This window comes from Mustelus asterias, chromosome 1, assembly GCF_964213995.1.
Source record: "Mustelus asterias chromosome 1, sMusAst1.hap1.1, whole genome shotgun sequence".
NCBI lineage: Eukaryota > Metazoa > Chordata > Chondrichthyes > Carcharhiniformes > Triakidae > Mustelus > Mustelus asterias.
In genome coordinates, this window is record NC_135801.1 from 196023880 (window position 1) to 196095730 (window position 71851).

Below are 71851 nucleotides of genomic sequence, written 5' to 3' on the forward strand. Positions count from 1 at the left end.
TCCCGGAGCTGCTGCCTGTCCCTCCCGGAGCTGCTGCCTGTCTCTCCCGGAGCTGCTGCCTCTCCCTCCCGGAGCTGCTGCCTGTCTCTCCCTCCCGGAGCTGCTGCCTGTCTCTCCCTCCCGGAGCTGCTGCCTGTCTCTCCCGGAGCTGCTGCCTGTCTCTCCCGGAGCTGCTGCCTGTCTCTCCCTCCCGGAGCTGCTGCCTGTCTCTCCCGGAGCTGCTGCCTGTCTCTCCCTCCCGGAGCTGCTGCCTGTCTCTCCCGGAGCTGCTGCCTGTCTCTCCCGGAGCTGCAGTCTCTCTCTCTCTGCCTCTCCAGCATGGCTGTAACACAGGGTGACAGTTCAGCAGGAACCCTCCCCGCGACCTCACACCCAGCAGCTGGGGATTCTGGAGCTGTGTGAAGTGTTGGAGGTGGGTAGGTTACAGCACAGACTCTCTGACAGCTCATTCACTCTGATCACCGCCAGAACCCGGAACCCAGTGATCTCACAGCCCGTAGATCTCTCAGTGATCTCTCAGTGATCTCACAATCTGTCGATCCCTCAGTGATATCACAGTCTGAAGATCCCACAGTAATCAGGGGGTGGCACTGCTGGCTCCCAGTGCCAGGTTCTCTGTCTGGTTCAATTTACTCTAGTTTCCTCCCACAGTCTGAAAGACGTGCTGGTTAGGGTGCATTGGCCATGTTAAATTCTCCCTCAGTGTACCCGAACAGGTGCCAGAGTGTAGCGACGAGGGGATTTTCACAATAACTTCATTGCAGTGTTAATGTAAGCCTAATTGTGACAAGTAAATAAACTTATCTAATTCCACAGTCTGGAGATCATTGAAAGATCTGCAGATTGAGATTGATACTAAAGGTAGCACAGTGCCTCACAGCACTCGGGACCCGGGTTCAACTCCCGGCTTGGGTCACTGTCTGTGTGGAGTTTGCACGTTCTCCCCGTGTCTGCGTGGGTTTCCTCCGGGTGCTCCGGTTTCCTCCCACAGTCCAAAGATGTATGGGTTCGGTTGATTGGCCGTGCTAAATTGATCCTAGTGTCAGGGGGACTAACAGGGTAAAATATGTGGGGTTATGGGGATAGGGCCTGGGTGGGATTGTGGTCGGTGCAGATTCGATGGGCCGATTGGCCTCCTTCTGCACTGTAGGGATTCTATGATTCTATGAAGTGGGATTACATTAACACTGCAATGAAGTTACTGTGAAAATCCACTAGTCACCACACTCTGGCGGGAGGAAACCCACGCAGACATGGGGAGAATGTGCAAACTCCACATAGACAGTGACTCAAGGCTGGGAATTAAACCCGGGTCCCTGGCACTGTGAGGCAGCAGTGCTAGCCATTGTGCCACCATGCTGCCCACCAGTATATCTCCCTCTCCCTGTGCATCTCTCCATCTCTATTCTCCTCATTTTCTATCCCTCCCTCTCTTTCTCTGTATCTCTCTATCCCTGTCTCCCTCTGTCTTGCTCTCTCTCTCTCCATCCCAACTCTGCACCCCTCTCCTCATTCCAGTCTGTGGAGATCTCTGCTTGTCTCAGTCTGTGGTACTGGGTTTAATAGTTCAATCCTGACACACTCTGGACACTGAAACCTGCCTCTGAATTGATCAGCCTCTGCTCCCAGTGGGTTTCTCTGTAACCTCTCTTTCACCTTTCTCTCTCTCTCTTTCTCACTCTCTCTCTCTCTTTCTCTCCCTTTCTCTCTCTCTCACTCTCTCTCTCTTTCTCTCCCTTTCTCTCTCTCTCACTCTCTCTCTCTTTCTCTCCCTTTCGCTCTCTCTCTCTCACTCTCGCTCTCTCTCTTTCTCTCTCTTTCTCACTCCCTTTCTCTCTCTCTCACACACTCTCTCTCTTTCTCTTTCTCAGTCTCTTTGTCTCTCTTTCTCACTCTCACTCTCTCTTTCTCACTCACTCTTTCTCTCTCCTTCTCTCTCTGTCTCTCTGTCTCTCTATCTCACTTTCTCTCTTTCTTTCTCTCTTTCTCTCTCTTTCACACTCTCTCTTTCTCTTTCTCCTGTTCCTGATCTTTATTCTGAATTCTGGCTCTCGCTGTTGCTATTTACTGTTTCCATAGCAACACCATCCACCCATTTAAAGGGATCGGGAGCCGCAGGGCAAATTCAGCAATTAAAATCGGCTCAATGTGAATGGGGAGGGGCAACAGAGGGAGAGGGGGGCAACAGAGAGAGAGGGGGCAACAGAGAGAGAGGGGGCAACAGAGAGAGAGGGGCAACAGAGAGAGAGGGGCAACATGGGGAGAGGGGGCAACAGAGGGAGAGGGAGAGGGGGCAACAGGGGGAGAGGGGGCAACAGAGGGAGAGGGGGCAACAGGGGGAGAGGGGGCAACAGGGGGAGAGGGGGCAACAGGGGGAGAGGGGGCAACAGGGGGAGAGGTGGCAACAGAGAGAGAGGGGCAACGGGGGAGAGGGGGCAACAGAGGGAGAGGGGGCAACAGAGGGAGAGGGCAACAGAGGGAGAGGCAATAGAGGGAGAGGGGCAACAGAGGGAGAGAGGGCAACAGAGGGAGAGGGCAACAGGGGGAGAGGGGGCAACAGAGGGAGAGGGGGCAACAGAGGGAGAGGGCAACAGAGGGAGAGGCAATAGAGGGAGAGGGGCAACAGAGGGAGAGAGGGCAACAGAGGGAGAGGGCAACAGGGGGAGAGGGGGCAACAGAGGGAGAGGGGGCAACAGAGAAAGGGAGGGCAACAGAGGGAGAGAGGCAACAGAGGGAGGGGGCAACAGAGGGAGGGGGCAACAGAGGGAGAGAGGCAACAGAGGGAGAGGGCAACAGGGGGAGAGGGGGCAACAGAGGGAGAGGGGGCAACAGAGAAAGGGAGGGCAACAGAGGGAGAGAGGCAACAGAGGGAGGGGGCAACAGGGAAAGGGAGGGCAACAGAGAGAGGGGCAACAGAGAGATAGGGGGCAAAAGAGTGAGGGGGCAATGTAATGGGAGAGCGGTAACAGAGACATGAAGGGGGCAACAGAATGAGGGAGAGGGCAACAGAGTGAGGGAAAGATGGAGATATTGGGAAAGAAGCAGTGATGTAGGGAGACAGACGCAGGTTATAAAATCTCCCCAGAGGATCGATAAGTTTGAAAGAGTATTGTTGAAAACAGAAACATATTGTCGAAGTTTTTCATCTTGCACTCACCAGGATAGAAACAGGAATGTCAAATTTCAAAGGGAGCAACAAATTATACAATATAAAAAAGCATGCTGATTGGTTGTCAAATCATCTCTGATTAGTCGAAGCATCGCCATGGAGAATGTACCAGGGAGCAATGGCCCTCGTTCTTTTGTTTGATTAAAAAGGGGCAATACCCTGGACACTTCTCTTTGCTCGCAGAGGAAAGATCCCTGCACATGGAAATCTGTAGCTTCTAGCAAGCATAAGTGAGCGACATTGCAAAACCTTTACTGTAACTAATGACTAAAAGCAATTTGACGAAACAATCAATCCATTTTGGAGGCAATTTATATTTCAAACTACAGAAAAATTATTCCCGTTCAGTTTTTAACACAATCAAAAATCTCCCGCTATGGTTAAATGTTGCACTGTTCCTTAAGAGGACAGTTTATCCTTCAGCAATTATTCAGCACAATTATTCTCAGCTCTCGATGACATTCTTCTTTTTCACTTTCCCAGCCAGGTAACTTCTGATCCAAGAACTGACTTTCACTGTCAGGGTACAGTGGCGATTCCTTCCAACTAGCCCAAGCTAGGTAAATCTTCCAGCCTCCTTTAAATCCTCATGAACTTGGTCTCTTCAATCTGAGTGTCCACAAATTCTGCATGGTGAATAATAGAGGCCGCATTTTCTCTGCTTCAAGTGCAGGACTGGCTGCCTCTACCTCCTTCTATCTGCCTCTCAAATGGTTGCCAACCACACCAACCAACTGCTGCCTGTCTGTGACATTCTCTGATTGGTAAGGAAGCCTGTAATCTGATCTAAAAAATGGCTTCCTCTGACCTCGGCTCCATGGCAACATGAAATACATTAACTTTGATTACAGGTAGAAATGCTAAAGAGCTATCTTTGATCCCAACTAACTTTCATCTTGGGCATAACCAGACACTTTATAGCTAAATTGTTTACAACCTGATACCAACACCACTCGGCACAACATCGTGGGCCGAAGGGCCTGTTCTGTGCTGTACCGTTCAATGTAACACCTTTCTGGGACTTTGGGAGACTCAAAGTCTACCCATGGTAAATTCAGAGACTGCCACCATTGTCTCCAAGTGTAAATATCTTGCACATCCTCAGTACCACAATCTAAGCCCTTCTTTGATCTTGACCAATCAAACCGCAAAGCAGGTCACATGATCCCTTCACTTTAAATTTAAAAAAACAGTCCCACAATATACTAATCATATTAATCTCATAATTATAACACAAGAGTGCACTGAAAAGCTGCAAGGGATTTTATGGGTTGAAGAAATAGGCTTTAACGGTGTTGCTCTATCTGTCTAAAAAAAACCTAGCATTTCACAACACAAGCAGTCCCGATTAAAGCATTTTACAGCACTTTATTTGTGGCACAGTGGTTAGCACTGCTGCCTCGCAGCGCCAGGGACCCGGGTTCAATTCCCAGCTTGTGTCACTGTCTGTGTGGAGTCTGCATGTTCTCCCCGTGTCTGCGTGGGTTTCCTCCGGGTGCTCCGGTTTCCTCCCACAGTCTGAAAGACATGCTGGTTAGGGTGCATTGGCCATGCTAAATTCTCCCTCAGTGTTACCCGAACAGGTGCCGGAGTGTGGCGACTAGGGGATTTTCAAAGTAACTTCATTGCAGTGTTAATGTAAGCCTACTTGAGACACTAATAAATAAACTTTAAAAACTTTAAACAACCAATGAAGCACTTTTTTGAAGCGTTGTCATGGTTATAATGTAGAAAAGATGGTAGCCAATTTGCAAACAGCAATGTGAGAACGATCAGATAATCTGTTTTTTGTGATGTTAGCTAAGAGATATAAGTTTGTCAGGACAACTGCGGATAACTGTCATTGAGGAAATGCTGCCTAACTCTTCCATTTCCTGACTAGTGAAAATAGAAACATAGAAACATAGAAAAACTACAGCACAATACAGGCCCTTCAGCCCACAAAGTTGTGCCGAACATGTTCCTACCTTAGCGATTACTAGGCTTACCTATAACCCTCTATCTTACTAAGTTCCATGTACTTATCTAAAAGTCTCTTAAAAGACCCTATCGAATCCGCCTCCACCACCGTTGCTGGCAGCCCATTCCACGCACCCACCACCCTCTGAGTGAAAAACTTACCCCTGACATCTCCTCTGTACCTACTCCCCAGCACCTTAAACCTGTGTCCTCTTGTGGCAACCATTTCAGCCCTGGGAAAAAGCCTCTGACTGTCCACTCGATCAATACGTCTCAACATCTTGTACACCTCTATTAGGTCACCCCTCATCCTTCGTCTCGCCAAGGATGAAAAGGCCGAGCTCACTCAACCTATCCTCATAAGGCATGCCCCCAACCCAGGCAACATCCTTGTAAATCTCCTCTGCACCCTTTCTATGGCTTCCACATTCTTCCTGTAATGAGGCGACCAGAACTGAGCACAGTACTCAAAGTGGCGTCTGACCAGGGTTCTATATAGCTGCAACATTATCTCACAACTCCTAAACTCAATTCCTCGATTGATGAAGGCCAGTACACCATACGCCTTCTTAACCACAGCCTCAACCTGCACAGCTGCTTTGAGCGTCCTATGAACTCGGACCTCAAGATCCTTCTGATCATCCACTCTGCCAAGAGTCCTACCATTAACATTATATTCCGCCATCCTATTTGACCTGTCAAAATGAACCACCTCACACTTATCTGGGTTGAACTCCATCTGCCACTTCTCCGCCCAGTCTTGCATCCTATCAATGTCTCGCTGCAAATAGCTTCTCTCAATCTATCTAGTTGTTCCCTGGCACAGTGGTTGGGTGGCACGGTGGCACAGTGGTTAGCATTGCTGCCTCACAGCGCCAGGGACCTGGGTTCAATTCCCGGCTTGGGTCACTATCTGTGTGGAGTTTGCACGTTCTCCCCATGTTTGCATGGGTTTCCTCCGGAGCTCCGATTTCCTCCCACAGTCCAAAGATGTGCGGGTTAGGTGGATTGGCCGTGCTAAATTGCCCCTTAGTGTCAGAGGGAATAGCTAGGGTAAATGCATGGGCTATGGGAGAGGGCCTGGGTGGGGTTGTGGTCAGTGCAGACTTGATGGGTTGAATAGCCTCCTTCTGCATTGTAGGAATTCTATATTAACTGTTCTTTGAAATAGTGACATGGAATTTTTTAACAACCGCCAGCGAGGGGGACCTCAGTTTAACATCTCACCTGAGAGACGGCACCTCTGACAGGGCAGCACCCCCCTCAGTACAGTACTGGGGTGTCAGACGAGATTGCTGTACGCAAATCCTAAAGTGGGACATGAGAGCAAAGCCTCCAGACTCAGAGTAGAGCGTGCTCCCAGTGTAGCTACGTGCCACACACAGAGCAATGTATAATACTCAGACAGTAGGGCCTGCTCCTTATCCACCTGCGACAGTGATTCTAATAGCAGTTATAGTGTCATTATGTGGCCTGTGTTCATCATTACCATTGCAAACCAACCCCACACACATCAAGTCCACTTGTTATAAATGTACACACACACACATACATTTTTAAACATGATTCTATGGTTTGCCACACCTACCTGTTACTAGCACCTTGTTGACAGGGTTCAGCTGCAGGCTACATCATCGAATGGGAGCAGTTCAGAAGGAGGCTATTTGGCCCATTATGTTCAAGCCGACTCTCAGCAAGAGTAACTCGCAGTCCCACTGCCCTGCCTTGTCCCCACAGGCCAGCAACCTAGAACCATAGAACTGTAGAAATGTTACAGCACAGAAGGAGGCCATTCAGCCCATCTTGTCCATGCCAACCCAAGGACACTCAGGTGGCCACTTTCTAATCCCACCTTCCTGTACCCGGCCCAGAGCCCTGTCGCTTACAGCACTTACGGTGCAGATCCAGGTACTTTTTAAAGGAGTTTAGTGTCTCTGCCTCCATCACTAAATCGGGCAGAGAATTCCAGACACCCGCCACCCTCTGCCTAAAAAAGGTTCTTCGTCACGTCCCCTCTCCACCTTCTGCCACTTATCTTGAATCCTGTCCCCTGGTTCTAGAATTCTCCACCAAGGGAAACTATTTTATCCTGTCCACTCTATCTCTTCCATTAATAATTTTCTACACCTCTATCGAGTCACCCCTCAGCCGCCTTTGTTCCAAGGAAAATAACCCATCCAATCTCTTCTCATTTTTCTAGAAAATGCTGGAAAATCTCAGCAGGTCTGACAGCATCTCTGGAGGGAGAACAGTTGATGTTTTTGGCAGTAGTCTGGAGGTTGCAGTGCTGCAGGTTTTAATTTGAGGAATTGTCACCTCGAATCCTACCAGACAGGATGAAGCGGAATTCAGCAGATTGGATCAATGATCCCTCAGCGCCAGATAATGGGCAAAGCTTGTTGTTAAAACACAGACAGTTCATTCACAGCACTCAGAGGAGGGACCTACTGTCCTCACCCACTTCAGTTCAACAATCCCTCCATCTCCAATCCCTCAAAGGATCCCTCACTCTACCTCCAATCCCTCACAGTGCCTCTCCCTCCATCTCCAATCCCTCAGTCTGACTCTCCCTCCATCTCCAATCCCTCAGTCTGTCTCTCCCTCCATCTCCAATCCCTCAGTCTGTCTCTCCCTCCACCTCCAATCCCTCACAGTCCCTCTCCCTCCATCTCCAATCGCTCACAATGCCTCTCCCTCCATCTCCAATCTCTCAGTCTGTCTCTCCCTCCATCTCCAATCCCTCAGTCTGTCTCTCCCTCCATCTCCAATCCCTCAATGTGTCTCTGCTTCCTTTGCAGGTTGGGTTTGAAGGAAGCTGGGACAGTTTGGCTACAGCTGGTGCTGTTTAACACGACGTGTTCCCTTTTTCTGCTCCTGGCAACTCTTGGTGATGTCAGTAAGAGTGAAAGGAATCACCATGACGACGGGCAAGATGAAGAAATGGAATCGCGGTGAGATGATAAGTGATGAGCTCATGGCCGCCACGGTGGGTGATGCGGAATGGCTGAAACTGAGCTTAAACAAAGCAAAAGGGAAGGTCGCAGTGGATCAGAATGTAGGTACCTCAGCACACACCCGTCTGATTCACCCAGAATGTCATTCGTCCTGCCTTCTCTTCCCAAACACTCTTGGGGCAGGTACAACACGGGATTGGATACAGAGTAAAGCTCCCTCTACACTGTCCCCCATCAAACACTCCCAGGAAAGGTACAGCACGGAGTTAGATACAGAGTAAAGCTCCCTCTACACTGTCCCCATCAAACAGTCCCAGGACAGGTACAGCACGGGGTTAGATACAGAGTAAAGCTCCCTCTACACTGTCCCCATCAAACACTCCCAGGACAGGTACAGCACAGGATTAGATACAGAGTAAAGCTCACACTACATCAGGGTGAGGTAGCTAAATGGATGGAAAATTGGCTTGATGACAGAAGCCAGAGGCTGGTTGTAGAGGGTTGTTTTTCAAACTGGAGGCCTGTGACCAGTGGTGTGCCTTAGGGATCAGTGCTGGGTCCACTGTTATTTGTCATTTATATTAATGATTTGGATGAGAATATAGGAGGCATGGTTAGTAAGTTTGCAGATGACACCAAGATTGATGGCATAGTGGACAGTGAAGAAAGTTATCTCGGATTGCAATGGGATCTTGATCAATTGGGCCAGTGGGCTGACGAATGGCAGATGGAGTTTAATTTAGATAAATGCGAGGTGATGCATTTTGGTAGATTGAACCAGGGCAGGACTTACTCAGTTAATGGTAGGGCATTGGGGAGAGTTACAGAACCAAGAGATCTGGGGGTACAGGTTCATAGCTCCTTGAATGTGGAGTCACAGGTGGACAGAGTGGTGAAGAAGGCATTCAGCATGCTTGGTTTCATTGGTCAGAACATTGAATACAAGAGTTGGGACATCTTGTTGAAGTTGTACAAGACATAGGTAACATAGAGAACATAGAACAGTACAGCACAGAACAGGCCCTTCGGCCCACGATGTTGTGCCGAGCTTTATCTGAAACCAAGATCAAGCTATCCCACTCCCTATCATCCTGGTGTGCTCCATGTGCCTATCCAATAACTGCTTAAATGTTCCTAAAGTGTCCGACTCCACTATCACTGCAGGCAGTCCATTCCACACCCCAACCACTCTCTGTGTAAAGAACCTACCTCTGATGTCCTTCCTGTATCTCCCACCACGAACCCTATAGTTATGCCCCCTCGTAATAGCTCCATCCACCCGAGGAAATAGTCTTTGAACGTTCACTCTATCTATCCCCTTCATCATTTTATCAACCTCTATGAAGTCTCCCCTCAGCCTCCTCGGCTCCAGAGAGAACAGCCCTAGCTCCCTCAACCTTTCCTCATAAGACCTACCCTCCAAACCAGGCAGCATCCTGGTAAATCTCCTCTGCACTCTTTACAGCGCTTCCACATCCTTCTTATAGTGATGTGACCAGAACTGCACACAATATTCCAAATGTGGTCTCACCAAGGTCCTGTACAGTTGCAGCATAACCCCACGGCTCTTAAACTCCAACCCCCTGTTAATAAAAGCTAACACACTATAGGCCTTCTTCACAGCTCTATCCACTTGAGTGGCAACCTTTAGAGATCTGTGGTTATGGACCCCAAGATCTCTCTGTTCCTCCACAGTCTTCAGAACCCTACCTTTGACCCTGTAATCCACATTTAAATTAGTCCTACCAAAATGAATCACCTCACATTTATCAGGGTTAAACTCCATTTGCCATTTTTCAGCCCAGCTTTACATCCTATCTATGTCTCTTTGCAGCCTACAACAGCCCTCCACCTCATCCACTACTCCACCAATCTTGGTGTCATCAGCAAATTTACTGATCCACCCTTCAGCCCCCTCCTCTAAGTCATTAATAAAAATCACAAAGAGCAGAGGACCAAGCACTGATCCCTGCGGCACTCCGCTAGCAACCTGCCTCCAATCCGAAAATTTTCCATCCACCACCACTCTCTGTCTTCGATCAGACAGCCAGTTACCTATCCAATCGGCCAACTTTCCCTCTATCCCACACCTCCTCACTTTCATCATAAGCCGACCATGGGGGACCTTATCAAACGCCTTACTAAAATCCATGTATATGACATCAACTGCCCTACCTTCACCAACACACTAGTTACCTCCTCAAAAAATTCTATCAAATTTGTGAGGCACGACTTGCCCTTCACGAATCCGTGCTGACTATCCCGGATTAATCCGCATCTTTCTAAATGGTCGTAAATCCCATCTCTAAGGACCTTTTCCATCAATTTACCAACCACCGAAGTAAGACTAACCGGTCTATAATTACCAGGGTCATTTTTATTCCCTTTCTTAAACAGAGGAACAACATTCGCCATTCTCCAGTCCTCTGGCACCATCCGCGTGGACAGCGAGGACCCAAAGATCAAAGCCAAAGGCTCTGCAATCTCATCCCTTGCCTCCCAAAGAATCCTAGGATACATTTCATCAGGCCCAGGGGACTTATCGACCTTCAGTTTATTCAAAACTGCCAGGACATCCTCCCTCCGAACATCTATTTCCTCCAGCCTATTAGCCTGTAACACCTTCTCTTCCTCAAAAACATGGCCCCTCTCCTTGGTGAACACTGAAGAAAAGTATTCATTCATCACCTCGCCTATCTCTACTGACTCCATACATAAGTTCCCACTACTGTCCTTGACCGGCCCTAACCTCACCCTGGTCATTCTTTTATTCCTCACATAAGAGTAAAAAGCCTTGGGGTTTTCCTTGATCCGACCCGCCAAGGACTTCTCGTGTCCCCTCCTAGCTCTCCTAAGCCCCTTTTTCAGCTCATTCCTTGCTAACTTGTAACCCTCAATCGAGCCATCTGAACCTTGTTTCCTCATCCCTACATAAGCTTCCCTCTTCCTTTTCACAAGACATTCCACCTCTTTCGTGAACCATGGTTCCCTCACTCGGCCATTTCCTCCCTGCCTGACAGGGACATACCTATCAAGGACACCCAGTATTTGTTCCTTGAAAAAGTTCCACTTTTCATTAGTTCCTTTCTCTGACAGTTTCTGTTCCCAACTTATGCCCCCTAATTCTTGCCTAATCGCATCATAATTACCTCTCCCCCAATTGTAAACCTTGCCCTGCCGTACGGCCCTATCCCTCTCCATTGCAATAACAAAAGACACCGAATTGTAGTCACTATCTCCAAAGTGCTCTCCCACAACCAAATCTAACACTTGGCCCGGTTCATTTCCCAGTACCAAATCCAATGTGGCCTCACCTCTTGTCGGCCTATCCACATATTGTGTCAGGAAACCCTCCTGCACACACTGCACAAAAACTGCCCCATCCGAACTATTTGACCTACAAAGGTTCCAATCAATATTTGGAAAGTTAAAGTGCCCCATGACAACTACCCTGTGACCCCCACACCTATCCATAATCTACTTAGCAATTTCTTTCTCCACATCTCTATTACTATTTGGGGGCCTATAGTAAACTCCTAACAACGTGACCGCTCCTTTCCTATTTCTAACCACAGCCTATATTACCTCAGTGTGCAGATCCCCCTCGAAGTGCCTTTCCGCAGCCGTTAAACTATCCTTGATTAACAATGCCACTCCTCCACCTCTTTTACCAGCTTCCCTACACTTAGTGAAACATCTATACCCCGGAACGTCCAACAACCATTCCTGTCCTTGTTCTACCCACGTCTCCGTAATGGCCACAACATCGTAGTCCCAGGTACCAATCCACGCCCCAAGTTCATCTACCTTGTTCCGGATGCTCCTTGCATTGAAGTAGACACACTTCAACCCACCTTCCTGTCTACCAGTACCCACCCTTGACCCTGATACCTTCCCCAATACCTCACCACCCTCACTGACTTCTGGACTACAACTTGTAAGGCCACACTTGGAATACTGTGTACAGTTCTGGTCACCCTATTATAGAAAGGATATTATTAAACTAGAGAGAGTGCAGAAAAGATTTACTAAGATGCTACCGGGACTTGATGGATTGAGTTATAAGGAGAGGCTGGATAGACTGGGACTTTTTTCTCTGGAGCGTAGGATGCTGAGGGGTGATCTTATAGACGTCTATAAAATAATGAGGAGCACAGATCAGCAAGATAGTCAACATCTTTTCCCAAAGGTAGGGGAGTCTAAAACTAGAGGGCATAGGTTTAAGGTGAGAGGGGAGAGATACAAAAGTGTCCAGAGGAGCAATTTTTTCACACAGAGCGTGGTGAGTGTCTGGAACAAGCTGCCAGAGGTAGTAGTAGAGGCAGGTACAATTTTGTCTTTTAAAAAGCATTTAGAGAGTTACATGGGTAAGATCGGTACAGTGGGATATGGGCCAAAGGCGGGCAATTGGGATTAGCTTCGGGTTTAAAAAAAAGGGCAGCATGGACAAGTTGGGCCGGAGGACCTGTTTCCATGCTGTGAACCTCTATGCCTCTGTGACTTTACACTGTCCCCCAGCAAACAGTCCCAGACAGGTAGAGCATGGAGTTAGATACAGAGTAAAGCTCCCTCTACACTGTCCCCCATCAAACACTCCCAGGACAGGTACAGCACGGGGTTAGATACAGAGTAAAGCTCCCTCTACACTGTCCCCATCAAACACTCCCAGGACAAGTACAGCACGGGGTTAGATACAGAGTAAAGCTCCCTCTACACTGTCCCCATCAAACACTCGCAGGACAGGTACAGCACAGGGTTAGATACAGAGTAAAGCTCCCTCTACACTGTCCCCCATCAAACACTCCCAGGACAGGTACAGCACGGGGTTAGATACAGAGTAAACCTCCCTCTACACTGTCCCCATCAAACACTCCCAGGACAGGTACAGCACGGGGTTAGATACAGAGTAAAGCTCCCTCTACACTGTCCCCATCAAACACTCCCAGGACAGGTACAGCACGGGGTTAGATACAGAGTAAACCTCCCTCTACACTGTCCCCATCAAACACTCCCAGGACAGGTACAGCACGGGGTTAGATACAGAGTAAAGCTCCCTCTACACTGTCCCCCATCAAACACTCCCAGGACAGGTACAGCACGGGGTTAGATACAGAGTAAAGCTCCCTCTACACTGTCCCCATCAAACACCCCCAGGACAGGTACAGCACGGGGTTAGATACAGAGTAAAGCTCCCTCTACACTGTCCCCCATCAAACACTCCCAGGACAGGTACAGCACGGGGTTAGATACAGAGTAAACCTCCCTCTACACTGTCCCCATCAAACACTCCCAGGACAGGTACAGCACGGGGTTAGATACAGAGTAAAGCTCATTTGTGGTTCGTGGGCTTCACTGACTGGGCCAACATTATTACATCCCTAGTTGCCCTTGAACTGAGTGGCTTGGCCATTTCAGAGGGCAGTTTAGAGTCAACCCCATTGCTGTGGCTTTGGAGTCACATGTAGGCCAGACCGGGTAAGGATGGCAGATTTCCTTCCCTGAAGGACATTAGTGACCCAGATGGGTTTTTCCAACAATTGACAATGGTTTCATGGTCATCAGTAGATTCTTAATCCCAGATAATTTTTATTGAATTCAAATTCCACCATCTGCCGTGGCGGGATTCGAACCCAGGTCCCCAGAACATTAGCTGAGTGTCTGGATTAATAGTCTAGTGATAATACCACTGGGCCATCACCTCCCCCTCGTTGTGATAGTCATGACAATCAATCAGTCTTGATCATATTGAATGATGGAGAAGGCCTGAGGGGTTGAATGGCTACTCCTGACTATGTTCATGTGTTTGTATGTTGATCTGTTTGCATGTTGATATGTTTGCATGTTGATATGTTTGCATGTTGATCTCTTTGCATTTTGATCTGTTTGTATGTTGATCTGTTTGTATGCTGATATGTTTGTATGCTGATATGTTTGTATGCTGATATGTTTGTATGTTGGCACTAACCCTGCATTGCCTCTCTGCCTGTCCCTCCTGGTGTTAGGGTTACAATGCGGTGCACTTGGCTGCTCTGCATGGGAGGCTGGAGTGCCTGAAGGTGTTGGTGGAAGACTACCACATGGACGTGAACCTGGCCAATCCGAAGGGCTGGCGCCCCATCCACCTGATCCTCAACAAGGAGTGCCAATTCCGAGCGCTGAAATGCCTGAAGTACCTCCTCAGTATCGGTGCCGATCCAAACCTGTATGTGTCAACGTAGCTTCACTACACAGGGAGCTTTGGAGAATGAATGGAATATCTGGGGTGGTCCAGAGTTAGCTGATAAGAAAATAACAATTTCTGGAGACAAAAAGAACAAATTAATTTATGAGGTGTGGGGATCTCTCGCTAGGCCAGCATTTATTGTCCATCCCTAATTGCCCTTAAGAAGGTGGTAATGAGCTTCCTTCTTGAACCGCTGCAGTCCATATGGTGTAGGTACACCCACAGTGCTGTTAGGGAGGGAGTTCTGGGATTTTAACCCAGCCATAGTGAAGGAACGGTGAGAGATTTCCAAATCATGGTGATGAGTATCTTGGAGGGGAATTTCCTGGTGGGGTTCCCAGGTATCTGCTGCTCTTGTCCTTCTAGATGGTAGTGGTCATGGGTTTGGATACGCTGTCTAGGGAGCCATGGAGAGTTCCTGCAGTGCAATCTGTAGATAGTACACACGGCTGCCACTGTGCGTTGTAATAGAGAGAGTGAATGTTTATGGGAGGGGTAGCAATCAAGCGGGGCTGCTTTGTCCTGGATGGTGTTGAGCTTCTTGTGTGTTGTTGGAGCCGCACCCATCCAGGCGAGTGGGGAGTATTCCCTCACACTCCTGACTTGTGCATTGTAGATGGTGGAGAGGCTTTGGGGAGTCAGGAGGTGAGTTACTCTCCGCAGGATTCCCAGCCTCTGACCTGCTCTGGGAGCCACAGTATTTATATGGTTGGGTCCAGTTCACTTTCTGGTCAATGGTAACCCCCAGGATGTTGATAGTGGGGATTCAGCGATGGTAACACCAGTGAATGTCAAGAAGCGATGTTTACATTCTCGCGTGTTGGAGATGATCATTGTCTGGCACATGTGTGGCACAAATGTTACTTGTCACTTGTCAGCCCAAGCTGGTCCAGGTCTCACTGCATTTGGACACGGACTGCTTCAGTACCTGAGGAGTCGCGAATGGTGCTGAACATTGTACAATCATCAGCAAACATCTCCACTTCTGACCTTATGATATAAGTTTAGTTAATTTATTAGTGCCACAAGTAGGCATACATTAACACTGCAATGAAGTTACTGTGAAAATCCCCTGATGGAGGGAAGGTCCTTGGTGAAGCAGCTGAGGATTGTTGGGCCTAGGACACTATCCTGAGGGACTCCTGCAGAGATGTCCTGGAGCTGAGATGACTGACCCTCCACAACCACAACCATCTTCCTATGCACCGGGTATGACTCCAACCACCGAAGAGTTTGCCCCCTGATACCCATTGATTCCAGTTTTGCTCGGGCTCCTTGATGCCGCACTTGGTCGAATACGGCCTTGATGTCAAGGGCTGTCACTCTCACCTCACCTCTGGAATTCAGCTCTTTCGTCCATGTTTGAACCAAGGCTGTAATGAGGTCAGGAGCTGAGTGACCCTGGCAAAACCCAAACTGGGGGCCACTGAGCAGGTTATTGCTGAGCAGGTGCTGCTTGATAGCACTGTCAATGACCCCTTCCATCACTTTACTGTTGATCGAGAGTAGACTGATTGGGCGGTAATTGGCCGGGTTGGGTTTGTCCTGTTTCTTGTGTACAGGACATACCCGGGCAATTTCCACATTGTTGGGTAGATGCCAGTGTTGTAACTGTACTGGAAGAGCTTGGCTAGGGGAGCGACAAGTTCTGGAGCTCAAGTCTTCAGTGCTGTTGCCAGAATGTTATCAGGGCCCATTGCCTTTGCAGTATCAGTGCCTTCAGCCATTTCTTGATATCACGTGGAGTGAATTGAATTTATTGAAGACTCTCATCTGTGATGGGGACCTGCGGAGGAGGCCGAGATGGATTATCCACTCGGCATTGAGGAACAGCAGTAGGCCATTCAGCCCATTGATCTTGTTCTGCCATTTAATGAGATCATGGCTCCATATACCTCGCTTCAGCCCACACCCTTTAATACCTTTGCTTAACAAAATTTTATCTGATTTAAAATTAGAACAGACCTGCTCTTCGTGGAAGAGAATTCCAAACCTCTATCACCCTTTTGTGTGGAAGTGCTTCCTCCTGAACAGTCCAACCTTAATTTTTAGACTATGCCCTCTAGTTCTAGAATCTCTAACCAGTGGAAATAATTCATCTTTATCTGTCCTTTCCTGTTCGTAGCTTGAAGACTTTGATGAGACAACCCTTAACCTTCTGCATTCTATAGAAAACATAACTAACTTGTATAATGGCGGCACGGTGAGCACAGTGGTTGGCGCTGCTGCTTCACAGCTCCAGGGACCTGGGTTCGATTCCCGGCTTGGGTCACTGTCTGTGTGGAGTTTGCACATTCTCCTCGTGTCTGCGTGGGTTTCCTCCGGGTGCTCCGGTTTCCTCCCACAGTCCAAAGATGTGCGGGTTAGGTTGATTGGCCATGCTAAATTTGCCCCTTAGTGTCCTGGGATGCGTAGATTAGAGGGATTAGCGGGTAAAATATGTAGGGGTATGGGGGTAGGGCCTGGGTGGGATTGTGGTCGGTGCAGACTCGATGGGCCGAATGGCCTCTTTCTGTACTGTAGGGTTTCTATGATTTCTAATCTCTCCTCGTAGCTTAACCCCTGGAATCCAGGTATTATTCTTGCAAAGCTACGTCGTACTCCCTCCAAGGCCAATGTATCCTTCCCAAGATAAAAGCAAAATAGTGAGGATGCTGGAATCTGAAACAAAAACAGAAAACGCTGGAAAATGTCAGCAGGTCTGACAGCATCTGTGGGGAGAGAATGGGGCCAAAGTTTCGAGACTAGATGGCCGCTCTGGCGAAAGGTCATCTGGACTCGAAACGTTGGCTCTATTCTCTCCCCAAAGATGTTGTCAGACCTGCTGAGATTTTCCAGCATTTTCTGTTTTTATGTCCTTCCTAAGGTGTGGTGCCCAGATCTGCTCACAATGACTCCAGGTGGGGTCTAACCAGGGTTTTGTATAGCTGCAGTATAACTTCCGTGTCCTTATACTCCAATCCTCTCGATATAAAGGCAAGCATTTCATGAATCTTATTGATTATTTCCTGGATCTGTTTGTGGCATTTTAAAGATCTATGCACCTGAACACTCAAGTCTCTTTGGACATGCATTATATTTAACTTCATGCCATTTGAAAAGTATTCTGATCTATTCTTTTTCAGTCCAAAATGAATAACCTCACACTTGCATGGATTGAAATCCATCTGCTGCAGTTTTGCCCATTCACCTGGCCTATTGGTATCCCTTTGTAATTTTATAAATCATAGAATCTACAGTGCAGAAAGAGGCCATTCGGCCCATTGAGCCTGCCCTGACAACAGTCCCACCCAGGTTCTATCCCCGTAACCCCACATATTTATCCTCCTAGTCTCCCTGGCACCAAGGGGCAATTTATCATGGCCAATCAACCTAACCCACACACCTTTGGAGTGTGGGAGGAAACCGGAGCACCCGGAGGAAACCCACACAGACACGGGGAGAACGTGCAAACTCGACACAGATACTGACCCGAGGCTGGAACTGAACCCGGTTCCCTGGCGCTGTGAGGCAGCAGTGCTAACCACTGTGCCACCCAGTGCTATCATGCTATCATCTACACTGTCCACAATGCCACTGAACTTTGTGTCCTCAGCAAGTTTAGATATATGACTTTCGATGCCACTATCCAAGTCATTAATAAATAATGTGAACAATTTCTGTCTGAAGATTGTTGCGAATGCTTCAGCCTTATCTTTTGCACTGATGTGCTGGGTTAAGGACGGGGATATTTGTGGAGCCTCCTCCTCCAGTGAGTTGTTGAATTGTTTAATCCGGTTCTCCTTTTATCACACCCCTTTGTCATGGACTGGATGCTCTCACGCATCAGTTTGTTCAGTTGCTTTATTGAGTACAGTGGGAGTGTTAAAGGATTAGTAATTCAGGAGCCCAGCATAATGCTTCAGAGGGGTGAGTTCAAACCCCACCATAACATCTGGAGCAGAATGAATTTAATTAACGAAGAATAAATAAGATGTTGATCTTAAGTGATTATGATCATGAATCTACCGTAAATCCCCATTTTCAATGGTTTTGTTTGAAAGGGTTTTTAATATTTAATATGCAGCATTTCCAGTTTTAAAGTGTGCAAGCACCATTAATCCAGGAACTCAGCTAACGTCCTGGGGACTCGGGTTCGAATCCCGCCACGGCAGCAGGTGGAGTTTGAATTCAATAAAAAATATCCGGAATTAAGAATCTACTCATGAAACCATTGTTGATTGTCGGAAAAACCCATCTGGTTCACTAATGTCCTTTGGGGAAGGAAATCTGCTGTCCTTACCTGGTCTGGCCTCCACATCTTGACTACATGTGACTCCAGAGCCACAGCAATGCGGATGACTCTCAACTGTCCTCCGGCAACTAGGGATGGGCAATAAATGCTGGCCAGCCAGCGACGCCCATGTCCCATGAATGAATAAACAAAAATCACATCCCAGTAGGAGGATGTCATGGTGAGATGAGGCCCAGGGATTCTGAATGGAGCCTGGCTTGTGATTGCTGCCATCTTGTCCTTTCCGTACATTCAAGGAACATCACTTGGTCTGCAGTGTTCTCAGATGCCCTGCTCCCATACTAAACTAAATTTCACAGTTAAGCTTTTGTTTTACTGTACCCTGTACTAGTTAAGGAACTCTGGTGAGGCCACAGCTGGAGTACTGTGTGCAGTTCTGGTCGCCACATTATCGGAAGGATATGAACGCACTTGAGGGGGTGCAGAGGAGATTCACCAGGATGCTGCCTGGGATGGAGCATTTAAGTTATGAAGAGAGGTTGGGATTAGGTGGGCAGGTCAAAGCCTTTCATGCGTCGGCGCAGATTCGATGGGCCGAAGGGCCTCTCCCGCACTGTAGTATTCTGTGATTCGAAACATAGAAATATAGAAAATCTACAGCACAAAACAGACCCTTCGGCCCCACAAGTTGTGCCGAACATATTTTAGACCTACCTATAACCCTCCATCCTATTAAGTCCCATATACTCATCCAGGAGTCTCTTAAAAGACCCTATTGAGTTTGCCTCCACCACCACTGATGGCAGCCGATTCCACTCACCCACCACCCTCTGAGTGAAAAACATCCCCCTAACATTTCCCCTGTACCTACACCCCAGCACCTTAAACCTGTGTCCTCTCGTAGCAGCCATTTCCACCCTGGGAAAAAGCCTCTGAGAGTCCACCCGATCTATGCCTCTCAACATCTTATACACCTCTATTAGGTCTCCTCTCATCCTTCGTCTCTCCAAGGAGAAAAGACCGAGCTCCCTCAGCCTATCCTCATAAGGCATGCCACTCAATCCAGGCAACATCCTTGTAAATCTCCTCTGCACCCTTTCAATCTTTTCCACATCCTTCCTGTAATGAGGCGACCAGAACTGAGCTGATTCTGTGAACTTTGTTTATTGAAAGCCTTCTCCAGGTTGCGTATCTTACAGTGCAGAAACTGTAAACTTTGTTTTTTTCACATTTCTTTGCTGTGGATGCAGTAGGTACCTGAGGAACTGCTGTGGACTTCTGTTTTTGAAAGAATTTTCTGTGGTACAGGAGCACCGCTCTGCATTGTACTGTACAGTCCCTGTGTTTGAGGAACCCATTGTAAACTTGGCGCTTTAACAAGGTCACTGTGAGGCGAAGCCTACAGGCGAGGCAGCAATGTTTAAGTTACTTATTGCACTGAGCAGCACAGTACATGTGGTACAGCCTTTCAATTTTTACATAGATTTTCCAGGCACAGATTGTCCTCAGGAACCTAACTCTAGCTTTCGCATTAACTTCTACCTTGCAGTCACTACTTTAAGTGAGGACTTCCTGTACAGGACTGTTGTAAAATCCCAACAAAAAATCCTTTAAGTTTAAAGTTTATTTATCGGTGTCACAAGTAGGTTTACATTAACACTGCAATGAAGTTACTGTGAAAATCCCCTAGTCATCACACTCTGGCGCCTGTTCGGGTTACACTGAGGGAGAATTTAGCACGGCCAATGCACCCTAACCAGCACGTCTTTCAGACTGTGGGCGGAAACCGGAGCACCCGGAGGAAACCCACGCAGACACAGGGAGAATGTGCAAACTCCACACAATGACCCAAGCCGGGAACTGAACCCGGGTCCCTGGCGCTGTGTGGCAGCAGTGCTAACTTTGATTTTGATTTGATTTGATTTGTTTTATTATTGTCACATGTATTAGTATACAGTGAAAAGTATTGTTTCTTGCGCGCTATACAGACAAAGCATACCGTTCATAGAGAAGGAAACGAGAGAGTGCAGAATGTAGTGTTAGAGAAAGGGTGTAGAGAAAGATCAACTTAATGCAAAGTAGGTCCATTCAAAAGTCTGACAGCAGCAGGGAAGAAGCTGTTCTTGAGTCAATTGGTACGTGACCTCAGACTTTTGTATCTTTTTGCCAATGGAAGAAGGTGGAGGAGGGGGAAGGAAATCTGCCATCCTTACCCGGTCTGGCCTACACATGACTCCAGAGCCACAGCAATGTGGTTGACTCTCAACTGCCCTCTGAAATGGTCTGGCAAACCACTCATTTCAAGGGCAATTGGGGATGGGCAATAAATGCTGACCTTACCAGTGACACCCACATCCCATGAAAGAATAAAAATGGGTTTTGTCATGAAGTGGATACATAGCAAAGGGGGGGTTTGGGTGGAGATTAGTCACTGTTTTACTAAATGATGGAGTAGAATTAAGGGGCTGAATAACACGGTAGCACAGTGGGCGGCACGGTAGCACAGTGGTTAGCACTGCTGCTTCACAGCTCCAGGGTCCCGGGTTCGATTCCTGGCTTGGGTCACTGTCTGTGTGAAGTTTGCACATTGTCTGCGTGGGTTTCCTCCGGGTGCCCCGGTTTCTCCCACAGTCCAAAGATGTGCGGGTTAGGTTGATTGGCCAGGTTAAAAATTGCCCCTTAGAGTCCTGGGATGTGTGGATTAGCGGGTAAATTATGTGGGGGTAGGGCCTGGGTGGGATTGTGGTCGGTGCAGACTCGATGGGCCGAATGGCCTCCTTCTGCACTGTAGGGTTTCTATGATTTCTATGAACATCCTCTCATTGCTAACAAAGTACTTTGGAAACATCCCTGCCGCTGGTTGTGGAGTTTAGAGTTAGTGGACATATTATAAACAGTACAGCTAAACGCATCAGGAATAAAACTAGGAAAAAACCTCCACACACTGTTGCAATGTAAAAACTTATGGAATTATTTTTTGCAGAGCAAGATCCCACCAGCAGGATATGATAATGGAGAAAGTAGCTGAATTACATGGGAGAGTAGAGTTGGTGGTAGGGGAGAGTGTACACAGGGCTGTGAGAGGGTTAAATGGGTGGATAGAGTGTGATGGGGAGAGTGTACACGGGGCTGTGAGGGGGTTAAATGGGTGGATAGAGTGTGATAGGGGAGAGTGTACACGGGGCTGTGAGAGGGTTAAATGGGTGGATAGAGTGTGATAGGGGAGAGTGTACACGGGGCTGTGAGGGGGTTAAATGGGTGGATAGAGTGTGATAGGGGAGAGTGTACGTGTGGAAGCGGAAGGGTGAACTGATGCATTGGCACTTTCTAATTTGCTGTTTCTCCTGTTCCTGTTGTAAACTATATCCTGCTGAAATATTGAAAACATTTGCCTTTGATTTTTCCAGCCAGACAAACGACGGTATAACCCCACTTCACCAGGCAGCTGAAGTGGGTTTACTGGATTGTATCATTGCTTTAGTACAAGCTGGAGCTAAAGTGAAAACCCGCGACTCAAGAGGTCACAGACCCATTGATCTGGCTAAAATCTGGGGTCACCGTCAGTGTGCAAGGTGTGTACAGTCTTACCAGCCTAGCCTTCTGCAGAGTGCACGTCACACCCACATGACTTATCTCTCGGAAAGTGGTGATGCTGAGCTGCTTTCCTGAACCACTGCAGTCTCTGTTACGTAGATACACCCACAGTGCTGTTAGGTAGGGAGTCACTTCAGTCTCTATGGTGTAGATACACCCACAGTGCTGTTAGGGAGGGAGTCACTTCAGTCTCTATGGTGTAGATACACCCACAGTGCTGTTAGGTAGGGAGTCACCGCAGTCTCTATGGTGTAGATACACCCACAGTGCTGTTAGGGAGGGAGTCACCGCAGTCTCTATGGTGTAGATACACCCACAGTGCTGTTAGGGAGGGAGTCACCGCAGTCTCTATGGTGTAGATACACCCACAGTGCTGTTAGGGAGGGAGTCACCGCAGTCTCTATGGTGTAGATACACCCACAGTGCTGTTAGGGAGGGAGTTCCAGGATTTTGACCCAGCGACAGTGAAGGAACAGCGATAATAGTTCCCGATGATCATAGATCATAGAATCCCTACAGTGCAGAAGGAGGCCATTCAACCCATCGAGTCTGCACTGACCATAATCCACCCAGGCCTATCCCCCTAACTCCACGTATTTACCCTAGCTAGTCCCCCTGACACTATGAGGCAATTTACTATGGCCTAGTAACCTAACCCGCACATCTTTGGACTGTGGGAGGAAACCCACGCAGACACGGGGAGCACGTACAAACTCCACACTGTCACCTGAGGCCAGATTTGAATCCGGGTCCATAGCGCTATGAGGCAGCAGTGAGGCAGCAGTGCTAACCACTGGCCACCATACCGCCCCTCAAATTAGATCACAGTGATGTGCGATTTGCAGGGGAACCTGGTGGCCCCATGTGTCCATCACCTTTGTTCCAAGGACATTTTCAGTTTGGGCGGCACGGTAGCACAGTGGTTAGCACTGCTGCTTCACAGTTCCAGGGACCTGGGTTCGATTCCCGGCTTGGGTCACTGTCTGTGTGGAGTTTGCACATTCTCCTCGTGTCTGCGTGGGTTTCCTCCGGGTGCTCCGGTTTCCTCCCACAGTCCAAAGATGTGCAGGTTAGGTTGATTGGCTATGCTAAAAATTGCCCCTTAGTGTCCCGAGATGCGTAGGTTAGAGGGATTAGCGGGTAAATATGTGGGGTGGGGCCTGGGTGGGATTGTGGTCGGTGCAGACTTGATGGGCCAAATGGCCTCTTTCTGCACTGTAGGGTTTCTATGATTCTATGACATAAAGTGGGTTTCGAGGGAACTGGAGAATAAACTTATTCCACACACTTCGTAGGAGCAATTAGCAAACAAAATAACATCTTTAGATGGAAGGGGTACCAATCCTTCTTTCAGCCTTTTCTAGGCATGTGCAATGCAGAAGGCGACTTTGTTGGATTGTGCATCAGGCACAAGAGGCTGTCTGTCTGTGAAGAGGCCTCGGCCTAGTGGTATTATCACTAGACTATCAATCCAGAAGCTAATGTTCTGGGAACCCGGGTTCGAATCCTGCCACAGCAGATGGTGGAACTTGAATTTGATTTTGAAAAATCTGGAATTAAGGATCTACTGATGACCATGAAACCATTGTGGATTGTCGGAAAAACCCATCTGGTTCACTAACGTCCTTTAGGGAAGGAAATCTGCTGTCCTTACCTGGTCTGGCCTACATGTGACTCCAGAGCCACAGCAATGTGGTTGGATCTCAACTGCCCTCGGATAACTAGGGATGGGCAATGAATGCTGGTCAGCCGGTGACACCCATGTTCCACGAATGAATAAAGTTCTTTCTATTCTGTTCTTATGTTCCAAATCTGCACCATGGTGACTCCTAACCAGGGTGACAGTCAATACTATAGTCACAATTACAAAGAACAAAGAACAAAGAACAGTACAGCACAGGAAACAGGCCCTTCGGCCCTCCAAGCCTGTGCCGCTCCTTGGTCCAACTAGACCAATCGTTTGTATCCCTCCATTCCCAGGCTGCTCATGTGACTATCCAGGTAAGTCTTAAACGATGTCAGCGTGCCTGCCTCCACCACCCTACTTGGCAGCGCATTCCAGGCCCCCACCACCCTCTGTGTAAAAAACATCCCTCTGATATCTGAGTTATACTTCGCCCCTCTCACCTTGAGCCCACGACCCCTCGTGATCGTCACCTCCGACCTGGGAAAAAGCTTCCCACTGTTCACCCTATCTATCCCCTTCATAATCTTGCACACCTCTATTAGATCTCCCCTCATTCTCCGTCTTTCCAGGGAGAACAACCCCAGTTTACCCAATCTCTCCTCATAGCTAAGACCCTCCATACCAGGCAACATCCTGGTAAATCTTCTCTGCACTCTCTCTAAGCCTCCACGTCCTTCTGGTAGTGCGGCGACCAGAACTGGACGCAGTACTCCAAATGTGGCCCAACCAGCGTTCTATACAGCTGCATCATCAGACTCCAGCTTTTATACTCTATACCCCGTCCTATAAAGGCAAGCATACCATACGTCTTCTTCACCACCTTCTCCACCTGTGTTGCCACCTTCAAGGATTTGTGGACTTGCACACCTAGGTCCCTCTGTGTTTCTATACTCCTGATGACTCTGCCATTTATTGTATAACTCCTCCCTACATTATTTCTTCCAAAATGCATCACTTCGCATTTATCCGGATTAAACTCCATCTCTCCGCCCAATTTTCCTGCCTATCTATATCCTGCTGTATTGCCCGACAATGCTCTTCGCTATCCGCAAGTCCAGCCATCTTCGTGTCATCCGCAAACTTGCTGATTACACCAGTTACACCTTCTTCCAAATCATTTATATATATCACAAATAGCAGAGGCCCTAGTACAGAGCCCTGCGGAACACCACTGGTCACAGACCTCCAGCCGGAAAAAGACCCTTCGACCACTACCCTCTGTCTCCTATGGCCAAGCCAGTTCTCCACCCATCTAGCCACTTCTCCTTGTATCCCATGAGCCTTAACCTTCTTAACCAACCTGCCATGTGGGACTTTGTCAAATGCCTTACTGAAATCCATATAGACGACATCCACGGCCCTTCCTTCATCAACCGTTTTTGTCACTTCCTCAAAAAACTCCACCAAATTTGTAAGGCATGACCTCCCTCTTACAAAACCATGCTGTCTGTCACTAATGAGATTGTTCCGTTCTAAATGCACATACATCCTGTCTCTAAGAATCCTCTCCAACAACTTCCCTACCACGGACGTCAAGCTCACCGGCCTATAATTTCCTGGGTTATCCCTGCTACCCTTCTTAAACAACGGGACCACATTCGCTATCCTCCAATCCTCAGGGACCTCACCCATGTCCAAAGAAGCGACAAAGATTTCTGTCAGAGGCCCAGCAATTTCATCTCTCCTCTCCCTGAGCAGTCGAGGATAGATGCCATCAGGCCCTGGGGCTTTGTCAGTTTTAATGTTCCCTAAAAAACCTAACACTTCCTCTCTTGTAATGGAGATTTTCTCCAACGGGTCAACACCTCCCTCCGAGACACTCCCGGTTAACACGCCCCTCTCCTTCGTGAATACCGATGCAAAGTATTCATTTAGGATCTCCCCTATTCCCTTGGATTCTAAGCATAATTCCCCTCCTTTGTCCCTGAGAGGTCCGATTTTCTCCCTGACAACTCTTTTGTTCCTAACGTATGAATAGAATGCCTTAGGATTCTCCTTAATCCTGCCTGCCAAGAACATTTCATGACCTCTTTTTGCCCTTCCATCTCCCCGTTTGAGTTCTTTCCTACTCTCTCTGTATTCCTCCAGAGCTCCATCTGTTTTCAGTTGCCTGGACTTAACGTACGCCTCCCTTTTCATTTTAATCAGATCCTCAATTTCCCTGGTTATCCACGGCTCTCGAATCCTACCTTTCCTATCTTTCCTTTTTACAGGCACATGCCTATCCTGCAGCCTTATCAATAGTTCCTTAAAAGACTCCCACATGCCAGACGCGGACTTACCCTCGAACATCCTCTCCCAATCAACATCCACCAATTCCTGCCTAATCCGGCTATAGTCAGCCTTCCCCCAATTTAGCACCCTGCCCGTAGGACAGCACTCATCCTTGTCCATTACTATCCTAAAGTTAACAGAGTTGTGGTCACTATTTGCCACATGTTCCCCTACCGAAACTTTGACGACCTGACCGGGCTCATTTCCCAGAACTAGGTCCAGTATAGCCCCCTCTCTAGTCGGGCTATCTACATACTGTCCCAAAGAACCTTCCAGTACGCATTTTACAATTGGTTGTAAAGCACTCAGGGGTGTTCTGAGGTAATGAAAGGTGAGGTTTAAATTCTCACAGACAGAACGTATGAGTTTTCTCATTGTCTACGATCAGTGTGTTTTGTATCTGAGGCATATACACTTTCTTACCCTCACTGATTGTCCCAATTTAATTCCAGCAGCAAGCTCATTGTGAATTTAAAAATAAAGGTTATTGTGGTGTCTGGCCCCTTTAAGGCGAGAGCATCTGAAAGGGTCACATGACCTGGGCTGACCAATCAGAAAGCAAGTTGGGGCTTCACTCCGACTTGTCTGGACTTATCCCAGCAGTTAGATCCCAGAGTCATGTCTGGAAGCATTGAATCTGCATCATCCTGTAAATAGTTGTTGTTCATGAAAAATGTCTATAGTTTGTTATTAACTGGTGGAGCCAAGTTACTATAGTTATTTATTATCACACACTGGCCTCAGAATTTTAAAAACACAACACCTCCCTCACTTGACTCACTCAACTAGATACAAATGAGGGTAGAAGCAATACAATTAAATCCCATGATTGTTTCAGTCTCCTTTGTAATGGGCCTGTAGTTTCTGAGACGAGTTGATACTTTGGTTGAGCTGAAGGACTTTCAGTAAGCTGTGAATCCTCTTGTTGCTGAGTTTCTAGGAGATTGGGTCTCAGATGAAGCTGAAGTTGGAACAGATTGGGAGAATCTTTCTCCTGCTTTCAAGATACAGCTGCTTACTACCTTAGCAGGGTTTGATGGCTGACTGATGAGTCTCTGTCTCGGAGTAGTTTCTTGCTGAATTTCTCACATGTCAGTGCAGACTCGATGGGCTGAAAGGCCTCTTCTGCATTGTATGATTCTATGATTCTAATTGAAGAGTAGATGACAAAATTACTTCCTCTCAATGTGACTTCTACAAGTTCAAAGTCCTTTGTTTCCAAAAAGGGATGGTGTAATTTGATTATACCTCCTGTGTTGTTGTTTGACACTTTGAAATTCAACCAGTCTGACAGGGTGGCACAGTGGTTAGCACAGCTGCCTCACAGCGCCAGGGACCCGGGTTCAATTCCAACCTCAGGTCACTGTCTGTGTGGAGTCTGCACGTTCTCCCCGTGTCTGTGTGAGTTTCCTTCGGGTGCTCCGATTTCCTCCCACAGTCCAAAGTTGTGCAGGTTAGATGGATTGGCCATGCTGAATTGTCCCTTAGCGCTAGGGGACTAGCAGGGTCAATACGTGGGGTTACGGGGATTGTGATCGATGCAGACTCGATGGGCCAAATAGCCTCCTTCTGCTGTGTAGGGATTCTATGATATAACGGAAGGTCAATGGAATCCATTCACATTTGTCTAACACACAATGAGTTTCAATGTTTCTTTTGTCCGTGGTGAAATATAAGGTGAGTCAGCTGGAATGCTGTCATCCATCCTTAAACACAGGGATGTGAGAATTCTCTGGAGGGCTGTGAATATCCATGTTTAATTAGATATTTGCTCGAGACTCAGGACTATCTGGAGCTCAGAAGGCCACGCTGCTTTGCTCAATAGACTGTGTTTAAAATGTTTGAAGTATTGACTGGAAAGTCATAGCATATTGGAACATGACAAATGCAAATCTTTATTTTTTTCTGATTTTGTTTCACATTGGATTGCCTTTCTACACACCTTGTGTTTCCAGGTTTTTGGCCAATGCTGTATGGGAGGTGAACCGGGTCGAGTTCTTCAAGGAAATGGACAAGCTGCAGAAACTGAAGTTTATCTTACTGGTGGATGAAAAATATCGATCTGAAATCCACCAGGTTAGTCACTATTGGCAGAGAGAGATAAAAATGCAGGTGTTCGACCAATCAGACTGCCCTAGCCCTCCTAACCAATGAAATATAGGAACAGGAGGAGCTCATGTGGCACGATGGCACAGTGGTTAGCACTGCTGCCTCACAGAGCCAGGGACCCGGGTTTGATTCCCACTTGGGTCACTGTCTGTGTGGAGTTTGCACGTTCTCCCCGTGTCCGTGTGGGTTTCCTCCGGGTGCTCCGGTTTCCGTCCAAAGATGTGCTGGTTAGGTGCATTAGCTATGCTAAATTGCCTCTTAGTTTCCTGGCCTGCGGAAGTTAGAGGGATTAGTGGGTTAGATATGTGGGGTTATGGAGATAGTGCCTCCTTCTGCACTGTAGGGATTCTATGATTCTACATCATTCCCCCAAGCCTGTCCCACCAACCAGTGAGATTGTGGCTGACGTACAAGCTAACCTTTTGAAGTTTATTTATTTGTATCACAAGTAAGGCTTACATTAACACTGCAATGAAGTTACTGTGAAAATCCCCTAGTCACCACACTCCGGCACCTGTTCGGGTACACTGAGGGAGTATTTAGCATGGCCAATGCACCTGACCAGCACGTCTTTGGACTGTGGAAGGAAACCGGAGCACCCGAAGGAAACCCATGGAGACACGGGGAGAATGTGCGGACTCTGCACAGACAGTGACCCAAGCCAGGAATCGAACCCCGGTTCCTGGCGCTGAGGCAGCAGTGCTAACCACTGTGCCACCCCACTGCATGTACACATCTTTGTCTCGTATTGCTGGTCAACAAAAATCTATCAATCTCTAATTTTAAATTAATAATTGACCTCACATTAATTGTCCACTGCGGAAAAGAGTTCCAAACATCTACCACCCTTTGTATATAGAAATGTTTCCGAATTTCATTCCATAAGATGTAGGCACAGAAATAGGCCATTCAGCCCATCGAGTCTGCTCCGCTATTCAATGGGATCATGTCTGTTCTGATATGATAATCCTCAACTCCACTTTCCTGCCTTATCCCCATAACCCTCGATTCCCTTACTGATTAAAAACCTGTCCATCTCAGCCTTGAACATACTTAACCACCCAGCCTCGACAACCCTCTGCGGGAAAAAATTCCACAGACTCACTCCCCTCAGAGAAGAAATTCCTCCCCATCTCTGTATTAAGTGGGCGATCCTTTACTCTGAGATTATACCCTCTGTTCCCGGGCTCTCCCACAAGGGGAAACAACCTCTCAGCATCTACCCTGTCAAGCCCTTGAGTATTCTAGGTCTTAATAAGATCACCTCTCATTCTTCTAAACTCCAATGAGTCCTGACTCAACCTCTCAGAGTCACAGAATCCTACAGTGCAGAAGAGGCCCTTCGGCCCATCGAGTCTGCATCGAAGCATGAAAGGCCCTGACTTGCCCACCTAATCCCAGCACTTGGCCCATAGCCCTGAATGCTATGGCATGCCAAGCACTCATCCAGGTACTTTTTAAAGGATGCACCCCACCTCCACCACCCTCCCAGACAGCGTGTTCCAGACTGTCACCACCCTCTGAGTAAAAATGTTTTTCCTCAAATCCCCCCTAAAACTCCCACCCCTCACTTTTAACTTGTGTTTCCTCGTAACTGACCCTTCAACTAAGGGGAACAGCTGCTCTTCATCCACCCTGTCCATGCCCCTCAATCAGGTCGCCCCTCAGTCTTCTCTGCTCCAATGAAAACAATCCAAGCCTATCCAACCTCTCTTTATAACTTAAATGCTCCATCCCAGGCAGCATCCTGGTGAATCTCCTCTGCACCCCCTCCAGTGCAATCACATCCTTCCTATAATGTGGCGACCAGAACTGCACACACTGCTCCAGCTGTGGCCTCACCAAAGTTCTATACAACTCCATCATGACCTCTCTGCTTTTGTAATCTATACCCGGATTGCTACCCTATTTTCCTGCCTTTCCACCTTCAGAGATCTATGGACAAACACGCCAAGGTCCCTTTGTTCTTCGGAACTTCCCAGTGTCAGACCTTTCATAGTATACTTCCCGGTCAAATTATTCCTTCCAAAGTGTATCACCTCACACTTTTCAGGGTTAAATTCCATCTGCCACTTATCCGCCTATTTGACCATCTCGTCGATATCTTACTGTAACCCAAGACACTCAACCTCACTGTTAACCACCCTAGCAATCTGTGTGTCATCGGCAAACTGATCCTATCCCCCACATAGACATCTATGTCATTTATATAAATGACGAACAATAGGGGGTCCAGCACGGATCCCGTGGTACGCCACTGGTCACTGGCCTCCAGTCACTAAAGCAGCCGTCTGTCACCCTCCTCTGTCTCCTACCGCTAAGCCAATTATGTATCCACCTTATCAGATCACCCTGTATCCCATGTGCATCAGCCTTCTTCATAATTCTCCCATGAGGAACTTTGTCAAAAACTTTGCTGAAATCCATGTAAACTACATCAACCGCACTATCCTCATCCACACACTTGGTCACATCTCAAAAAATTCAATCAAATATGTTAGGCATGACCTCCCTCTGACAAAACCATGCTGACGACCCCTGATCAAACCTTGCCTCTCCAAATGGAGATAGATTCTCTCCTTCAGGATCTTCTCCAGTCGTTTCCCAACCACAGACGTGAGACTCACTGGTCTGTAGTCCCCTGGCTTGTCTCTACAACCTTTCTTAAATAGTGAGACCACATTAGCTGTTCTCTAGTCCTCTGGCACCTTCAATTCCCACTCACCTGAAGAAGGGGCTTAAGGCTCCGAAAGCTAGTGGCTTTTGCGACCAAATAAACCTGTTGGACTTTAACCTGGTGTTGTTAAACTTCTTACTGTGTTTACCCCAGTCCAACACCGGCATCTCCACATCATGACCTCCCCAGTGGCCAGGGAGGAATTAAAAATTTGGTTCACAGCCCCTGCAATTTCCTCCTTTGCCTCCCACAACAACCTGGGACACAATTCATCTGGACATGGAGATTTGTCCACTTTTAAGCCCACCAATACCTCCATTACCTTGTCACTCCCTCTGATCATTTTCTTTAGAGTCTCGCAGTCTCTCTGCCCGTGTTCCATAACCACCTCCTCATTCTCCTGGGTGAAAACAGATGTGAAATATTCATTTAACATCTTTCCTCATAAGAAAATCTCTCCATACCCGGGATCAACCTAGTGAACCTTCTCTGGGCTGCCTCCAATGCCAATACATCTTTCCTTAGACCAAAACTGTTCACAGTATTCCAGGTGTGGTCTAACTAGTGCCTTGTATAGTTTTAGTAAGACTTCCTTATTTTTACACTCCATTCCTTTTGAAATAAAGGCCAACATTACATTTTCCTCCCAATTACCTGCTGAACTTGCCCGCTAGCTTTTTGTGATTTTTGCACAAGGACCCCGACATTCTCAATGACCGAGCTTCCACAGCCCTCTGGGGTAGAGAATTCCAAAAAATTCACAGCCCTCCGAGTAAAAAAAAATCCTCACCTTGCTCCTAAGTGGCTTCCCCCTTATTTTGAAATTGTGCCTCTCGGTTCTCGACTCCCCAGCCAGGGGAAACATCTCACCTGCACCTACCCTGTTTATTCCTTTTAATTACTTTGTAGGTTCCAATGAGATCACCTTTCATTCTTTGAAATTCGAGAGAATACAGGCCCTACATTGCCCAATCTCTCTACAGAGGACACTCCCACCATCCCCGGAACAACTCCAGAGAGCCTTTGTTGTCCTCCCTCAATGGCAATAATGTCTTTCCTTAGGTAAGGGGACCAAAACTGAACACACTACTCCAGGTGCGATCTAATCAAGGCTGTATTCAGTTGAAGAAAGATCTCACTACTCCTGCACTCAAATCCTCTGGCGATAATAGAATCCATAGTACAGAAAGAGGCCATTTGGCTCATCGAGTCTGCACCGACCACAATCCCACCCAGGCCCTATTCCCATAACCCCACATATTTACCCTGCTAATCCCCCTGACACTGAGGGACATCCACTATCACCATAGTTCCTCTTTTAACACCCTGGAATGTAGAATATCAGCTCCGGGAAACTAGTCAACTTTCAGTCCCATTAATGTTGCCAATACAACATTTTTACTGATTTCCTTAAACTCCTCTTTCTCCCTTGTCTCTTGAATCTCTAATTATGGGAGAATTCTTGAATCTTCCTTGACCCAAAGTAATTATTTAGAAAATAGAATCCTACAGTGCAGAAGGAGGCCATTCGGCCCATCGAGCCTCCACCGATAACAACCCCACCCAGGCCCTATCCCCATAATCCCACGTATTTACCCCGCTAATCCCTCTAACCTACGCAACCTGGGACACTAAGGGGCAATTTAGCATGTCCAATCAACCTAACCCATACATCTTTGGACTGTGGGGGGAAACTGGAGCACCCGGCGGAAACCCATGCAGACACGGGGAGAACATGCAGACTCTGCACAGTGACCCAAGCCGGGAATCGAACCCAGGTCCCAGATGCTGTGAGACAGCAGTGCTAACCACTGTACCACGCTGGTGCCTCTCTGTCCCTTCTCTATTTTACATTATGTCTTCCCCCTGGCAACAGAGCCACATTTGTTTTAACCAAGCCTTTCTTTTGTTGTGTTATTTTGATGCATTGAAAAGTTCTGATGGTTTGTGTTACTGCAGGAAGAGAAAGAATCCTTTGCCAACGAGTCCTTCATGGTGTGGTTAGAGAAGAAGCAACTTCCCAACGTGCTGAGGGAATCGGCCAGCTTTATCAAGCCACGCAGGACGGTGTCAGAACGGAGGGTGCAGCAGTTGAGGGACTCGGTGAAGATTGAGGGCTGGACTGAATCCACACAGACCTTCACACTGGTGGAGGTCACAAAGCCGCGAGGTCCCTGCCGCTCCAAGAGGGATCCCAGAAGGGAAATGTCTGAAGGAAGGCACCGTGCAATTGCAGGCTCGAAATCCTGCGCCACGCCTCGCAAGGATGTCTGCCAGGCCAAGCCAATCTGGAATGTCAGCACCAATCCCACTTCCATCCCAATGGCTGACATCTCCAGGCAAATAGAGGCTGATCCAGACATGAACTTGAATTCCATGCTCAAGCAGCACGATTTCGGAATCTTATATCGGCTAGTATTGGATCACGTGGACCAGCCTGAGATAAGGACCAAGATCGGGGAGAAAGCATGGCCTCTGCCAACCCTGCCTCTCGACACCATCAAGGAGGAATTGTTCCCAGATTCCACTTACCACAGACTGAGGATCCCGGAGGATTTCAAGGCTGTTGACGTCTTAAAGCTTCCCAAGAAGCGTGGCATGGTCAAGGACAAGCCTGAGATAGAGATGCACCTGCGGGAGTGGCTGGAGCCAAAGATATCCTACCTCACACCCTCCCACTCCACGCGCCAGGCAGACTCCACCTGTACATGGGCCAAGAGGACACCTCAGCCTTTGCACAAACAGTATCTATTTCAAAATGGAACCAAGTGTCAAAGTCTCGACCTCGCAGCATTAGATGGCACTCACCTGGCTGAGGTAGAAGGTTGTGGGTTTGATCCCAGAGAGAGGAGCTCAGTTACCCAGGCTGAGACTCCCAATGCAGTAGCGAGGGAATGCTGCAGTGCTGGAGCGGAGGAGAGATGTTAGAGCAGGCAGGGCTGTGGTCTCTTAAGGGAATGTAAAAACAACAATCCAACAATTCTATTTGAAGGAGAGCATGAGGTTCTCCACTGAGTGTAGACTATCATGGATACCACTGATCCATTCGCCTCCTCTCAAAGCCCATCTACACACTCCACTATCACAGCCTCTACACCAGCGCGGATGTCCTTCAACCAGAGTCAAGGCATCTCCAAAATGGAAACAAGTTTCAGTAATCTCCAGACCTTGGCTGGATTGGAATCCAAGGGCAGTGGTGACCCCCAGTCCACCAGAGCTTTATCAGGAAGCCTGGCCTGTACGGGAACAGGTTAATTGCATCATAACACTCAATCCAGTTAGGGAAATCGGCAGGTTATTCCCACCAGTACTTACAAATAAAATCCATCTCATTTACAGAAACGGGGAATCGATGCACAGATTATAGCATGCATCTTTTTACATAGAACACAGGCCCTTCAGCCCACGATGCTGTGCCGAACATGACACCAATGAAACTTAATCCCTTCTGCCTCCCCATGGTCCATTTCTCTTTAATCCTTGTATATTCATGTGCTCATCCAAAAGTTCCTTAAACACCCCTATCATATCCGTCTCCATCATCACCCCTGACAGTGCGTTTCTGACACCTACCCCTCTCTGTGTAAAAAAAAAACTTGCCTCTCACATCTCCTTTGAACCTTTCCCCCCTCACCTTAAGTGCATGCCCCCTAGCATTAGACATTTCAACTCTGGGGAAAAGATTCTGTCAACCCTGTCTCTGCCTCTCATTATGTTATGGACTTCCATCAGATCTCCCCTCAGCCTCTGTCGCTCCAGAGAAAACAGTCCTAGTTTGTCCAGCAGTCTGGTAAATGTCAGGCTCGCTGACCTTTGAGGGGCGGGGAATCAGGATATTGAATTTGATGATCAGCTCAAAGGGCCAAATGGCCTACTTCTGCTTACAGTTTCTATATAAACCTCTTCTGCGCCCTCTCCAAAGCCTCCACATCCTTCCCGTAATGTGGGAGACAAAGAGAGAGAGTGAGAGTGTATCTGTCCAGCCAATGATCTTTCAAATCAAAAAATTGCACTGGACTTGTTATTCCAGAATGCTGGGCCAGAGACACTTCAATCCCACCAAGACACTGGGGAATTTACCTCCAATGAAATAACTCAAACCCAGGAAAGCTGCTTTCATGGACACCGGGAATCTGTTTCCCGGAAATTGTCTTACTACCCACCTGGTTCACGAATATCCTTGTGGGAGGAAAGTGACTATCCTTACCCGCTCGGTGGCTGCAGATTCCCCTCCCCATGTGACTGCTCCTTCCTCCAAATTGGCTTCACAAACCACCCAGCTACATCAAAACTGTGACGAAGCCTTCACCCGCAGCAGTGGTCGGCAGTCACTCATCACCACATTCTCAAGGGCAATGAGAGATGGGAAATAAACCTGGCCTGTAAGGCTCGCAGTTCCGTGAACACGCTGCTCCCAGCTGAGCTGACCTCAGTAGAAAAGGAGATGCAGTCAACAGGGGTGTCCATTCCGATCACTACCCAGTTACCCCCATCCCTGATTGCCCCCTGGCACAGCCACTGAGTGGAAAGGTTTGCCAACGCACACCGTCTGGGCTCTTAAATAGTCTCCTTAGCCCACTTCATAGGAATGGACAGTTTACAGCAGTGTGGCAGGAGAGGCACCATTCAGACCATCATGTCTATATCTGCAAACAAAAAGCCATTGCCTAATCCCACTGCCCATCGCTTTGGTCACAGTTCTGTGGCTTATCCGAGTATTTTATTCAAAGTGATGAGGCTTTCTGCCTCGACCACCCTTGCAGGGCAAAAGGTGCAGGTCCCAACCACCCTCTGAGTGAAACAAATTACTCAAGCAATCGATGGAAGGATGAATGTGCCCTGGGTTATGGAGTTCCAGGCACTCTGCAAACCAGAGAGAGAATGTAACACACTGCAGGAGAGGCTCACAGAGTGATCTCTCAAACCAAAGAAACTACCCAGTGAAAGCACCTTTAGGATAAGGCGTTAAACTCAAACAGTTCTCAGGTGATGTAAAGATCCCATGGTCCTATTACAAAGGAGATTGGCTGGAGCGGGGGGGGGGCGGGGATCCCTGGATTTCTGGTCAATATTTATCCCTCCACTAATATCACAAAAGACAAACTATCATCGCTCTGTTCAGTAACTACACCTTTATGCCAATCTCCATTAATGTTAATCCAGCTCCCTCACACTGCCACACAGTAACCCCTCTCCCCCAGCACCCTGTGTTACTGACTGTATCTCTATTGATGTTAATCAAGCCCCCTCACACTGTCACTCAGTAACCCCTCTCCCCCCAGCACCCTGTGTTACTGACTGTATCTCTACTGATGTTAATCCAGCCCCCTCACACTGCCACACAGTAACCCCTCTCCCCCAGCACCCTGTGTTACTGACTGTATCTCTATTGATGTTAATCAAGCTCCCTCACACTGTCACTCAGTATCCCCTCTCCCCCAGCACCCTGTGTTACTGACTGTATCACTACTGATGTTAATCCAGCTCCCTCACACTGTCACTCAGTATCCCCTCTCCCCCAGCACCCTGTGTTTCTGACTGTATCACTACTGATGTTAATCCAGCTCCCTCACACTGTCACTCAGTATCCCCTCTCCCCCAGCACCCTGTGTTTCTGACTGTATCACTACTGATGTTAATCCAGCCCCCTCACACTGTCACTCAGTAACCCCTCTCCCCCAGCACCCTGTGTTACTGACTGTATCTGTACTGATGTTAATCCAGCTCCCTCTCCCCCAGCACCCTGTGTTACTGACTGTATCTCTACTGATGTTAATCCAGCTCCCTCACACTGTCACTCAGTAACCCCTCTCCCCCAGCACCCTGTGTTAGTGACTGTATCTCTACTGATGTTAATCCAGCTCCCTCACACTGTCACTCAGTAATCCCTCTCCCCCAGCACCCCGTGTTACTGACTGTATCGCTACTGATGTTAATAAGGCTTCTTTGGAGAGTCTGTCTCATACAACAAAAAGCAAGATCTATCGATTGGAAAATGAATTCACAGGAAACAGGTGCAGAGGGATATCTTTCAAAGGAGCCAAGGGGATGGAAGGGGGAGACAGTGTCTTTCAGTAGAACGGAGGTGAATTTGCGTTAAACTGAACGAGATTTACTGGAAGCATCAATGACCATATACAGTAATCACCCAACTCCATTATAAAATGCCAATGTTTACACTGAATACATCGCACGGGGAGTTTCCATCAACTCCTCTCCAAATGGAACAAGATTTGTTTTTTGTTGTTGTTTGAAGTTCTTCTAAATTCCAAAATCTGTGCAAAAATAATGTGTTTAAAATCATCTTCAACGATATTCCTGCAGGGAGGAGGGTCCATTTATAGAACAAAAAATCAAAAAGTAATTCCAAATTAAAGTCCAGGCAGGAGCTCATCATTCTCCAGGTTAATAAGTCTCTTGGTCTCTCTGCTCCACCCTCCTCCCCTGTCCATCCGTTCTGATAGTGCTTGTAAATGTACACACGGCGCCGCTGTCAGTATATCTTCTGTCGACTGGGCAAGATTGCCTCTTTGATGAAGGTGAAGATCACCAGAATTCCCGATCTCTTACTCCGCTTACCCTTCGTGAAGTAGTTCGACACAACATCATCTGTGGAAAATTAAGGAAACCTTAAGCCAACCCCTCAAAACACAAACCAATCTGCCCGCCCCCAACCCACCACCCGCCCACCCCTCCTGCCCACAAACCAACCCGCCTGCCCCCCCTACCCACACACCAACCCACCCCCCCCAACCCACAAACCGCCCCCCACCCACAAACCAACCGCCCGTGCCCCCAACCCACAAACCAACCCGTGCCCCCCAACCCACAAACCAACCCGTCCACCCCCCCAACCCACAAACCAACCGCCCGCGCCCCCAACCCACAAACCAACCCGCGTCCCCCCAACCCACAAACCAATCCGCGCCCCCCAAACCAACCCACTAAGCTAATTCCACTCAAACTGAATCATAGAATCCCCACAGTGCACAAAGAGGCCATCCGGCCCATCGAGTCTGCATCAACTCTCTGACAGAACATCCCAACCAGAACCTATTCCCATATCCCCACATATTTACCCTGTTAATCCATCTAACCTGCACATCTTTGGACACGAAGGGGCAATTTAGCATGTCCAATCCACTTAACCCACATATCTTTAGACTGTGGAAGGAAACCCACGCAAACACGGGGAGAATGTGCAAACTCCACACAGTGACCCAAGCCGGGAATCGAACCCGAGTCCCTGGCGCTGTGAGGCAGCAGTGCTAACCATTGTGCCACCGTGCTGCCCCTTATTCAACAAATTATCAACATGCCAGCAGTGTTTAATGAGCTGCATCGCTCATGCTCACCTCCATGCTGAATAGTGGATGGAAGGACATTCTCACCAGCAGACAGAGATACGAAGAAGGAGAAAGGGGTTACCCATAGGCACAGTGTGAAGTAAGCCAGTACCTGACAGAAGAATGAGATAACTGAATCATAAATGATTAACTTGGTAATTAAATGGGTGAGTAATAACCAAACGAGCGGCCCAATAACCAAGAGAGGACCTCCTCCACCCCGCTGGTAAACTGCCCCCCCCCCCCCCCCCCACTCCACCCCCCCCCCCCCCCCGCGCCAACCACCCCTACCCGCACCCCAATTGACTCAATGGCCTCCATTCTGTTGGAGGTGAAAGATTTGTTCGTCAGAATTCACTCTGTCACAATACACTCCACCCACATTGGAACAGAAGAGACAGGCTCGACCAAACACCCAGCCAGACTGCTCTACCATTCAACATGATCATGGGCGTTCTGATCTTGGATTTTAACTCCACCTCCCTGCCCGCTCCCCCTATTCCTCGATTCCCTGAGAAACCAAGACTCTCCATCCCAGCCTGTGACGCTAGCGTGCCTTCAAGGAATGTATTTTTTTTTAAATCATGCTCTCTGCAATTTATGAGCAAACTCTGTTATTTTCACTGTGACTCTGGCTGCCTGATTAGAAGTCCTTTTATTGCTGCTTAAATGGGGTTTTGTTTATTTTTGCTCTTGGTCTATTGCACTTTCTGGGAGTTTATGACCTTTTGAATTGTTCGGGGGTAGGGGGGGGGGGGGGGGGGGGGGGAGTGATTGACAGGTCAGAGGGGACAGTTTTTTTCCTTCAGTTTTTGGCTGCTGGCTGTTTAGTTCAAAGGTGTGTGGACTCCTGGCTGAAGGCAGGGTGCGTCTCTCCCTTCTGTTAGAAATTCTGCTCTGCTGGAAGCAGTTTTTCTTGCCTGCCTGGAATGAAAACTTTGCTGGAGGTGGTTTGGAGTAAGAGAGTCAGAGATTTACAGCTTGCAAACAGGCCCTTCGGCCCAACTTGTCCATGCTGCCCAGTTTTTACCACTAAGCTAGTCCAAATTGCCCGCATTTGGCCCATATCCCTCGATACCCATCTTACCCATGTAACTGTCTAAACGTTTTTTAAAAGACAAAATTGTACCCGCCTCTACTGCTACCTCTGGCAGCTTGTTCCAGACACTCACCACCCTCTGTATGAAAAACTGCCCCTCTGGACCCTTTTGTAGCTCTCCCCTCTCACCTTAAACCTGTGCCCTCCAGTTTTAGACTCCCCTACCTTTGGGAAAGGACATTGACTATCAAGCTGATCTGTGCCCTTCATTATTTTTTAGACCTCTATAAGATCACCCCTCAGCCTCCTACGCTCCAGAGAAAAAAGCCCCAGTCTATCAAGCCTCTCCTTATAACTCAAACCATTAAGTCCCGGTGGCATGCTGGTAAATCTCTTATGCACTCTTTCCAGTTTATTAATATCCTTTCTATAATAGGGTGGCCAGATTGCTGGCTAAAAGCTGGAGGCTAGCAATGTATTATCTCTACCTGGGATTTCCAGAAGGAGAAACCAGAGTTTCAATTCTATCCAAAGGACTAATTCACAGCAGGTATTGCTGAGCATCCGTATTCTCTGTCCTAAACCTGGGTGTATGTTTATAAGGAGGTTTGTTGTATTGGGACAGTACATTTAGTTGTTAAGGTTTATACAATATCATGGTTGTTTTCTTGTTTGCAATTGATAAAAGTTATTGCTAATTTTCTGTGTGTTAACTGTATTCTTAATTAAACTTTGTTTGATAAAAGCTCCCTAATGGGTCATTTAAATCGTACCGGAAGTGAAACATATCATGCTTATCCTAGCCAAATTCAAAGTACAAAACTTATAGTCTAGGCAGACTTCACAAAATACCTTGGGAGTTTCTACTCTGGATTATAACAAGCCTTAAATATATTCAATGATGGAACATCCACAATCCTCTGGGGTGGAGATTCCCAACCCTTTTGATTGAAGTAATTTCTCCTCCTCACATCCCTAAATGATTGTCCCCAGGTTCTAGATTCTGCAGCTAGCGGAATCTACCTCTCAATGTCTACCCTGTTGAGTCCCTTCTGAATCTTACATGTTTCAATGAGTTTACCTCCACAATTTACATAGGACAACCTCTTCAGGCCAGGGACTAATCCAGTGAACCATCACGGTACTACCTCCATGCAAGTATATGTTTTTTAATAGGTTGACCAAAACACTGTTTTCCAGGTCTGACCAAAATCCTGTACAATTGAAGCAAGACTTCCTGTACTCCAATCTCCCCGCAATACAGGCCAACAGCCTTCCTGATTGCTTGCTATTCCCACATGCTAATTTTCTGTACTCCTTCAGTCTCTCTAAACATCAACATTTACAAATTTCACATCTTTTTAAAAATATTCTGCTTTTCTATTATGATCAAAGTGAATAATTTCACACTTCCTTACATTATAATCCATCTGCCTGCCCACTCATTAAACCTGCCTAAATCTCTTTGCAGTTCTGTGTGTCCTCCTCACAGCTTATCTTTCCATTACCAGGCCCCATTTGGAGTATTGAGAGCAGCTTTGGGCCCCATACCCAAGGATGGATGTGCTGGCCTTGGAGGGGGCCCAGAGGAGATTCACAAGAATGATCCCAGGAATGAAGCATTTGTCATATGAGGAGCGGTTGAGGAGTCTGGGTCTATACTCGATGGAGTTTAGAAGGATGAGGTGGGGATCTAATTGAAACTTACAGAATACTGAGGGGCCTGGATAGAGTGGACGTGGAGAGGATGTTTCTACTAGTGGGAGAGACTAGAACTCAAGGGCACAACCTCAAAGTGAAGGGACACTCCTTTAAAACTGAGATGAGGAGGAATTTCTTCAGCCAGAGGATGGTGAACCATTGCCACAGAGGGCTGTGAAGACCAGGTCATTGAGTGTCTTTAAGACAGAGGTAGATAGGTTCAATAAGGGGATCAGGGGTTACGGAAAAAGGTGGGGGAATGGGGATGAGAATCATATCAGCCATGATTGAGTAGCGGAGTAGACTCAATGGATCGAATGGCCTAATTTTGCTCCTATGTCTTATGGTCTTATCAGCAAATGCGAGATAAATTACTTATGACGTCTTTGACTAATTAGTTAATAGATTATAAATAGCTGAGGCCCCAGCACTGATCCCTATGACACTTCACTAGTCACCACCTGTCAGCAACAACCTGTCCTGGTCCCCTCCATGCTGACACGATAGTATCAATGCCTCTACTTTCTCAGAAGACTAAGGAAATTTGGCATGTCAGTTACGACTCTCACCAACTTTTACAGATGCACCATAGAAAGCATTCTTTCTGGTTGTATCACAGCTTGGTATGGGCTCCTGCTCTGCCCAAGACTGCAAGGAACTACAAAAGGTCGTGAATGAAGCCCAGTCCATCACTCAAACCAGCCTCCCATCCATTGACTCTGTCTACACTTCCCGCTGCCTCGGCAAAGCAGCCAGCATAATCAAGGACCCCACACACCCCGGACATTCCCTCTTCCACCTTCTTCCTTCGGGAAAAAGATACAAAAGTCTGAGGTCACGTACCGACCGACTCAAGAACAGCTTCTTCCCTGCTGCTGTCAGACTTTTGAATGGACTTACCTCGCATTAACTTGATCTTTCTCTACACCCTAGCTATGACTGTAACACTACATTCTGCACTCTCTCCTTTCCTTCTCTATGAACGGTATGCTTTGCAAAGCGCACAAGAAACAATACATTTCACTGCATGTTAATACATGTGACAATAATAAATCCAATCAAAACAACTAGAAAACGCCCCAATTATGCCTTCATGTGACTTCCTGACTGTGAACCAATCCCCAATCCATGCTAATACGTTACCCCCCAACTCCACGAGACCTTGTCTTGTGTGATATCTTATCGATTGGCTTTTGGAAATCCAAGTATATCTACTGCCCCCCCCCTCCCCTTTTATGTAGCTTACTCATTACATCCTCAAAAACATTTGTCAAACATAATTTCCCTGCCATAAAACCATGATGACTTTATCTGATCAGAGTGCAGTGAGAGCTCCCCTTACCTCCGCAAAGGGATAGTATTCCTCAGCAAAGTGTTGAAATGCCAGGTAATGGTTACAGACCACCAGCACTGTGGAAAGCAAGCAAAACCCCCATCAGCCTCCATACACAGACCACATTCAGTACATTAAATCCTATACACACACACACACAAGCCAACAGCTAAACACCACAAACCTGAGGTATGGTAATCATGGGGAGGATCCATTGCCATCCGTTACTAGAATGGAACAACGAGAGGGGGTGGGGGCGGGGGGGGGGGGGGGGGGGGGGGGAGAGACTGAGGCTGAAGAGGGAAGAGCAGGGAGGGACACAGAGGTGAGGGGGAGGGCAAACCCAGGGACAAGGGGAGGGGAATATAAAGGGGAGGGGAATATAGAGGGCAAGGGAAGAGGGGCAACCCGAGGAGTGTAAGGGGAAGGACAGATCACACAATGAGGGGGTGACAGGAGAGGGACAGGTCGAGCAATTTGGCGAGGGGGGGAGTGGGGGCGGGGAGGGAGGTGGGAGAAGAGGGGAGCGGATCAGTGGGCAGGTTGGGGAGACTATGGAAGGGGACATGGCTGAGAGGAGAGGGCAGACCGCTTGAGGGATTCGGTGAAAATGGGGGAGACAGACCGGGGAAGGAAGGAAGGGAGGAGGAGGGGGAGGGTGGGTGTGAGGGAGAGTTAAACTCGGGGAACGACATAAGGGGAGAGGTAGACTGAATGACGGAGGCGGCATGGGGGCATTTAGAGGGTATCCACAGCCCAAACACAGTCACCATTAGAGGAGTGAATTGAGTCAGTGAGCAATGGGAAGGGTACTTACCACAGGACAGTATAAAATTGGGTGACGTCAGCAAGATGTATGGGAACGTCTGCAATAGGCCAAAGTAGACGAGGTTTGTGAAGAGCCCGACTCCAATCATTAATGCAGGAAAATTCTCAAAGAGGTAGAGACCAACCAGCACTCCGGTGGAGAACTGAGTGAAGGAAGAGAATTGAAGATAAACAGCAAAGTTCATTTATATCGGGCCTCTAGTGAGGAAATAATCACAATCACAACAAACAAACCTTTCCAGATCTTTGTCTTCATATTCCACACAAACTCCTCTCACCCCATCAACAAATCCCCCTATTCCTTCCCCCCTCACACCTGCCATTCACCTCAGCTGTGATTGAGAGTTTGCACATTCCCCCGCTCTCTGAGTAAAGTTTCTCCTGGATTCCTGATTGGGTTTATTAGCAACTCTCTTATATTGATGGCCCCTGATGTTTGTGTGCCTATGGCATGGCAGGGGGGGGGGCGGGGGGGTTCACTCATGATTGCACAATGCTCAGAACTATTCACCTGTCCAAATGCAGCAAGACCTGGACAATATCCAGGGCTGGGCTGACGAGTGGCAAATAACACTCGCGCTATACAAGTGCCAGGCAGTGACCATCTCCAACAGGAGAGAATCTAACCATCACCCCTTGACATTCATTGACATTAACACTGCTGAATCCATCAACAACATCCTGGGAGTTTCCATTGACCAGAAACTGAACTGGATGTGTTCAGAGGGACCTGGGTGTGCAAGTCCACAGATCTTTGAAGGTGACGTCACAGGTGGAGAAGGTGGTGAAGAAGGCATATGGCATGCTTGCCTTTATAGGACGGGGCATAGAGTATAAGAGTTGGGGTCTGATGTTGCAGATGTATAGAACGTTGGTTCGGCCGCATTTGGAATACTGCGTCCAATTCTGGTCGCCACACTACCAGAAGGACGTGAGGCTTTGGAGAGAGTACAGAGGAGGTTTACCAGGATGTTGCCTGGTATGGAGGGGCTTGGTTATGAGGAGAGATTGGGGAAACTGGGGTTGTTCTCCTTGGAAAGACGGAGGATGAGGAGAGACTTAATAGAGGTGTATAAAATTATGAAAGGCATAGATAGGGTGAATGGTGGGAAGCTTTTCCCCGGGTCGGTGGTGACGTTCACGAGGGGTCATAGGTTCAAGGTGAAGGGGGGGAGGTTTAACACAGATATCAGAAGGACATATTTTACACAGAGGGTCATGGGGGCCTGGAATGTGTTGCCGGGCAAGGTGGTGGAGGCGGACACACTGGGAACGTTTAAGACTTATCTAGACAGCTATATGAAAGGAGTGGGAATGGAGGGATACAAAAGAGTGGTCTAGTTTGGACCAGGGAGTGGCGCGGGCTAATTGTTCCTTGTTTCTCGTTTCAAGGCTTCATTCTATGATCATCTTGCTGGTGCCAGTACAGAGCGAGACTGCGGATAGTTGGGAACCTGTCTCGGGGGCAGGGAATTCAGATGGTGTTCGTGGAAGTGGAAATGACTAGGGTTGGGAAGCATTTTCCGATCAGGGCCATTGTGATCTCCTGGACTCGTTTTGATCGCCTCAGGGGGTCGGAGAGGAATTTCCCAGATTTTTTTTTCCCCATATTGGCCCTGGGGTTTTCACTCTGGGTTTTCGCCTCTCCCTGGAGATCACATGGTCTGGAATGGGGGGGTGGGGGTGAGTTAATAGGTTGTGATGAACAAAGCATCGTAGCTGTGAGGGACAGCTCGGTGGATAGGATATTGGTATGTAGATAGGCTGGAAAATTGGGCGGGGATCCTGGATTCAGGATTCAATCCTGGACCGGGGAGCGGCGCGGGCTTGGAGGGCCGAAGGGCCTGTTCCTGTGCTGTATTGTTCTTTGTTCTTTGTTTGGAGTAGCCATATAAATACTGTAGCTACAAGAGAAGGTCAAAGGTTGGGAATCCTGTGGTGACAACTCACCTCCTAACTCCCCAAAGTCTGTTCCACCACCAGGAGTGTGATGGAATACTCCCCACTTGCCTGGATGGGTGCAGCTCCAACAACACAAGGAGCTTGACACCATCCAGGGCAAAGCAGCCCCGCTTGATTGGCATCATATCTACAAATACATAGAACAGTACAGCACAGAACAGGCCCTTCGGCCCACGATGTTGTGCCGAGCTTTATCTGAAACCAAGATCAAGCTATCCCACTCCCTACCATCCTGGTGTGCTCCATGTGCCTATCCAATAACCGCTTAAATGTTCCTAAAGTGTCTGACTCCACTATCACTGCAGGCAGTCCATTCCACACCCCAACCACTCTCTGCGTAAAGAACCTACCTCTGATATCCTTCCTATATCTCCCACCACGAACCCTATAGTTATGCCCCCTTGTAATAGCTCCATCCACCCGAGGAAATAGTCTTTGAACGTTCACTCTATCTATCCCCTTGATCATTTTATAAACCTCTATTAAGTCTCCCCTCAGCCTCCTCCGCTCCAGAGAGAACAGCCCTAGCTCCCTCAACCTTTCCTCATAAGACCTACCCTCCAAACCAGGCAGCATCCTGGTAAATCTCCTCTGCACTCTTTCCAGCGCTTCCACATCCATCTTATAGTGAGGTGACCAGAACTGCACACACTATTCCAAATGTGGTCTCACCAAGGTCCTGTACAGTTGCAGCATAACCCCACGGCTCTTAAACTCCAACCCCCTGTTAATAAAAGCTAACACACTATAGGCCTTCTTCACAGCTCTAACCACTTGAGTGGCAACCTTTAGAGATCTGTGGATATGGACCCCAAGATCTCTCTGTTCCTCCACAGTCTTCAGAACCCTACCTTTGACCCTGTAATCCACATTTAAATTAGTCCTACCAAAATGAATCACCTCACATTTATCAGGGTTAAACTCCATTTGCCATTTTTCAGCCCAGCTTTACATCCTATCTATGTCTCTTTGCAGCCTACAACAGCCCTCCACCTCATCCACTACTCCACCAATCTTGGTGTCATCAGCAAATTTACTGATCCACCCTTCAGCCCCCTCCTCTAAGTCATTAATAAAAATCACAAAGAGCAGAGGACCAAGCACTGATCCCTGTGGCACTCCGCTAGCAACCTGCCTCCAGTCCGAAAATTTTCCATCCACCACCACCCTCTGTCTTCGATCAGACAGCCAGTTACCTATCCAATCGGCCAACTTTCCCTCTGTCCCACACCTCCTCACTTTCATCATAAGCCGACCATGGGGGACCTTATCAAACGCCTTACTAAAATCCATGTATATGACATCAACTGCCCTACCTTCATCAACACACTTAGTTACCTCCTCAAAAAATTCTATCAAATTTGTGAGGCACAACTTGCCCTTCACGAATCCGTGCTGACTATCCCGGATTAATCCGCATCTTTCTAGATGGTCGTAAATCCCATCCCTAAGGACCTTTTCCATCAATTTACCAACCATCGAAGTAAGACTAACCGGTCTATAATTACCAGGGTCATTTCTATTCTCTTTCTTAAACAGAGGAACAACATTCGCCATTCTCCAGTCCTCTGGCACCATCCCCGTGGACAGTGAGGACCCAAAGATCAAAGCCAAAGGCTCTGCAATCTCATCCCTTGCCTCCCAAAGAATCCTAGGATACATTTCATCAGGCCCAGGGGACTTATCGACCTTCAGTTTATTCAAAACTGTCAGGACATCCTCCCTCCGAACATCTATTTCCTCCAGCCTATTAGCCTGTAACACCTTCTCTTCCTCAAAAACATGGCCCCTCTCCTTGGTGAACACTGAAGAAAAGTATTCATTCATCACCTCGCCTATCTCTACTGACTCCATACACAAGTTCCCACTACTGTCCTTGACCGGCCCTAACCTCACCCTGGTCATTCTTTTATTCCTCATATAAGAGTAAAAAGCCTTGGGGTTTTCCTTGATCCGACCCGCCAAGGACTTCTCATGTCCCCTCCTAGCTCTCCTAAGCCCCTTTTTCAGTTCATTCCTTGCTAACTTGTAACCCTCAATCGAGCCATCTGAACCTTGTTTCCTCATCCCTACATAAGCTTCCCTCTTCCTTTTCACAAGACATTCCACCTTTTTCGTGAACCATGGCTCCCTCACTCGGCCATTTCCTCCCTGCCTGACAGGGACATATCTATCAAGGACACCCAGTATTTGTTCCTTGAAAAAGTTCCACTTTTTATTAGTGCCTTTCCCTGACAGTTTCTGTTCCCAACTTATGCCCCCTAATTCTTGCCTAATTGCATCATAATTACCCCTCCCCCAATTGTAAACCTTGCCCTGCCGTACGGCCCTATCCCTCTCCATTGCAATAACAAAAGACACCGAATTGTGGTCACTATCTCCAAAGTGCTGTCCCACAACCAAATCTAACACTTGGCCCGGTTCATTTCCCAGTACCAAATCCAATGTGTCCTCACCTCTTGTCGGCCTATCCACATATTGTGTCAGGAAACCCTCCTGCACACACTGCACAAAAACTGCCCCATCCGAACTATTTGACCTACAAAGGTTCCAATCAATATTTGGAAAGTTAAAGTCCCCCATGACAACTACCCTGTGACCCCCACACATATCCATAATCTGCTTAGCAATTTCTTCCTCCATATCTCTATTACTATTTGGGGGCCTATAGTAAACTCCTAACAACGTGACCGCTCCTTTCCTATTTCTAACCTCAGCCCATATTACCTCAGTGTGCAGATCCCCCTCGAAGTGCCTTTCCGCAGCTGTTAAACTATCCTTGATTAACAATGCCACTCCTCCACCTCTTTTACCAGCTTCCCTACACTTAGTGAAACATCTATACCCCGGAACGTCCAACAACCATTCCTGTCCTTGTTCTACCCACGTCTCCATAATGGCCATAACATCGTAGACCCAAGTACCAATCCACGCCCCAAGTTCATCTACCTTGTTCCGGATGCTCCTTGCATTGAAGTAGACACACTTCAACCCACCTTCCTGTCTACCGGTACCCACCCTTGACCCTGATACCTTCCCCAATACCTCACCACCCTCAACACTGACTTCTGGACTACAACTCCTTTTCCCACTCCCCTGACAAATTAGTTTAAACCCCCCTGAAGAGCCGTATCAAATTTCCCTCCCAGGAGGGAAATACTCAATCCCGGACGTAAAATAGCAGCCGTGTGCACACCATCTACAAAATGCACTGCAGCAACTCACCAAGGCCCCTTGGACAGTACCTTCCAAACCCACAACCACTTTCATTCAGAAGGACAAGGGCAGCAGATACCCGAGAACACCACCACCTAGAGGTTCCTCTCCAAGCCACTCATAACTAGGAGCAGGAGTAGGCCATCTGGCCCCTCGGGCCTGCTCCGCCATTCAATAAGATCATGGCTGATCTTTTCGTGGACTCAGCTCCACTCACCCGCCTGCTCACCATAACCCTTCATTCCTTTACTGTTCAAAAATTTATCTATCCATGCCTTAAAAACATTCAATGAGGTAGCCTCAACTGCTTCACTGGGCAGGGAATTCCACAGATTCACAACCCTTTGTGTGAAGAACTTCCTCCTCAACTCAGTCCTAAATCTGCTTCCCCTTATTTTGAGGCTATGCCCCCTAGTTCTAGTTTCACCCACCAGTGGAAACAACTTCCCTGCTTCTATCTTATCCATTCCCTTCATAATCTTATGTTTCTATAAGATCCCCCCTCATTCTTCTGAATTCCAATGAGTATAGCCCCAGTCTACTCAGTCTCTCATAAGCCACTCATCATCCTGATTTGGAAATAGATCGCTGTTCCTTCACTGTCGCTGAATCAAAATCCTGGAATTCCCTCCGCAATAGCATTAGTGTTTTTACCTACACCACATGGACTGCAGCGGCTCAAGAGGCAGCTCACCATCACTTTCTCAAGGGCAACAAGGGGTGGGGAATAAATGGTGGCGTAGCCAGTGACACCCACATCCCATAAACATATTAAAAACTCACCCATATCATGTATTTGATGATGCGGCTGGTAATAACTGTATATTCTTCGATTAATTCTGCCAAATAGTACAAGCCAGCAGCTGTTGATAGAGAGAAGCACACACATTACACTCTGGTAACCCAGCCCAGTAAAAGCAGGGAAAGGAAGGAGGACAGGGCAGAGAAGTTCAACCAGGTAACGCTGCCTGTGAGACTGAAAGCCACACTCTTAATGAAGTATTTCACTGATGAATAATTCACAATTTACAGAAACAGGCCATTCAGCCCAAGACATGTCGATGCTCCCATTGTTCCTCATTCACCCAATCAGCTCATCTCCCCATGACTTTCTCCCGTTTGTGTTTATCTAACTTTAACTGAAACGTATCCAAATCTTCCCCCTCAAACATCCCGATACCAACAGGTTCCACATTCTCACCCTCTGGATCAAGTAGTTTCTCCTGAATTCACTTTTGAATATAGTAGCAATCATTCCACAGACACTCCTCAGCCTTCGTCAGAGAAAACAGCTCATCATCCCAATGACTGAGTCAATGGACCTTGTTCCAGTTACGATGCAGTCACCCATAGCCCTGAATCAATCCCAAACTAACCTCACTGCCCCACTCATTCCTCATTGCCCTGTATCAATCCCAAACTAACCTCACTGCCCTGCTCATTCCTCATTGCCCTGTATCAATCCCAAACTAACCTCACTGCCCCGCTCATTTCTCATTGCCCTGTACCAATCCCAAACTAACCTCACTGCCCCACTCTCTCCCCATAACCGTGTATCAATCCCACTCTCTCCCCATAACCGTGTATCAATCCCACTCTCTCCCCATAACCGTGTATCAATCCCACTCTCTCCCCATAGCCCTGCATCAATCCCAAACTAACCTCACTGCCCCACTCTCTCCCCATAGCCGTGTATCAATCCCAAACTAATCCCACGGCCCCACTCTCTCCCCATAGCCCTGCATCAATCCCAAACTAATCCCACTGCCCCACTCTCTCCCCATAGCCGTGTATCAATCCCAAACTAATCCCACTGCCCCACACTCTCCCCATAGCCCTGTATCAATCCCAAACTAATCCCACTACCCCACTCTTTCCCCACACCTGTATCAACCCCACTGCCCCACTCTCTCCCTATAGCCCTGTATCAATCCCAATCCATGTCCCAATCACTGACTGTAATTTGAAAGTGCCTTTCATTAACACAGGACACCCTGAAGCTCTTTACGATCAATCTAGTACGTTTCAAGTGCAGTAGTCATGATAATGAAGGCAACACAGTCACCAATCGGCTAGCAGCAAACTCCCATAAACTGCAGCGTCACTATGTTTGAAGTTTAAGTTTATTCATTAGTGTCACAAACAAGCTTACATTAACACTGCAATGAAGTTACTGTGAAAATACCCACTATTTCCACTATGTTAATTGAGCAATGGATATTCATAGAATCATAGAAACCCTACAATGCAGAAAGAGGCCATTCGGCCCATCGAGTCTGCACCGACCACAATCCCACCCAGGCCCTACCCCCATATCCCTACATATTTACCCACTAACCCCTCTAACCTACACATCTCAGGACACTAAGAGGCAATTTTAGCACGGCCAATCCACCTAACCCGCACATCTTTAACCACTGTGCACATCACTCGGACACTGGGGAGAACTCTCCTGTTCTTCAGAAGGGAATCATGGGAATGGTTACAGAACAGTGGGAGGCCATTCCCTCCATGCCGCTCTCTATAAAAGTAATTCAGCTGGCCCCACCCTACAGCCCTTCAAACTGTAACACGACTATTATTTCTTTTCAGATCCAATTCTCCTTCGAAAGCAAGGAAAACAGTCCCCGCTTCTCCAATTCAGCTTAAAGTTTATTTATTAGTGTCACAAGTAGGCTTACATTAACACTGCAATGAAGTTACTGTGAAAATCCCCCCAGTCGCCACACTCTGGCGCCTGTTCGGGTACACTGAATTTAGCACGGCCAACACGTCTTTCGACTGTGGGAGGAAACCGGAGCACCCGGAGGAAACCCACACAGACACGGGGAGAACATACAGACTCCGCACAGTGACTCAAGCTGGGAATCCAACCCGGGTCCCAGGCATTGTGAGGCAGCAGTGCTAACCACTGTGTCACCGTGCCGCCCCGGGTCCCTAGCTCTGAGAGGGAGCAGTGCGAACCACTGTGCCATCGTGCTGCCCCGGGTCCCTGGTTCTGAGAGGGAGCAGTGCTCACCACTGTGCCACCCAGTTATTCAATTCGGTTCCTGAACTGAAGTTCCTGATTCCTGGGGCCATTCTTGTGAATCTATTCTGCACTAACGCCCTCACATCCTTCCTAAAGGCATCCAGAACGGGACAATACTCCAGTGTTTGAGAAAGGTTCACCACAACACCACCATTCTGTACTTGATGCCCTATTTATAAAGCTTGGGATACCATACATCTCATTACCCACTTTCCCAACCTGTCCTGCCAGCCATTACCACAGACAGCAAATTATACACATTATTCTGGATGTGCTGTCTCTGAGGCCGTGTATTACTGCAGTAAAGCTTTGCTACTTTTACGTTCCATTCCTCCGACAACAAAAAAAAACTAAACATTAAAGAGCAGGGGCCTGTCCTTCCCTCACTCACTCCTGTTCAGTGAGAAAGCTGAAAGAGTTTTAACAACACCAGGTTAAAGTCCAACAGGTTTATTTGGTAGCAAATAGCTTTCGGAGCGCTGCTCCTTCGTCAGATGGAGTGGAAATGTGCTCTCAAACAGGGCACAGAGACACAAAATCAATTTACAGAATACCGATTAGAATGCGAATCCCTACAGCCAACCAAGTCTTAAAGATACAGACAATGTGAGTGGTGGAGGGAGCATTAAGCACAGGTTAAAGAGATGTGTATTGTCTCCAGACAGGACAGCCTGCAAGTCCAGGAGGCAAGCTGTGGGGGTTACTGATAATGTGACATAAATCCAACATCCCGGTTTAGGCCGTCCTCATGTGTGCGGAAAAGCTCACAGACCCATCCTTCCCTCTCACTCACTCCTGTTCACATGATGTGGAAATGCCAGTGTTGGACTGGGGTGGACAGGATGAGAGGTCACAGGGCACAAGGTGGTCTGAGTACACACCATGTTTTGACACCATGCTTGGTTATGTGTGGTGATCGCTGTGCCTGAATTAGTTTGCACCGTGTTCAGCACCATCTCACTCTGATTATTTGTAATGATCTCTCTGCCTTAAATTATCGGTTCTTAGGTCATCCCTTCACTTGTTATACAGCCTGTCAACACTTTACACATACTGATCTTACTTAACTGCTTGTGTACTTGCTCTGACCAACTTTTACAGATCGCACTCCTGGTTGTACCACAGCTCGGTATGGCTCCTGCTCTGCCCAAGACCGCAAGGAACTACAAAGGGTTGTGAACGAAGCTCAGTTCATCACGCAAACCAGCCTCCCATCCATTGACTCTGTCTACACTTCCCGCTGCCCCAGCATAATTAAGGACCCCACGCACCCCGGACATTCTCTCGGCCACCTTCTTCCATCTGGAAAAAGATACAAAAGTCTGAGGTCACGCACCAACCGACTCAAGAACAGCTTCTTCCCTGCTGCTGTCAGACTTTTGAATGGACTTACCATTCATTAAGTTGATCTTTCTCTACACCCTAGCTATGACTGTAACACTACATTCTGCACTCTCTCCTTTCCTTCTCTATGAACGGTATGCTTTGTCTGTCTAGCGCGCAAGAAACAATACTTTGAGAAGAAAATGCTGGAAAATCTCAGTAGGTCTGGCAGCATCTGTCAGGAGAGAAAAGAGCTGACGCTTCAAGTCCAGATGACCCTTTGTCAAAGCTGGTTTCAGATTCCAGCATCTGCGATAATTTGCTTTTAAACAATACTTTTCACTGTATACTAATACATTTGACAATAATAAACCAGACAATAAAAAAGACTTATTATTCAGCCAGCTTGCACTGTCTGTACTTATCTGTTGACACTTTTGACTACCTGTGGGTGTCGGGCTATGGTCATTGCGCCTGCGCACCTCCCTCCACTTCACCAGAGGAAGAAGCAGCGCTGCGAAAGCTCGTGATTTCAAATAAACCTGATGTGGAGATGCCGGCGTGGGACTGGGGTGGGAAGTAGTAAGAAGTCTCACAACACCAGTTAAACGGGTTTATTTGGAATCACGAGCTTTCGGAGCGCTGCCCCTTCATCAGGTGAGTGAAGAGTTTGGTTCACAAACAGGGCAGAAATAGACACAAACTCAGTTACAAGATAATAGTTGGAATGCGAGTTTTAACAGGTAATCAAGCCTTTACAGGTACAGGTAACGTGAGTGGAAAGAGGGATAATCGCAGGTTAAAGAGGTGTGAATTGTCTCAAGCCAGGACAGTTAGTAGGATTTTGCAAACCCAGTCCAAATGGTGTGGGTTACAGATAGTGTGACATGAACACAAGATCCCGTCTGTCCTGGTTTGAGACGATTCGCACTTCTTTAACCTGTGCTTAACCCTCTCTCCACTCGCATCGTCTGTACCTGTAAAGAGTTGATTACCTGGAAAGACTCGCATTCCAACCATTATCTTGTAATTGAGTCTGTGTCTATATATTCCGTGTTGGTGAACCCAACACGTGATGAAGGGAAGTGCTCTGAAAGCTCGTGCTACCAGATAACGTGTTGCACTGTAAGCAGGTGTGGTGTGACCGCACAGTCACACCACAGTGGTGCAGTGTGGGTGCACAGTGCTCTCTCAGCAGCGGCTGGTCACACTGCCAGCACAGGCTCCTGCTCCACTCCCATTCACAAACTCCTGGTGCAGTGTGGGGGTGCTGCTCTCTCAGTAGCTGCTGCCACAGGCTCCTGCTCCACTCCCATTCACAATCTCCTGGTGTGGGGGTGCAGTGTGGGTGCGGTGTGGGGGGGGGTGTGGTGTGGGGGGGGGATGCAGTGTGGGTGTGGGGGGGGGATGCAGTGTGGGTGTGGGGGGGGGATGCAGTGTGGGGGGGGGATGCAGTGTGGGGGGGGGATGCAGTGTGGGTGTGGGGGGGGGATGCAGTGTGGGTGTGGGGGGGGATGCAGTGTGGGTGTGGGGGGGGGATGCAGTGTGGGTGTGGGGGGGGGATGCAGTGTGGGTGTGGGGGGGGGATGCAGTGTGGGTGTGGGGGGGGGATGCAGTGTGGGTGTGGGGGGGGGATGCAGTGTGGGTGTGGGGGGGGGATGCAGTGTGGGTGTGGGGGGGGGATGCAGTGTGGGTGTGGGGGGGGGATGCAGTGTGGGTGTGGGGGGGGGATGCAGTGTGGGTGTGGGGGGGGGATGCAGTGTGGGTGTGGGGGGGGGATGCAGTGTGGGTGTGGGGGGGGGATGCAGTGTGGGTGTGGGGGGGGGATGCAGTGTGGGTGTGGGGGGGGGATGCAGTGTGGGTGTGGGGGGGGGATGCAGTGTGGGTGTGGGGGGGGGATGCAGTGTGGGTGTGGGGGGGGGGATGCAGTGTGGGTGTGGGGGGGGGATGCAGTGTGGGTGTGGGGGGGGGATGCAGTGTGGGTGTGGGGGGGGATGCAGTGTGGGTGTGGGGGGGGGATGCAGTGTGGGTGTGGGGGGGGGATGCAGTGTGGGTGTGGGGGGGGGATGCAGTGTGGGTGTGGGGGGGGATGCAGTGTGGGTGTGGGGGGGGGATGCAGTGTGGGTGTGGGGGGGGGATGCAGTGTGGGTGTGGGGGGGGGGATGCAGTGTGGGTGTGGGGGGGGGATGCAGTGTGGGTGTGGGGGGGGGATGCAGTGTGGGTGTGGGGGGGGGATGCAGTGTGGGTGTGGGGGGGGGATGCAGTGTGGGTGTGGGGGGGGGGATGCAGTGTGGGTGTGGGGGGGGGGATGCAGTGTGGGTGTGGGGGGGGGGATGCAGTGTGGGTGTGGGGGGGGGATGCAGTGTGGGTGTGGGGGGGGGATGCAGTGTGGGTGTGGGGGGGGGATGCAGTGTGGGTGTGGGGGGGGGATGCAGTGTGGGTGTGGGGGGGGGGATGCAGTGTGGGTGTGGGGGGGGGATGCAGTGTGGGTGTGGGGGGGGGATGCAGTGTGGGTGTGGGGGGGGATGCAGTGTGGGTGTGGGGGGGGGATGCAGTGTGGGTGTGGGGGGGGGATGCAGTGTGGGTGTGGGGGGGGGATGCAGTGTGGGTGTGGGGGGGGGATGCAGTGTGGGTGTGGGGGGGGGATGCAGTGTGGGTGTGGGGGGGGGATGCAGTGTGGGTGTGGGGGGGGGATGCAGTGTGGGTGTGGGGGGGGGATGCAGTGTGGGTGTGGGGGGGGATGCAGTGTGGGTGTGGGGGGGGGGATGCAGTGTGGGTGTGGGGGGGGATGCAGTGTGGGTGTGGGGGGGGATGCAGTGTGGGTGTGGGGGGGGATGCAGTGTGGGTGTGGGGGGGGATGCAGTGTGGGTGTGGGGGGGGGATGCAGTGTGGGTGTGGGGGGGGGATGCAGTGTGGGTGGGGGGGGGGGATGCAGTGTGGGTGTGGGGGGGGGGATGCAGTGTGGGTGTGGGGGGGGGGATGCAGTGTGGGTGTGGGGGGGGGATGCAGTGTGGGTGTGGGGGGGGGATGCAGTGTGGGTGTGGGGGGGGGATGCAGTGTGGGTGTGGGGGGGGGATGCAGTGTGGGTGTGGGGGGGGGATGCAGTGTGGGTGTGGGGGGGGGATGCAGTGTGGGTGTGGGATGCAGTGTGGGTGTGGGGGGGGGATGCAGTGTGGGTGTGGGGGGGGGATGCAGTGTGGGTGTGGGGGGGGGATGCAGTGTGGGTGTGGGGGGGGGATGCAGTGTGGGTGTGGGGGGGGGATGCAGTGTGGGTGTGGGGGGGGATGCAGTGTGGGTGTGGGGTTGTGGGGGGTGCTCTCAGTAACTACTGCTCACACTGCCAGCACAGTCTGCTGTTCCACTCCCATTCATAAACTCCTAGTGTGGGGGGGCAGTGTGGGTATGGGGGGGTTGCGGTGTGGGGGTCTGGGGGGGGGGGTTGCGGTTTGGGGGTCTGGGGGGGGGGGGTTGCGGTTTGGGGGTCTGGGGGGGGGTTGCGGTTTGGGGGTCTGGGGGGGGGTTGCGGTTTGGGGGTCTGGGGGGGGGTTGCGGTTTGGGGGGGCGCAGTGTGGGGTATGGGGAGTTTGCGGTGTGGGGTATGGGGGGGTTGCGGTGTGGGGTATGGGGGGGTTGCGGTGTGGGGTATGGGGGGGGTTGCGGTGTGGGGTATGGGGGGGTTGCGGTGTGGGGGAGGGTGCCGTGTGGGGTACGGGGGGGTTGCGGTGTGGGGGGGGGTGCAGTGTGGGGTATGGGGGGGTTGCGGTGTAGGGGTCTGGGGGGGGGGGGGTTGCAGTGTGGGGGGGTGCCGAGTGGGGTATGGGGTGGTTGCAGTGTGGGGGGTTTGGGGGGGTGCAGTGTGGGGGTCTGGGGGGGGTTGCGGTTTGGGGGTCTGGGGGGTTGCGGTTTGGGGGGGTGCAGTGTGGGGTATGGGGGGTGCAGTGGGGGGGGGGTGCAGTGGGGGGTTTGGAGGGGGTGCAGTGGGGGGTGCAGTGGGGGGTTTGGAGGGGGTGCAGTGGGGGGTTTGGAGGGGGTGCAGTGGGGGGTTTGGAGGTGGTGCAGTGGGGGGTTTGGAGGGGGTGCAGTGGGGGGTTTGGAGGGGGTGCAGTGGGGGGTTTGGAGGGGGTGCAGTGGGGGGTTTGGAGGGGGTGCAGTGGGGGGTTTGGAGGGGGTGCAGTGGGGGGTTTGGAGGGGGTGCAGTGGGGGGTTTGGAGGGGGTGCAGTGGGGGGTTTGGGGGGGGTGCAGTGTGGGCTATGGGGGGGTGCTGTGGGGGGTTTGGGGGGTGCAGTGGGGGGGGGTGCAGTGGGGGGTTTGGAGGGGGTGCAGTGGGGGGTGCAGTGGGGGGTTTGGAGGGGGTGCAGTGGGGGGTTTGGAGGGGGAGCAGTGGGGGGTTTGGAGGGGGTGCAGTGGGGGGTTTGGAGGGGGTGCAGTGGGGGGTTTGGAGGGGGTGCAGTGGGGGGTTTGGAGGGGGTGCAGTGGGGGGTTTGGAGGGGGTGCAGTGGGGGGTTTGGAGGGGGTGCAGTGGGGGGTTTGGAGGGGGTGCAGTGGGGGGTTTGGAGGGGGTGCAGTGGGGGGTTTGGAGGGGGTGCAGTGGGGGGTTTGGAGGGGGTGCAGTGGGGGGTTTGGAGGGGGTGCAGTGGGGGGTTTGGAGGGGGTGCAGTGGGGGGTTTGGAGGGGGTGCAGTGGGGGGTTTGGAGGGGGTTCAGTGGGGGGTTTGGAGGGGGTTCAGTGGGGGGTTTGGAGGGGGTGCAGTGGGGGGTTTGGGGGGGGTGCAGTGTGGGCTATGGGGGGGTGCAGTGGGGGGTTTGGGGGGCGTGCAGTGTGGGGTTTGGGGGGCGTGCAGTGGGGGGTATGGGGGGGTGCGGTATGGGGGGGGTGCAGTGTGGGCTATGGGGGGTGCAGTGGGGGGTATGGGGGGGTGCAGTGGAGGGTATGGGGGGTGCAGTGGAGGGTATGGGAGGGGTGCAGTGGGGGGTATGGGAGGGGTGCAGTGGGGGGTATGGGAGGGGTGCAGTGGGGGGCATGGGGGGGGTGCAGTGGGGGGCATGGGGGGGTGCAGTGGGGGGCATGGGGGGGTGCAGTGGGGGGCATGGGGGGGTGCAGTGGGGGGCATGGGGGGGTGCAGTGGGGGGCATGGGGGGGTGCAGTGGGGGGCATGGGGGGGGTGCAGTGGGGGGCATGGGGGGGGTGCAGTGGGGGGTATGGGGGGGGTGCAGTGGGGGGTATGGGGGGGGTGCAGTGGGGGGTATGGGGGGGTGCAGTATGGGGGGGTTGCAGTGTGGGGGGGTTGGGTGTGGGGTATGGGGTTGCGGTGTGGGGTGTGCCGTGTGGGGTATGGGGGGGTTGCGGTGTGGGGTGTGCCGTGTGGGGTATGGGGGGTGCAGTATGGGGGGGTTGCGGTGTGGGGGGGTTGCGGTGTGGGGGGGTTGCGGTGTGGGGTATGGGGGGGTTGCGGTTTGGGGGGGGTATGGGGGGGTTGCGGTGTGGGGGGGTTGCGGTTTGGGGGGGGGTATGGGGGGGTTGCGGTTTGGGGGGGGGTATGGGGGGGTTGCGGTGTGGGGGGGTTGCGGTGTGGGGGGGTTTGGGGGGTTCTTGGGGTGCTGCTCTCTCAGTAACTCTGCTCCACTCCCCTCACTGTGCTCCTCTCTGATTGGGTCAAGTCTCCACTTGGCCATCTGATTGGTCCTCAGGGACGGGGACAGCGGCCAATTGGAGAGTTCAGTCGCCGGTGCGCCTCCTCTCCCGCCCTATCGAGCTCTCTGATTGGCCCCCCGCCCCTACCCCCCGCTCCTGCCCCCCGCTGATTGGTCGAGCCCCGCACTAACCCATCTATCGGGCCCTGTGGTTGGTTGCCTGCTCTGTGCCTACGTTGCCCGTTCCCCTCCCCCCACTGTGACCCCGATAGGGAGGGGGGAACCCCCCCGGAGCCATGGCAACCCCCTCCCCCCGGAGCCATGGCAACCCCCTCCCCCGCCTCTCCCACACTGCCCAGCAGCCCCGCCCGGCCCGGGGGCTGCTGACTGCGCCCAGGCCCCGCGCTCGGGTGAATGCAGCCGCCGGTCCCGGGCTCTCTCCCTGAGGCCGCCTCCCCCGCAGCCGCTCACTCACCGATTCCCAGCGTGACAAAGGCGACCTGCAGCAGCAGCGAGAGCCAACTGAGGAGGTAGAGGAACCACATCCTGCTGCCCGGGGCCCGAGGCCTGCCACTGGGCAGCAATAAACACCAGCAGCCGCCTGGGGACAGCGGGGAGGCGGCCAGAGAGGGGGCGGAGAGCCCGCGGCCCGGCACCGCCACAGAGAGCGCCACCCACCGGGAGGAGGAGGTTGGGGGTCCTCCAGGAACAGCGCCATCGGGCGGGGGGGGAGAGAGGAGCGGGGTCCTCCCGATACAGCGCCACCCACTGGGTGGAGGAGTGGGTCCTCCAGACACAGTGCCACCTACTGAGGGGAGGAGCGGGTCCTGCAGACACAGCGCCACCCACTGAGGGGAGGAGCGGGTCCTCCAGGCACAGCGCCACCCACTGAGGGGAGGAGCGGGTCCTCCAGGCACAGCGCCATCAGCTGCGGGGAGGAGGTTGGGAATTTTTACGAACAGCGACATCGCTGCGGGGATGAACGGGTCCTCCAGGCACAGCGCCACCGCCTGGAGGGAGGAGGAGCAGGGGAGACCTCCAGGTGCAGCGCCACCTGTTGCACGGGAAGAGGCGAGACATCCGGAAATAGCGTCACCTGCCGGATAGGCGGAGAATGACATCCTGACACAGCGACCCCTGCAGGAGACTGTGGGTGAGAATGTGACTCACCAGACTGACGTCTGGACGGTGATTCACCAACGAGACTGATGTCTGGACGGTGACTCACCAACGAGACTGATGTCTGGACGGTGACTCACCAAGGAGACTGATGTCTGGACGGTGATTCACCAAGGAGACTGACGTCTGGACGGTGACTCCCGGGGAGACTGACGTCGGCACGGTGACTCCTGGGGAGACTGACGTCTGGACAGTGACCCCCAGGGAGACTGACGTCAGGACGGTGACTCCCGGGGGAGACTGATGTTGGCATGGTGACTCCCAGGGAGACTGACGTCAGGACGGTGACTCCCGGGGGAGACTGGCGTCTGGACGGCGCCCCCCGGGGGAGACAGACATCTGGACGGCGACTCCCGGGGGAGGCTGGCACCGGCGCGGCAGATCTGGGTTTGCTAGACTGGGTCTACAGCAGGTGGTGAGGAAAAACATACTTGATCTCATCTTTACCAATCTGCCGGCTGTAGACGCATCTGTCCATGACAGTATCGGTAAGAGTGACCACCGCACAGTCCTTGTGGAGACAAAGTCCTGCCTTCACATTGAGAATAACCTCCATCGTGTTGTGTGGCACTATCACCGTGCCAAATGGGACAGACTTCGATCCGATCTAGCAACTCAAGACTGGGCATCCATGAGGTGCTGCGGGCCATCAACAGCAGCGGAACTATACTCCAGCACAATCTGCAACCTCATGGCCCGACATATCCCCCACTCAACCATTACCATCAAGCCAGGGGATCAACCCTGGTTCAATGGAGAGTGCAGGAGGGCATGCCAGGAGCAGCACCAGGCATACCTAAAATGAGGTGTCAACCTGGTGAAGCTGCCAAACAGGACTACTTGCATGCCAAACGGCAAAAACAGCAAGTGACAGACAGAGCTAAGCGATCACACCGCCAACGGATCAGACCTAAGGTCTGCAGTCCTTCCACATCCAGTCGTGAATGGTGGTGGACCATTAAACAACTCACTGGAGGAGGAGGCTCCACAAATATCCCCATCCTCAATGATGGAGGAGCCCAGCACATCAGTGCAAAGATAAGGCTGAAGCATTCACAGCAATCTTCAGCCAGAAGTGCCGAGTGGATGATCCATCTCGGCCTCCTCCAGTGGTCCCCAGCATCTCAGATGCCAGTCTCCAGCCAATTCAATTCACTCCACATGATATCAAGGAGGCACTGGATACTGCAAAGGCAATGGGCCCTGATAACATTCCGGCAATAGTCCTGAGGACTTGTGCTCCAGAACTTGGCGCTCCCCTAGCCAAGCTCTTCCAGTACAGTTACAGCACTGGCATCTACCCAACAATGTGGAAAGTTGCCCAGGTATGTCCTGTACACAGAAACCAGGACAAATCCAACCCGGCCAATTACCGCCCAATCAGTCTACTCTCGATCATCAGTAAAGTGATGGAAGGGGTCATCGACAGCGCTATCAAGCAGCACCTGCTCAGCAATAACCTGCTCAGTGACACCCAGTTTGGGTTTTGCCAGGGTCACGCAGCTCCTGACCTCATTACAGCCTTGATTCAAACATGGACAAAAGAGCTGAATTCCAGAGGTGAGGTGAGAGTGACAGCCCTTGACACCAAGGCTGCATTTGACCGAGTGTGGCATCAAGGAGCCCGAGCGAAACTGCAATCAGTGGGTATCAGGGCGAACTCTCCGCTGGTTGGAGTCATACCTGGCACATAGGAAGATGGAGAAAGGTGGGAGAGAGAATGTCCAGGCTGCGTGGGGTCCTTTATTATGCTGGCTGCTTTGCTGAGGCAGCGGGAAGTGTAGACAGAGTCGGTGGATGGGAGGCCGGTTTGAGTGATGGACTGGGCTTCGTTCACAACCCTTTGTAGTTTCTTGCAGTCTTGGGCAGAGCAGGAGCCCATACCAAGCTGTGATACAACCAGAACCATAGAACCATAGAAAAGTACAGCTCAGAAACAGGCCTTTTGGCCCTTCTTGTCTGTGCCGAACCATTTTATGCCTAGTCCCACTGACCTGCACTTGGACCATATCCCTCCACACCCCTCTCATCCATGAAAGAATGCTTTCTATGGTGTACCTGTAAAAATTGGTGAGAGTCGTAGCTGACATGCCAAATTTCCTGTCTCCTGAGAAAGTAGAGGTGTTGGTGAGCTTTCTTAACTATCGCATCGGCGTGGAGGGATCAGGACAGATCTTTGGTGATCTGGACACCTAAAAACTTGAAGCTCTCGACCATTTGCACTTTATCACCATTGATGTAGACAGGGGCATGTTCTCCACTATGCTTCCTGAAGTCGATGACTATCTGTTTTGCTGACACTGAGGGAGAGATTATTACCATTGCACCAGTTCACCAGATGGTTAGCACTGCTGCCTCACATTGCCAGGGAACCAGCCGGGTTCGATTCCCGGCTCGGGTCACTGCCTGTGTGGAGTTTGCACGTTCTCCCTGTGTCTGCGTGGGTTTCCTCGGGGTGCTCCAGTTTCCTCCCACATTCCAGAAGACGCGCTGGTTAGGGTGCATCGGCCGTGCTAAATTCTCCCTCAGTGTTACCCGAACAGGCGCCGAAGTGCGGCGACTCGGGGATTTTCACAGTAACTTCATTGCAGTGTTAGTGTAAGCCAACTTGTGACACTAATAAACTTCGAACATGTCTAGTGATATGACCACTTTGCCACCACCTCTCCCTGGCGGTGTAGTAGATGTCAGTTTCAGGGTTCTCATTGGGGAACACTTATCCCTCCACTTCAGAAATTCATGATTTCTGGTTCCAAATCCAGGATGACATTGCAGTGCCATTCTGAGGGAGTGCTGCACTGTCAGAGGTGCAGCCTTTCAGATTAACCCTTGAACTGAGGCCCTGCCTGCGCTCGGAAGGATGTAAAACACCCCATGGCACTATTTCGAAGAAGAGTAGGACACTGGTTCTCCTTCGCGTCTGTGCTAAAGTTTATCCCTTTCTTGACATCAAAAGAGAACAGAACATCTGGTCATTATCAGGTTGCTGTTTGTGGGATCTTGCTGTGCACATATTTTCCAACATTAAAATAGTGCTGGAACTTCAGAAGCTCTTGGTCGACACACTGGGACGTCCTGAGGTGATGGTGTCCTTACCCAGCCTGGGTCTGTCTGTGACTCCAGTCCCACACTAATCCGAGCTTCCCTACAGACCAGCGGCTCAAGAAGACCACCACCTTTCCCAGCCAGTGAAGGATGGACAATAGATGCTGCCTTTCCCAGTGGCACTCACGTCCCAAGGATGCATAATAAATCAGTGTTGTTTTCTGGATAAAATTGGATCTGTGCAGGCTGAACTGACACAGTGGTGGGTGGCCTGTCGGCCACATGTGCTGTGACAAAATGCACAAATAAAGCCTGCGGGGTTTTATCTGATAAACTTCCACCTGCATAACCAACAGTGGAAACACACATACTCACTGCTCAACCAATCTGATAAAAATCACCACTGGCCTGTTAACCCGAACAGCGGCCAGGCCTGGGGCCTGGTTTCAGCAAGACCCTGAAAGTTCACACTCGCTTTGAGTGCAATTCCTTCAGGATCCTCAGCCTTTCAGCCCCTCGAGCCGACTCCCCCATTCAATAAGACCACGCTGATCTGACTGTGGCCCTAATTCTGTTTTCCTGTCTGTTCCTCCATCACCCCGATTCCCTCAAACATCTGTAACTCAGCCTTGAATATAATGAGTGAGCCAGCCCCCCAACTGCTTTCTGCGGGACAGAATTCCAAACACCAAGGACCCTCAGAGGGAAAAATCATACAATCTACAGCACGGAGACAGGCCCTTCAGCCCAAACTGGTCCGTGCTGACCGAAAACCCCATCTAAGCTAACCCCATTTGCCTGCGTTTGACCCCTATCCCTCTAAACCTTCCCTATCCATGTATCTGTCTAAATGCCTTTTAAATGTTGTTAATGTCCCTGCCTCAACCACTTCCTCCGGCAGCTCATTCCACACACCTACCACCCTCTGTGTAAAAAAAGTTGCTCCTCAGGTTCCCATTAATTCTTTCCCCTCTTAACTTAAACCTATGCCCTCTAGTTCTCGATTCCCCAACTCTGGGGAAAAGACTGAGTGCATTCACCCTATCCATGTCTCTCATGATCTTATACCCCTCTATAAGATCACCCCTCAGTCTCCTACGCTCCAAAGAAAAAAGTCTACCCTGTCCAATCTCTCCCTATAACTCAGTCCCTTGAGTCCTGGCAACAGAAATTCCTCCTTTTTTAATTCATTCATGGGACATGGGCGTCGCTGGCTGGCCAGCATTTATTGCCCATCCCTAGTTGCCCTTGTTCAGAGGGCAGTTAAGAGTCAACCACATTGCTGTGGCTCTGGAGTCACATGTAGGCCAGACCAGGTAAGGACAGCAGATTTCCTTCCCTAAAGGACATTAGTGAACCAGATGGGTTTTTCCGACAATTGACAATGGTTTTATGGTCATCAGTAGATTCTAAATTCCAGATATTTTTTATTGAATTCAAATTCCACCATCTGCCGTGGCGGGATTCGAACCCGGGTCCCCAGAACATTAAAGTAAAAATAAAGTTTATTTATTAATCACAAGTAGGCTTACATTAACGCTGCAATGAAGTTACTGTGAAAATCCCCTAGTCGCCACACTCTGGCACCTGTTCGGGTACACTGAGGGAGAATTTAGCACGGCCAATGCACCCTAACCAGCACGTCTTTTGGAGGAAACCGGAGAACCCGGAAGAAACCCACGCAGACATGGGGAGAACATGCAGACTTTGCACAGACAGTGACCCAAGCCAGGAATCACCGGGTCCCTGGTGCTGTGAGGCAGCAGTGCTAGCAACTGTGCTACCGTGCCGCTCCTAGCTGAGTTTCTGGATTAATAGGCAAACGATAATACCACGAGGCCATCGAGCTCTTTATTTTGTGACCGTGTTCTGTTCAGGGTGTGTTTGCTGCTTTTAAGTATTTTCTCCCTTGTTCCACCCTTCCCCCTGTCTCAACCCCTCCCCTCACCCTCTATTTTGTTCCACACTGCACTCCCCTGCCCCCTCTTACACTTCCCGTTTCCCCTTGCCTTCTTGGAACCTACTCCTCATCTACAGGCTATCCAGGTGGTGGCTGCCAGAAGCAGAGGGTTCGTTTCCACACTGAGGATGCCCAGCTCGATCTGACCTCCACCTCTCTCAGCTTATCCAACATCCAGGACTGGATAGGCAGAAGTTTCAAAGAACAAAGAAAATTACAGCACAGGAACAGGCCATAGAACCATAAAAAATTACAGCTCAGAAACAGGCCTTTTGGCCCTTCTTGTCTGTGCCGAACCATTTTATCCCTAGTCCCACTGACCTGCACTTGGACCATATCCCTCCACACCCCTCTCATCCATGAACCCGTCCAAGTTTTTCTTAAATGTTAAAAGTGACCCCGCATTTACCACTTTATCCGGCAGCTCATTCCACACTCCCACCACTCTCTGCGTGAAGAAGCCCCCCCCTAATATTCCCTTTAAACTTTTCTCCTTTCACCCTTAACCCATGCCCTCTGGTTTTTTCTCCCCTAGCCTCAGCGGAAAAAGCCTGCTTGCATTCACTCTATCTATACCCATCAAAATCTTATACACCTCTATCAAATCTCCCCTCAATCTTCTACGCTCCAGGGAATAAAGTCCCAACCTATTCAATCTCTCTCTGTAACTCAGCTTCTCAAGTCCCGGCAACATCCTTGTGAACCTTCTCTGCACTCTTTCAATCTTATTTACATCCTTCCTGTAACTAGGTGACCAAAACTGTACACAATACTCCAAATTCGGCCTCACCAATGCCTTATATAACCTTACCATAACACTCCAACTTTTATACTCGATACTGCGATTTATAAAGGCCAATGTACCACAGGCACTCTTTACGACCCTATCCACCTGTGACGTCACTTTTAGGGAATTCTGTACCTGTATTCCCAGATCCCTCTGTTCAACTGCACTCTTCAGAGTCCTACCATTTACCCTGTACGTTCTACTTTGGTTTGTCCTTCCAAAGTGCAATATCTCACACTTGTCCGCGTTAAATTCCATTTGCCATTTTTCAGCCCATTTTTCTAGTTGGTCCAAATCCCTCTGCAAGCTTTGAAAACCTTCCTCACTGTCCACTACACCTCCAATCTTTGTATCATCAGCAAACTTGCTGATCCAATTTACCACATTATCATCCAGATCATTGATATAGATGACAAACAACAATGGACCCAACACCGATCCCTGCGGCACACCACTAGTCACAGGCCTCCACTCAGAGAAGCAATCCTCCACAACCACTCTCTGGCTTCTTCCATTGAGCCAGTGTCTTATCCAATTTACTTCCTCCCCATGTATACCTAGCGACTGAACCTTCCTAACTAACCTCCCGTGAGGGACCTTGTCAAAGGCCTTGCTGAAATCCAGGTAGACAACATCCACCGCCTTCCCTTCATCCACTTTCCTGGTAACCTCCTCGAAAAACTCTAATAAATTGGTCAAACATGACCTACCACGCACAAAGCCATGTTGACTCTCCCTAATAAGTCCCTGTCTATCCAAATATTTGTAGATCCTATCCCTTATCACACCTTCCAATAACTTGCCCTTCGGCCCTCCAAGCCTGCACCGACCATGCTGCCCGTCTGAACTAAAACCCCCTACCCTTCCGGGGACCATATCCCTTTTCCCATTCTATTCATGTATTTGTCAAGACGCCCCTTAAAAGTCACGATCGTATCATATCACTATCATATAGGTGAGGTCCCTGAGGATTGGAGGATAGCGAATGTGGTACCGTTATTTAAGAAGGGTAGCAGGGATAACCCGGGTAATTATAGGCCAGTGAGCTTGACGACCGTGGTAGGGAAGTTGTTGGAGAGGATTCTTAGAGACGGGATGTATGCGCATTTAGGACGGAATAATCTCATTAGTGACAGACAGCAAGGTTTTGTAAGAGGGAGGTCGTGGCTTACAAATTTGGTGGAGTTTTTTGAGGAGTGACAAAAACGGTTGACAAAAGGAAGGGCCGTGGATGTCGTCTATATGGATTTCAGTAAGGCATTTGACAAAGTCCCTCATGGCAGGTTGGTTAAGAAGGTTAAGGCTCATGGGATACAAGGAGAGGTGGCTAGATGGGTAGAAAACTAGCTTGGCCACAGGAGACAGAGGGTAACAGTCGAAGGGTCTTTTTCCGGCTGGAGGTCTGTGACCAGTGGTGTTCCGCAGGGCTCTGTACTGGGACCTCTGCTATTTGTGATATACATAAATGATTTGGAAGAAAGTGTAACTGGTGTAATCAGCAAGTTTGCGGATGACACGAAGATGGCTGGACTTGCGGATAGCGATGAACATTGTCAGACAATACAGCAGGATATAGATAGGCTGGAAAATTGGGCGGAGAAATGGCAGATGGAATTTAATCCAGATAAATGCGAAGTGATGCATTTTGGAAGAACTAATGTCGGGGGGAGTTATACAATAAATGGCAGAGCCATCAGGAGTATAGAAACACAGAGGGACCTAGGTGTGCAAGTCCACAAATCCTTGAAGGTGGCAGCACAGGTGGAGGTGGTGGTGAAGAAGGCATATGGTATGTTTGCCTTTATAGGACGGGGTATAGAGTATAAAAGCTGGAGTCTGATGATGCAGCTGTATAGAACGCTGGTTAGACCACATTTGGAGTACTGTGTCCAGTTCTGGTCGCCACACTACCAGAAGGACGTGGAGGCTTTAGAGAGAGTGTAGAGACGGTTCACCAGGATGTTGCCTGGTATGGAAGGTCTTAGCTGTGAGGAGAGATTGGGTAAACTGGGCTTGTTCTCCCTGGAAAGACGGAGAATGAGGGGAGACCTAATAGAGGTGTACAAAATTATGAAGGGTATAGATAGGGTAAACAGTGCTTTTTCCCAGGTCGGAGGTGACGATCACAAGGGGTCACGGGCTCAAGGTGAGAGGGGCGAAGTATAACTCAGATATTAGAGGGATGTTTTTTACACAGAGGATGGTGGGGGCCTGGAATGCGCTGCCAAGTAGGGTGGTGGAGGCAGACACGCTGGCATCGTTTAAGACTTACCTGGATAGTCACATGAGCAGTCTGGGAATGGAGGGATACAAACGAATGGTCTAGTTGGACCAATGAGCAGCACAGGCTTGGAGGGCCGAAGGGCCTGTTTCCTGTGCTGTACTGTTCTTTGTTCTTTATCTGCTTCCACTACCTCCAGGCACCCACCACTCTCTGTGTAAAAAATCTTGCCTCGTACATCTCCTTTAAACCTTGCCCCTCGCACCTTAAACCTGTGCCCCCTAGTAATTGACTCTTCCACCCTGGGAAAAAGCTTCTGACTATCCACTCTGTCCATGCCTCTCATAATCTTGTAGACTTCTATCAGGTCACCCCTCAACCTGCGTCGCTCCAGTGAGAACAAACCAAGTTTCTCCAACCTCTCCTCATAGCTAATGCCCTCCATACCAGGCAACATCCTTCTAAATCTTTTCTGTGCCCTCTTTCCCTTTGCAAAGACCAGCATTTGGCTGGGATTTTCTGGCCTTGCTGTGGGGAATGCAGCCTATCGTCCATTGAACTTTACCTGAACTGGACCATCCCAGTGGCGGGAGGAGTAACTCCTGCTCCATGTTTTCAGCCCGCTCTCCACGCTCCTTTCTCTAGTTACTGACTCCATCTGCCTCCCTGGAACTCGGCTGAGTCTGAAACGGACTGCTCAAAATCTCAGTATTATCCCCTGATGAGTTTACAGCTACTTCACTCCTCCATTACAGAGACTGTCTACAACACCTCCAGCATAGTGTACAACTCATCTCAGTGCCCCATCTCAGCTCATCAGCTGCAGAAACCCTCATTCATGCCTTTCTTAACTCAAACTCTGACTATTCCAATGCAATCCCGGCTGCTCCCCCAAATTTTACCCTCATCTGTTGCCCGTGTCTTAACTGAGATCAATCCCATCCCCTATGATCAGATAAAGCTCGGCACAACATCGTGGGCCGAAGGGCCTGTTCTGTGCTGTTCTATGTTCTATAAGCAATGTCTTAATTTTAAAGCTTCAGATTCTTCCTGATCTCTGTAATCCCCTCCAGCCCTACAACTCTCTATTCCCCCCCTCCCTATCTTTGTAATTCCCTCCAGCCCTACATCTCTCTGAGATATCCACCCTCGCCCTCCATATCTCTGTAACTGGGTGGCACAGTGGCGCAGTGGTTAGCACTGCTGCCTCACAGTGCCAGGGACCCAGGTTCAATTCCAGCCTCGGGTGACTGTGTGGAGTTTGCACATTCTCCCCGTGTCTGCGTGGGTTTCCTCCGGGTGCTCCAGTTTCCTCCCACAGTCCAAAGATGTGCAGGTTAGGGTGCATTGGCCATGCTAAATTGCCCCTTAGTGTCAGGGGGATTAGCAGGGTAAATACGTGTGGTTACGGGGATAAGGTGGGATTGTTTAGGTGCAGGCTTGATGGGCCGAATGGACCCTGTACTGTCGGGACTCTATGAATACTGCCTCCTCCACCTCAACTTTAAAATTAAGACATTTCTTATGCGGATGATCGGGGAATGGGATTGATCCCAGTTAATACACGGGCAGCAGATGAGGCTTTTTAAATACTGGCCAGTCTATTGACTCTAAGCAGTCGTGCAGAAGATCATCCGATTCCTCAGACCAGCTTCTACAGATGCACCGTAGAAAGTATTCTTTCTGGTTGTATCACAGTTTGGTATGGGCTCCTGCTCTGTCCAAGACCACAAGAAACTACAAAAGGTCGTGAATGTAGCCCAATCCATCACGCAAACCAGCCTCCCATCCATTGACACTGTCTACACTTCCCGCTGCCTCGGCAAAGCAGTCAGCATAATCAAGGACCCCACGCACCCCGGACATTCTCTCTTCCACCTTCTTCGGGAAAAAGATACAAAAGTCTGAGGTCACGCACCAACCGACTCGAGGACAGCTTCTTCCCTGCTGCTGTCAGACTTTTGAATGGACCTACCTTGCATTAAGTTGATCTTTCTCTACACCTTAGCTGTGACTGTAACACTACATTCTGCACTCTCTCTTTTCCTTCTTTATGAACGGCATGCTTTGTCTGTATAGCGCGCAAGGAACAATACTTTTCATTGTATGTTAATACATGTGACAATAAATCAAATCAAATCCTCATAAGACAGTCCCACCATCCCAGTGCTCAAAGCCAAGCTCTTGGTGACCTGATCTACTGTCCCCTCTGTTGTTTGTACTATCCCCTTATGTGGCTCAGTGTCAAACTGTGTTAGATAATCACCTCTGTGATGCTCCTTGGCATGTTGCACTATGTTAAAGGTGCTATATAAATGTTGATCACATCCGCTCAATGCAATCTTTCCCTCATTATCTGTTCTTTAATTAAAATAATTATTCCTCGTCCCTCATCAGTGTGAAAATCGATACACTCTCCTTGTACTCAGCGTACGGTCTGTGTCAACATGCAGAGGAACAGATGGGAGAGGGTTATTGAATTGTTGCTCTTTACTCCGAGTGGGTACGCTACACTAAGAAGCTGATGCTGAGACTTACACGGGGCTGTGCGGTCTGCATACCCTGAGAGTTATATCGAATGGAAGAGCTGCAGTATTTATATTGCAGGAGCGCTGTGATGGGAGGGAGTGGGGGGGGGGGGGGGGGGGGTGGTTTATGTAAATGCTGTGATGTTCCTGTGCGTGTGTGATGTGCAGTGAGGTGGCTTGCTACTAATTCATACTGACACTTGCAGTAGCTCAGATCAAAACGTGACCGCACTCTGCTCACTGACCGTTGTCTGAACCCAGTTTGCACGTACTAGAACATAGAACAGTACAGCACAGAACAGGCCCTTCGGCCCACGATGTTGTGCCGAGCTTTATCTGAAACCAAGATCAAGCTATCCCACTCCCTATCATCCTGGTGTGCTCCATGTGCCTATCCAATAACCGCTTAAATGTTTCTAAAGTGTCTGACTCCACTATCACTGCAGGCAGTCCATTCCACACCCCAACCACTCTCTGCGTAAAGAACCTACCTCTGATATCCGTCCTGTATCTCCCACCACGAACCCTATAGTTATGCCCCCTTGTAATAGCTCCATCCACCCGAGGAAATAGTCTTTGAACGTTCACTCTATCTATCCCCTTCATCATTTTATACACCTCTATTAAGTCTCCCCTCAGCCTCCTCCGCTCCAGAGAGAACAGCCCTAGCTCCCTCAACCTTTCCTCATATGACCTACCCTCCAAACCAGGCAGCATCCTGGTAAATCTCCTCTGCACTCCTTCCAGCGCTTCCACATCCTTCCTATAGTGAGGTGACCAGAACTGCACACAATATTCCAAATGTGGTCTCACCAAGGTCCTGTACAGTTGCAGCATAACCCCACGGCTCTTAAACTCCAACCCCCTGTTAATAAAAGCTAACACACTATAGGCCTTCTTCACAGCTCTATCCACTTGACTGGCAACCTTTAGAGATCTGTGGATATGGACCCCAAGATCTCTCTGTTCCTCCACAGTCTTCAGAACCCTACCTTTGACCCTGTAATCCACATTTAAATTTGTCCTCCCAAAATGAATCACCTCACATTTATCAGGGTTAAACTCCATTTGCCATTTTTCAGCCCAGCTTTGCATCCTATCTATGTCTCTTTGCAGCCTACAACAGCCCTCCACCTCATCCACTACTCCACCAATCTTGGTGTCATCAGCAAATTTACTGATCCACCCTTCAGCCCCCTCCTCTAAGTCATTAATAAAAATCACAAAGAGCAGAGGACCAAGCACTGATCCCTGCGGCACACCGCTAGCAACCTGCCTCCAATCCGAAAATTTTCCATCGACCACCACCCTCTGTCTTCGGTCAGCCAGCCAGTTACCTATCCAATCGGCCAACTTTCCCTCTATCCCACACCTCCTCACTTTCATCATAAGCCGACCATGGGGGACCTTATCAAACGCCTAGGTCTGCAGAAACTGCACCGGGCCACCTCAGTACACTGTCTTTGGGGACTGCACTGGGGCATTTTGATAATCTCTGGGGCTGCACTGGGGCACTTTGTTACCCTCTGGGACTGCACTGGGACATCATGCTGCTCTCTTGCACTGCTTTGGGGTACTTTGATAATTTCAGGGACAGCGTTGGGGCATTTTGTTACTCTGTGGCAGCACTTCAACACCTTGATATTCGACTGGACTGCACTGGGGCACCCAGTTACTCTACTGGATTGCACTGGGGCACCTTGTTACTCTCTGGGACTGCACTGAGGTACTTTGGCACTCTATGGGACTGCACTGGAGCATTTTGTTACTCTCTGGGACTGCACTGGGGAAATTTGTTACTCTATGGGGCTGTCCTGGGGAACTTTATTACTCTATGCGAC

General features: G+C 49.7%; 2 protein-coding genes across 2 annotated transcripts; one reads left to right on the forward strand and one right to left on the reverse strand.

Moving 5' to 3' along the window:
- The first annotated feature begins 8045 nt into the window (after positions 1 to 8045).
- Positions 8046 to 33808, forward strand: ankrd53 (ankyrin repeat domain 53). Its single transcript, XM_078225088.1, has 5 exons — positions 8046 to 8183; positions 14085 to 14284; positions 21947 to 22111; positions 28050 to 28170; positions 32840 to 33808. Exons 1-5 carry the CDS (start codon positions 8046 to 8048, stop codon positions 33806 to 33808), a joined length of 1593 nt encoding a protein of 530 aa, XP_078081214.1.
- A 3162-nt stretch (positions 33809 to 36970) lies between these two features.
- Positions 36971 to 58969, reverse strand: tex261 (testis expressed 261). The gene is made up of 6 exons (XM_078224666.1): positions 58766 to 58969; positions 49089 to 49168; positions 43117 to 43270; positions 42309 to 42376; positions 38236 to 38338; positions 36971 to 37489 (listed from the first exon to the last, which is right to left on the reverse strand). The coding sequence occupies exons 1-6, from the start codon at positions 58833 to 58835 to the stop codon at positions 37374 to 37376; spliced, it is 591 nt and encodes a 196-aa protein (XP_078080792.1). The 5' UTR covers positions 58836 to 58969; the 3' UTR covers positions 36971 to 37373.
- Positions 58970 to 71851: the final 12882 nt, after the last annotated feature.

What these genes read in the sequence shown, in the direction of transcription:
- ankrd53 (XM_078225088.1), top strand. Translation starts at nt 8,046, where the DNA reads ATGACGACGGGCAAGATGAAGAAATGGAATCGCGGTGAGATGATAAGT. An exon ending in ATCGGTGCCGATCCAAACCT is followed by an intron (nt 14,285 to 21,946) that starts GTATGTGTCAAC and finishes TGATTTTTCCAG; the next exon opens with CCAGACAAACGACGGTATAA. An exon ending in GGTCACCGTCAGTGTGCAAG is followed by an intron (nt 22,112 to 28,049) that starts GTGTGTACAGTC and finishes TTGTGTTTCCAG; the next exon opens with GTTTTTGGCCAATGCTGTAT.
- tex261 (XM_078224666.1), bottom strand. Translation starts at nt 58,835, where the DNA reads ATGTGGTTCCTCTACCTCCTCAGTTGGCTCTCGCTGCTGCTGCAGGTC. An exon ending in CTTTGTCACGCTGGGAATCG is followed by an intron (nt 49,169 to 58,765) that starts GTGAGTGAGCGG and finishes CTCTATCAACAG; the next exon opens with CTGCTGGCTTGTACTATTTG. An exon ending in ATCCACTATTCAGCATGGAG is followed by an intron (nt 37,490 to 38,235) that starts GTGAGCATGAGC and finishes AATTTTCCACAG; the next exon opens with ATGATGTTGTGTCGAACTAC.